The sequence below is a fragment of the Berghia stephanieae genome, chromosome 5, assembly GCF_034508935.2.
Source record: "Berghia stephanieae isolate SIO BIC M18660-M18661 chromosome 5, UCSD_Bste_1.3, whole genome shotgun sequence".
NCBI lineage: Eukaryota > Metazoa > Mollusca > Gastropoda > Nudibranchia > Aeolidiidae > Berghia > Berghia stephanieae.
The window spans coordinates 30,651,087-30,723,175 of record NC_088364.1 but is presented as its reverse complement, the minus strand read 5'-3'; the positions used below and the strand labels follow the sequence as shown (position 1 = coordinate 30,723,175).

General features: G+C 36.4%; 4 protein-coding genes across 5 annotated transcripts; 3 read left to right on the top strand and 1 right to left on the bottom strand.

The window, feature by feature from the left end:
* The first annotated feature begins 22,658 nt into the window (after window positions 1–22,658).
* LOC144973919 (uncharacterized) lies at window positions 22,659–23,102 on the top strand. Its single transcript, XM_078916807.1, has 2 exons — window positions 22,659–22,742; window positions 22,854–23,102. Exons 1-2 carry the CDS (start codon window positions 22,659–22,661, stop codon window positions 23,100–23,102), a joined length of 333 nt encoding a protein of 110 aa, XP_078772933.1.
* Window positions 23,103–38,870: 15,768 nt separating this feature from the next.
* Window positions 38,871–44,984, top strand: LOC144972749 (glucose dehydrogenase [FAD, quinone]-like). Its single transcript, XM_078914343.1, has 3 exons — window positions 38,871–38,963; window positions 41,311–41,490; window positions 42,402–44,984. Exons 2-3 carry the CDS (start codon window positions 41,358–41,360, stop codon window positions 43,019–43,021), a joined length of 753 nt encoding a protein of 250 aa, XP_078770469.1. The 5' UTR covers window positions 38,871–38,963; window positions 41,311–41,357; the 3' UTR covers window positions 43,022–44,984.
* On the top strand, window positions 43,027–44,172 carry LOC144973918 (glucose dehydrogenase [FAD, quinone]-like). Its single transcript, XM_078916806.1, has one exon. The coding sequence runs from the start codon at window positions 43,027–43,029 to the stop codon at window positions 44,170–44,172; it is 1,146 nt and encodes a 381-aa protein (XP_078772932.1).
* Window positions 44,985–46,570: 1,586 nt separating the features above from the next.
* Window positions 46,571–63,884, bottom strand: LOC144972748 (alcohol dehydrogenase [acceptor]-like). 2 transcript variants are annotated; one of them, XM_078914341.1, is made up of 3 exons: window positions 63,755–63,884; window positions 55,882–56,052; window positions 46,571–54,573 (listed from the first exon to the last, which is right to left on the bottom strand). In XM_078914341.1, the coding sequence occupies exons 2-3, from the start codon at window positions 56,012–56,014 to the stop codon at window positions 52,862–52,864; spliced, it is 1,845 nt and encodes a 614-aa protein (XP_078770467.1). In that variant the 5' UTR covers window positions 56,015–56,052; window positions 63,755–63,884; the 3' UTR covers window positions 46,571–52,861. The 2 variants fall into 2 exon arrangements, with proteins under 2 accessions (XP_078770467.1, XP_078770468.1); XM_078914342.1 differs by lacking the exon at window positions 63,755–63,884 and adding an exon at window positions 60,045–60,102.
* Between the last annotated feature and the right edge of the window lie 8,205 nt (window positions 63,885–72,089).

Below are 72,089 nucleotides of genomic sequence, written 5' to 3'. Positions count from 1 at the left end.
AAACTTTGATAAATCTCATAATGCTAATGCCAAACATGAATTTGCCATAACTACTCTTTTATTCCTCAATAGACTTTTTCAGTTGAGTCTGAAAATAAAACACATCCCTTGAACGAGATTATGTCGAGTACCAGTACATACAAAACTTCATCATGATGAGGGGTGAGCTCAACTTGATTTTGGTAATGAACACAAACACACACATGCACACACACTTACATACATACACACACACACACACACACACACACACACACACACACATCTCATTCATCATTTCAGATTGAAAAAAACCCTCGGTCAATTAAATATTATGTTATGACTGTTTGACTTTTTTGCTCTGGTGAAAATCAGACCAACAAAAATAGAAGCTTCCAATATAAAAAAAAAAGTCTCGATTTCAACTTCATCAGAAATCCATTAAGGAACACAAGAAAGGAATTGAGAAGGAAGCGATTAAAAAAGGGCACTATTTTAACAACAAGAAATCAACTACATTTAATGAGAGAAGCGAGGCTCAACATTATGGCCTTTGCTTCGTATACGAAAGATACTAAGTTCGACTACCCCCTTGCTCTGTGTGGCCTTAAGCAAATCACCTTGCCCTTTATCAATGTGTGTCACTGCACTGCGGCTGACGCCCAGGTTATTTCAATCTTCCCTTGGAATAGATTCTAAAGTCAAATGTCGAATCGGGGATTAATACATTTTATTTCATTTACCTATTTCATTGAAAAAGCAACAACAACAAAAAACGAAAAAAAAACCAAACTATATATTATGTTATTGATGAATGATACAATCTTATTTTTTTTGTTTTTGTGGAAAAACGGAAGGGCAATAGCAAGTGTACCTATAATGAATATAACCACAATAAATGGATCATGGCAAAAATGAGGATCACTTAATTTTGAAAGCTATAAAGTAAGAGTGATACTACCTCAATATTACCTACCTCAATTGCCGCGGAGTAGCTTCGGATGAAGGGATGATAGTGACGATGATGATGATGGTGGTGATGATGGTGATGATGATGATGGAGACTATTGCCGCCACTCCTGATGTTAATGGTGAGTACAACGATACGTGTAGTAGTAGAAGAAGAAGAAGATGATGATGATGACGGTTGTGGCGATGATGGTGATTAACAAAAATGGTAAAAGTGGTGAAAAAAAGGAGGAGGGGGGGGGGGGGAATGATTAACCAGAAATTAATCAAGTAATGAAGATATAAATCACGAATTAGAAACTAAAATTTAATTAAGTGACCATAAGGTAAAGAAAAGAAAGACTAAATTGTTTTTAAAAATATCGAAGAAAAACGAATATGGTGGACATTTTGATTTCTTTTAATAAATAAAAGTGTAGAGTTTTATAATAGTAGATGCAAACATAAATAATTGATTTTGACATTTCAACTTATCATTAACGAACTAAATTGTTACATTAGTAAAAACTCAAATAAACAACAAAAGGAAGCATTATTAGATAGATTAATGCCAGGAAGAAAGAAAGAAAAAAAAGACTTTGTTGAGCTAAGAAGACATGAGATAAAAAAAACCAAACTCCTTCTCATTAAACCAACAATTTACTAAATATAGATAAATTGATGAATGCGAATCTAAGATAATCTCGTCATGCAAGACAAAGAAAGTCCCTCAGAGCCCATTGACCTGGAGTTTATCCCGGTTTCTGTAGCGTGAAACGGACAATAGCAGTTGCTTGCTATCCTTTGGACAGGACGCAAGTCTATCGCAAAGTATTTTACGCCGAATCTAACAGACTCAACTACCCATTCAAGGCTGGGTGGACAGGGGGGGGGGGTCAGAAAAAAAAAATCTCGATTGCACCCGAGATCGATCTTGGTCCCTTTGCATGTGAAGCGAGTGCTCTACCAACTGAGCTATCGGGACCCCAACTCTGGTGTGAATAAATGCTTGGCTATATAGAAAAAAAACTCATATGGCCAGAATGGAAAAAGGGTCACTTCCCAAGACAGCCCTGTACTGGACAGCAGATAGGAAGAGAAAGCGGGGGAGATCCAAATAAACCTGGCGAAGGACCATGGAAGAAAAAAAATAAAGGAAATGTCTGTCCTGGAATACAGCCACCACCAAAGCAGCCGACCGCAAAAAATGGAGATGTCTGGTGGATGCCCTATGTGCCTCAAGGCTCGAAGAGGATTAATTATATATATAGGAAGTGACTGTTGTGAAAAATACCTAATACTAATGGACGACGTGTTTTGTATTGATTAGAAACGTTTATTGCTCCATATATTATTATAGCCTACTGGGGGAATACATGAAGATTTGTGAAGCTCATTGACGATGGTCACCTGTAGAAATTGTTCAGATTAATTTTTTGATTAGTGACATAGGTAGAACAATATTTTCTTTTCGATTACGGGGAATTAATATTATGGTTATTTGTCTACAGGATCCCGATAGCTCAGTTGGTAGAGCACTCGCTTCGGACACAAAGGGACCGAGATCGGTCCCGGTCAAAAGAAAAAAGTTTTAAACCTGACACTTCAAAGAATGCCAGATTTCAGCCTTTTTGACAAGTTGAAGATCATTCTAAGTAAAGATTGAGAAAAACGTGGTTTGTCAGAATTGGCAAAAAATACAGACTATTAAATGGCTTGTAGCCAAAAAAAAAAAAAAAAACTTTGATAGGATAGAGAGATAATATTCACCGGAATGGACTTGTCAGCATTCATTGATTACATTAGCAAAATGACAAGGCTTCGTGTTTTATTAAATAACCCGTTTGACTCAGAGCATAGAAGCACTAGATAAGTTGTCTGCTTTGGAGTAAAATCAAATGGAAGATATTGGTGAAAAATCGCTAGGTACTAGCACTGAAAGGGATTGCGACAGAAAAAGTTAAACAAGAAGGTGATGATTCGTCGAATTTGGTCAAAAAGTCTCAATATTGACACGTCAAAGAAGTTTTCAGTAATGAGATTTTGACAAGTTGAAGATCATTTTAATCTATCAATATTTTGACATCAAAAGTATGAAAACTCATGTATGATTGTCTCTGTGTCCGTTTGCGCAGGTATATTGATGATATCGTTTAGTTAAAATACTCACAATATCCGCCAGCCGAATATAACGTACCGACAGACAAAACCATGCGTAACACCAAACGTTTATAGTCTGATTTGGTATAATTCAGTGGGAATTAATCCACTACATGGCTGTGTAAATGCAATAACAAAGAACTGAGTGACGTCAATTTTGTTCCTTCTATTGTTGGATCACAACTTTTCAGCGCCTTAGCGTTCCTGAATATTTTAAAGGACAGTCTGGGGAACAATTAACAAGATAGTAAGTTGTGTCCCAGTGTCTTTGATGGGGCCTTCAACGGATCAGTAATACTGATCTTATTAAAATGGTAGGATTTCCGATAGATTTCCGGTAGAAAACTCGATTTACAAGTAAAAGTATTGGAATCGACTTGAGATTCAGTCATTTTATTTTATTTTCTTGTCCCCTGTCAACCAGCAGTGATTCGGTATCGGTAGCAAGCAATTTGTTACTGTTTACAAGACACGAGAGATACCAAGACAAAATCCGGCTTTGTGTCTTGTGGAAACGGACTACATAACTGCTTAATAGGTTACCAAAATAGAAGACAAACGAATAAATATACAACAGGAAAGAATCACACATTAATTGAATTTAGTGAAAAATGTATTCATTTGTTAATCGGCAAAAATAATAATAAATCGAAATGATAAGTGTGATTAAAGGGCATTTCTAAAAAAAAAAAAGGTCAATGAATAAGCAAAAAGAACAGAAAAGATCAGAGAAAAAAGAAAAAGAAAGAAACGCACGAAAAATTTAACTTGTCTTTTAAATATAACAAAATATTATAATTTATAATTGCCTCATTATATTATGAAAGACAGTAACAGAATTACCACGCGTATATTGAGAATGATACTAATCAGCAATATAAATATAAGCAACCCCATAAGATATTATGATCGAATTTAATGCTCCAATGTGAGGAAAACATAATATGTTATCTCTGCAGGGTAAATAGCAATGGTAAATCAAATCCAATGTAGATATGCAATAAATGCATTTCAAGAGAAAAGAGAGAAAACATGAAAATGGCAATGTCTTTCAAATGTGTGAAAAAAAAAATTAAAATCGATTTTCGGCTCTATTGAAAGTGTAAATTAAAACCATTGACATTTAATCAAAGAGTGATACTCATCACAATCCAAAACCGAAGGCATGAGGGAAAAGGTCACGAGGGAAAAATCAGCCCCTAAGGAAGTATCACACAAAACGGAATACCAAATTGGGAAATTAAGTAATTTAGAAATGGAATCTCAGCGGTAATTCAAAGAGAAAATTAAATGCTGATATAATGATGCAGAAGCATTGCAAGGCAAGAATTAAATAAAATGAAATAAAAACTATGATCTGATATGAGCTTTCAAATCATGAAAGTGATATTTAAAACCACTCACGATCAAATGAATAGCCGATACGCAATATGAATCATTAGAGCTGGTGACAGAATGTTTTTGATGAAAAATAAAACAAACAGCTTTCATTCGTGAGGACTAAAAATATCTAAAACATTATTGCCTATCAATAAAAACCGTTTCGACGAAGGTGTAAATATAAATCTAAAGTTATCGTGATTTTGAAGTTTCGATAATATATTATATATATTATAGAAAATAGTATTATACATTATTATTAATTGTTCCATTGTCACGCAATTTTCACACACATATTTACAAATTTTCGCCTATATTATTATGACAATCTAATATAAATATATATGTACTTTGTATTAACTTGAAAAATGCCATAGACTGCAACGTCGTTTGTTTTGTGTTGTTCATTCATGAGTCAGATTTACTCCTTTTTTTCTTTATCTCAAGTTTCAAAATCTTTCCCCGAGTAAAAGAGAGGTATGTACGGTGTTTTATTCTCAAGAAAGACAAGGAATGTAATCCTCTTATAGTGGTAACCGAGAACCTTTATTGTCCTTCTATAGTTGATATCAATAAACTACAATGATTGGCAACATAAACATATCAATCATAGACGATGGCCAGGCAACACAAAGTATTCAATGCTTTGTTTTCATGTCAATGTGCAAAAAAAAAACAAAAAGCAAGCGTGAATATCCAGCTTCAGCATTTTCCTGTTAAAAAAGTATTAAAACAAAAATATAATGAGCTTATTTTGATAAAAATATTTGAGAAGAAACTGAAAAAAAATATGTTTTAGAGAGAATCACAGAAACACCCATGTAAATAAATAATAATACTAGGGAGTAACAGATCTTTAAAACATCTGGGTACGATATAAAAGATACCTTTTGAAATAAATCAAACATTAAAAAAAATAATAAAATGAGGTAGATAGGAATAATGGCGCCTCGTGTTTTTTCCGATGTGCTGTCTTAATTTCATGCTTGTCAGCTTATTTAATCCATGCAAACAAATATAATTATGTCCACGGATTTGACACAAACAATTTAGTATGCATGTCGCTGTATATTATCATCGAGCTATGTGCCAAAATAGTGTAATACCTGCTCACAACTTGTCGTGAAGCCGACTAATTCTACCGGTGGGCAAGTAAGATGTATAGGTGTTCTACAAATCAAAGGAATTTATCGTATTTGAACTACCATCACTTAAATAAATCGAAGAATCTGCGGCTTTTCACTACGGTATCTTATGATCTCCTAACATAACCAAGCAATGTTTCTCCTCCTCCTCTTCTTCTTCTTCTTCTTCTTCTTCTTCTTCTTCTTCTTCTTCTTCTTCTTCTTCTTCTTCTTCTTCTTCTTCTTCTTCTTCTTATTATTATTATTATTATTATTATTATTATTATTATTATTATTATTATTATTATTATTATTATTATTATTATTATTATTATTATTCTCCTCCTTCTTCGTCGTCGTCGTCGTCGTCGTCGTCGTTATGTAGAAACTACATTTGATTTTAAATTGAATTAGAAAAAAAAAAAACAAATTGAAATTGATGAAGGATTATTGAATGTGCCATAAAATGAACTTTGGTGTTTCAGAATATTACTGAATACACCGTGATACCAAACCATTAATAAAATCAATGCTGTTAGATTCCACTACATCAGATGATAGACCCTTCCACATAAACATCTTTATATGTTATATCTGGACATTGAAATAACCTGTTTGATGTTATTTTTCTATCAGATGATGTACACGTTACCATATTTGAATAATATGTTTGAATCTGGGGGTCATATTTGGGGCTGGTCTTGGCCTTAGTCATCCCATTTCACGATAAATGCCTTACAAAACTGTTCATATTCAAGCCGACATGTCTGTTCACAGATCCAAATTCGGGTCGTTGAGAAAAACGACAAGAACCAAATCTTCTAAAATTAACCAATCATGTGTTACAGCTCTCCCTGATTCAATAACTGTCTTTCCTTTTCAATCGAGATGGATTCAATCACTGTCTGGCACCATTCTAGCATCGAATCTTCTTTCTTCTCTCTTTTGTTCATAGAGTAAAGCAACAAATAAAATCAGTGGTGATGGAATAAAACAGTAATCGAGTGAAAGACGAAGGAAAGCAAACACGACGTCCGTTTGGTTCTTAAGGTAGCCAATGGAAAGAATCCGTGTCTTTTAACTACGTAGGTCAGTGAGTTATTTTGAGACTGTTATATTATTAAACTTTAACTTGAGCTTTTATAATATAGCGCAATATCTACTATAAACGTGCTCAAAGCGCTTTACTACTTTACTACAAGGGGCCTCTGGCCAACAGTAACACTTAACATGGAGGAAGAGAAATGACACGTATTAAGCGATGTTACACTTTTTTTGTGACTGAGAAATTGCGGTTAACGTACGACCATGTACTAATTATACAAGTGTGATGAGAGAAGTTGAGTAAAGAGCTTTTTCTTAGGACTCAACAATATAAAATAAACAGAATTCGTTTTATTCGTCTTTATGGGATTATTTTCATATAAGTTTTGTCTGAAGAAAAGAACGAAATAGATCCAAACGTGTTCCGTGGTCCAGCGCCGCAAAGTGACCAAAGTAAGTAGTCCTTCAGAGTCACAAGGCCCGCTGAGCCGGAGAATATACCAGAGCATGAAACTGGCAATAGCAATAGCTTGTTACCCCTCGCGAGGTCCCAGGTTTGAGAGTTTTTACTAAGACGAGGGTCATTTAAATCGATCGATATTTGAAGGACACATTTTCTGCCAAAATTTTTAATCCGTGTCTTTCAAGATGGCAGTTAACCCAGATCTGCCTCGTACTTCTTCGGAGACGAAAAAACTAAAGTCGCTATGTTAACTTTGAAAATCAACAGATTTCCCTCACAAGGATCGGATACCACTTCAAAATCCGTAAAATGATGTAGTCTAGCATCAACTCTCCTTTTCAATAAGTTTTAATGACTTAGAGATGCTCACAGAGTACTGTAATTGGAGCTTAAGGGGAGGGGCGACACCTGAAACTATTTTCAAGAATAATGGCTATATCCAATAGGTTTTTATATTGGGACATTGCCTATGACCAATGGATTCGAACCATGTGATTTATTTCGGTGGGCGTGTCCGGTTGCCATGGTGACGGCCGCCATCTTGGATTTTACTCTTCTCTGGGTGCTATTTTTAAAAGTTACTTTCTCAATAAGTTTCCATGGAATTTTCTTGAAATTTTGCATGGTTGTATTTTTGTATATTATAAAAAAAAATACAGAGCATTTTTAAAATATTTTTAATAGATTTTTATTTATAAATTTAAAAAAAAAATTTTTTTTCGGTATGATAAAAATCATGTTTTTTGACATAAAAATGTCAATTTTTCAAAAAATAATAAAGATATTTAAAATTCCTTCTGTATGATTTTCGATAATCACTATAGCTCTAGACATGCAAAGTTTTAAACAAATTGATTGATAAATGACAAAATAAGATAAAAAAGATTGTTAAAAAATGTCATTTTGAGAAAAACGAGATCAAAGATAACTATGAATGAAAATAATAAGACAAAACGGTACAACCAGCTCAAAACATACCAGCACCGTATGAGGGTCCCCCGTGTTCTTTTTCTGCCTCCCTCTGGGCTTTTTCACGGGTCTGAGCTTTCATTTTGCCTCTTTTTTTTCTCTTTATGTTGAGCAACCCTTATGCTTTGGTCAAGTCTTTTTGACTCTGCTTCCTGACTCAACATCTGGGAGTGTTCTCCCAGTCCACCGATGCTCAAAGACACTTTCAGGGATGTTATTTCTGTTGGACCAAAATTATACTCTGCACCAAACTCAACTTTTTTTCAGGGAATGGAAGTATGTTTTATGGCATCTTGACCAAACAGAATTATGAGACCTTTCGTTTGGATTTTGTGCTGTCTTCATCTCACAACAAATCATATACAGGCTTCAAGTGCTCATGAAGCAAATCAAAATTCAAAGGTGTATGTAGACGCTGCTTGTGTCAACAGGATACACATGGGCAGCAATATATTTTTTATAAAAGCATATGGAGTCCGGTTCAGGAGGACAATACCTATGTTGAGGGAAGTCATTGGTGGAATAACCATGGTAAAGACCGGCAAGAATAGCCCATCTCATTTCTTTCCGCTGCGGCATTGCTTGGATTCGCTTTATCATAATACTACTATCACACACCCAATTCCAATCAAAGATTTGTGGCCACGGATCAACCATGAGCCATCATAACTTTCTTGCTTTCTTGGCTTATGTAGCAAATAATTGTTGCCAACGTTTGGATTTTTTTGTCACTTTAGGTATATTTATAATAATCCAGTAAAAATTGGAAATATTTAGAGATAATTAACGTGAATACGTGTCAAAATTTGATAAAACAATTGATCAATCGGAATGTAAACAAATCGTAGTAAAAGTAATAGTAATAGAGGCGAACTTTCACCCTGACTCAACATCCAATCCCTGGCGCGGAGTCGGAGGTCGAGAACAAGGTCAGCCAATCAGATCGCACCATTCGTGATCACGTTGTATTTACCTGACAACTTGACCTCTTATCAGCTGTTTGACACACAATCTTTGTTCGCGACTAACAGTTTCTAAACCCCTCCCCTGCCCATATTGTGATATTTATGAGACTGAAACCTTGTCAACTAGACGGGCAAAGAGTAGACTAAACTATCGATATCAAAATCTACAACATCGATATGTATTATAATGCTTTTCAGCCCTATTATTTTCAGTTGAATTCTCACAAAAAATTGAAAAGTTTGGTATTTTCATGTCGACTTCCATGTTTATGAAAGACGATTTACAAACTTTATATTATCCAAATCACCTTCTCAGTGCTGAAAATATGTGAAAAAATGATTGTTCTTTTATAATAAATAAAAAACTGAAATTTTATATTTTGACCCAAAAATCGATATTTCAGGTGTCGCCCCTCCGCTTAAATTTTGTAATTCTACGAATTTTTCGTAATAGTAGGCAACTCTGAGTTAACTAGTTAAGTGGCTCCACGTCCGTGCCATTATGGATACAAACCCTGGTATCAACAATATCATGTCGAGTGAATACTGGTTAGCAGTTATGGAGTAAGTTTTACGAAGCTCAGAAATATGATATTATATGATAATAATAGCGAATTTGATAGGATAAGTTCGTATTTATATAGCACGTATACAAATCGCAACACAACTTAACACGTTCTTGTACTTGTAACTTAAATATTTTCTGGTGGGCAACGTTGGGCGTCATAGTCAGATGAAGTCTGTTTAAGGTTCCTGTCCAACCTGGTTGTTCGACGACAACAATGTTTGTTTTGACAAACTGCCTGACAATAAACTCGAATCTTGAATCTTGTATCTTTAATAGATAAATGAATGAATAAATAAAGTTAGATAAACATATTTAAAATGAATAAATAAATGAATATATAAACAATTAATTGAATAAATAGATAAATAAATGAATAAAATTTAAGAAATAAAATAAAATAAATAAATAAATAAATAAATTAATTAATTAATGACGAATTTCCACTGCCTTCAGTTGTAAAGATTAGTGTCTTTGAGTTAATGGGATTGATCTTTATTCGTGTTTTTGTCCAACCAGGTCATCAATCACATGAATTGTTGCTGTCCCACGATTGGATAATTCTTAACAAATGTAAACACGCTGCTTTTTTTTTTTTATTACAAAAGTTATAAACATACCAATGTGTCAAGCTGAATAAAATAACCAATCGTGATGTTAGATATTTCAAAAGCTGTGAACACTTTTCACTAAGTGGGTCATGTATAGCACATTTTGCAATGTGACCAATGACCTCCAGCACATGGAAAGTTAATATAGATAATGCCCATTCATGGTCGCAAACCTTACAACAACCGATCAATAATATTATACGAGCAACCCAAGTCTTCATTCAGCCCACCGGCTTGATTTATTGGTAGATAAGCTATGATAGATATTATTCCTTCAAGCACCAAATCAAAAGGCTGATCTATCAGGGCTTTACTTATCTAACGAGTCAAACGCCAACAACAGCCAACGAGCACATTCTAACACATCACTATAGAAACCAGGTAATTACACTTCCATTATTAATGAGAGAATGATAAGGCAGGAAATAATGATTAATGATTAGATAGGCTAGATGGAAGGGAAATTAATGAGCGGATAGCTTGTGAAAGATCTGACGATCGATCTTTAATGTTCTAGAGAACAAAATGCAAGAATATAATTTTCATGTGAGCTTAACACCCCGTTTTTTAAAGGAGGCACATTTTTAGTTTTACCTTTTTTTTATCATGCTTATTAAATCAAAGTCCTTCCCGCTTTATCTAGCGTGAAAAGAACAGTAACAATTGCTCGATAATACACACAATTAATATAACCCCAAAATAATAAAATAATTTTTAAAATAAAATTAAAATGATGACCCTCCCCCCCCCCCTCCCACCCCCCAAGAAAATAAACAATCAAAAAACAAAATCAAAATTAAAAATAAAACAACAAAAAAAAACAAAAATAAAACAAAGAATATTTCTTAAGAGCAATAGCTAATCAAGGACGAGACATGACGCCTGTAAAGTGCTATCAACACAATAATATTTTCAGGATAGAGGCAACGCTGTTAACGGTCAGCTGCCCATTTTACAATTGGGTACTATAACAGAGTGTTGCTAAAAAGTCTTTCCAAAATTCTCAACTTTGCGCTGCCCACTAAGAACTCGAACTCGAAAAGGACTCGAACCAAAAACTTACCGATTCGATGGTGAGTGTGATACATCAAGACTAGACAGTCGCACTGCCCCATCAACAGGGCGCGAGAATACTTTTCAGGTTAATTAAAAAGTTTCAAAATATCGAGCCGAATAGAGAAGAAACCCCTTTTTAGAGAAGATCTGATTTATTTAAAGCGTAATAGCAACAATTTTACGAGGTGTCCCTTTTGTCATTTGTTGAAACAATGTAACAGCTTTCAAGAACTATTTTCTTCTCACGCATTCGGTTTTACTTAAATATATTATATATATTGACGCGTAATGATATCTTGACCACAATGATAATCATTAGTGTAAAATCGTTAAATTCGAGAATCATTATATATATATATATATATATATATATATATATATATATATATATATATATATATAATCTATATATATATATATATAATATATATTATATATATATATATATATATAATATATATATGTACACTACAGAAAGCGGAAGACTCGTTAATAAACATGATAAAACAGTAAACTAAATGTCTCTTAAAAAAACAGGTGTTAAGCCAATGACAATTTATATATATATATATATATATATATATAATATATTAATTATGCATATTGGGGGCGAAGTTGTCGAGTGGTTAAGGCATTGTACTGTGACCCGAAAGGTCCCGGGTTTGAGCCCCGCTTCAGGCACCCTGGGCAAGATCATTAACCCCTAATTTGCTCACTTGGACAACATGGGTGATTCCTGTTGACATCATATATCTTGTTTGATGAATTATCTATATTCCTTCGTGGAATGCCAAAGCTACGGTATTTTATAATGTCGTGGCGGAAGGGCAAGTTGGAGCATCATAATAATCTGCGGTTACGGCAATAGTGCTTTCAAGAAACACTACCCCATTAAGAAGGGGAACAAATCGAATATATCCAATGTTATTTGACTCCAAGACGTTCCGAATCAAAGGCCGGTACGCCACCAAAGCTCTTGTTGTGACTCATCCGACGGTTTCACTTTGTAACAAAATCAAGCGATATTGAAAGAAATCGGTGACCGAATGTTTGGCAATGGTCGCAAAATTCTGGCATTGGCATCGTATTCTAGGGAAAACTTTTTTGTGCATTACCTCATTCGGGTTTATTGGGTGGATTCAGGACGCTAAAGGAAGCAAAACGTACTATATGAAATTGAAAGTTGGTTCCATATATTATGGCCTTCGTGAGGAATGCAAAAGGCTTTATGAAATGCCTTGAATATGAGGAGTCTATGGATATGCGTTTTCAAATGCCTATAAATAGATATTATGAAGTATAGAATGAAACTTCATGGATACACTAGGTTTGTCCCAGAAATAATATAATGTACGCTGAAACTCAAACTCCAGTTACCATTCTTTAAAGTCTGTAAAAAGTTTTGAAATCGTTATTCCCTTATCAATTTATTATGAGCACAATTTAGCTCGACATCTTTGACGGGTTTAGAAAGTATTTAAAAATCAAGTCAAAAATGGTAACTCCATCACAATAGTAGTCAAGAACTGAGCTGAGTGGAGACATTCGTGTTTGCAATGCACAAGCGGAAAGTCAACAGAAATGTATAACGCGTTCAATGCTTTTTATAGTGATATTAATGTGATGAGTAAAAGACAAGTGTATAAGCCGTCCTGTTTGTTTGCTGTATAGATCAAACACGTCAAGAAGATGAACAGGAAGTCAATTGGGTTCAATATTCTGATGTCACGTCGCCCAGCAACGGCGGCCATCCTGGTTCTAAACAAAGAAACTCGGTACTTTTTATTCTTCATGTTGGCTATAACTTTTCATATGTCTTGTGATCAGCATGTATAAAAGTCAATACATGATCATATTTATAATGTTTTTCTCCTCTGGATACACTTTTATGCTCGTCGGAGAAATATTTCATAAGGGCGTGCGCCATTGTTCCGATAGTGTAGAGCCAGTTACTAAGTTACCATGCGTCATTACGAGGGAAGTGACGACATGATTGTTGAAGCGTATTCAAATGAAAGCACTCAACAAATCGGCAGTCCCATTCATGAAGATGGAAGGCTTAACTCTTTCAGTGCCATTGGCCGCACTGTGCTGCAAGAGCAGAATCTGTCTACTGGCCAATGGCCGAACAGTGCGGCATGTCTTGAAAGGCAAAAATAATAATGTAATCCAATCCTATTTTCTATAAAAGTACTATAAATTGAAACAATTTTATCATTTCTTTCATCAGAACATTCAATTGCCCCTAGGGGGCGGGGGGGGTGTATCTTAATCGAGATTATGCGCCAAATTCGAATGTCGCTTTGTCTTAGCTTGCCATTCTCATGCTGCTTCAATCAGGTGTCAGCCATTTTGTGACGCAAATGTGAATTTAGCCTCAGTGCTGGAAGGGTTAAAATTCGGTGCATTGCAACGGCCTTGGGAAACCCGAATCATCTGCCAAGTGAGTCGTGTATGACGAGCTCTGCTATCGAAAAATGTATCTACAACGCTTGACAAGCATATGGGGATCAGTTCGGCGAAAAAGACTAAATGGGTTGACGGAGAAGTAAACGACGTTTGGCCATTTGGCCTTCTTCAGGTAAACAAGATTAATGCAATTATAATATAACATATTAATTCCTTTTCTTGTTTACAAAACGTCATTTACTTTGTGTTGTATCTTTTATAAATGCGGCTATGTGGTCTAGTGGTATGACACTCGCTTTCGGATCGGAAGGTCCTGGGTTCGAGCCTCGCTCGGCGCATAGTTGAGTCCTTGGAAAAGACTCTTTACTCACATTCTCTCACCGTACTCAGGTGTAAAATGAGTACCTGGCCGTTAATAGCGTTGTCTTTGTCCGAAAAATTGTAATATCGCCTAACAGGCGTCATGTCTCGTCCTACATGTTAAATGTTGCTGTTGACCAGGGACCCCTTGTAAAGCGCATTGAGCACGTTAAGTGGATATTGCGCTATATAAATGCTCAATCTTTTATAAATGTCATTTTGACTCCCTTTATCTTACGTCACAGTTTTTGCGTGAACTAACAATGTTCACTTCAGTAGATGGAAAAGGCATCGATAGCATTGGTGATTACATATTATATTCTTTCCAAAAAGGGTTGCTCCATAATTGCTGGCAAGTCTAAAGATTATAAAACTATTTTTAAAGATTAATATTCAAGTAACTTGCAAACCTTTATCAAATTAAGGGCAATTCTATCACCGGTTGACTCAAATAATTATTCAGAAAATCTCCTAGGGCATTATGATCGGTCATTTGACGTTGGGAATCGCCATCGACAGTCCTGTTGCCAGATTCATTTTCGGGTACCTACAGACTTTTTTACTGGACCGAGTTTGAACATTGATGTCTCAAAAGCTTCGTCTTATTCTATGTTAATTGGTAGTATACTTAATAAAATAGACACGCGAATGTGCCTAATAGTCTTTATTTCTCCTTAATTATAATCGGGTTGGCCACTCGTATTTTTAAACAAATGAGATGTCTATAAACATAGTATCAAGTGCAAGTTTCATATCATTTCCAAGCGATTTTTATATTTTGTGCCACCTTTGACATTATTTATCATGGGACAGCCCTTACAACATTACATTTAAGGGTTTAATAAGTACATTGACCTTTCAATTAACAATCAATTGAATGTGTTGTTTGAAAAAAAATCATAACAAACTCTCTTCCCCCCCCCCCCCCCCCCCAAAAAAAAAAAAAAAAAAAAAAAAAACAGAGTAAGAGGCAATTTGTGATTATGGAAAAAGTATTATTGATGCTGTAATGCTCTTTACATCTATAAACCGTTTGAAAAATGCATTAATGCAGTGTTTTTATAACATTTAAAACAAAGCGCTGATTCAAACTTAGGCTCTACTGCACTGAAGGTTCATCGTTTGGTTGTAAAAGTGGTTGTTACGGTAACATTTTACATTGTTGCACCGGTAAATTTGAGGTTTATGACACTAGGCTTCTGACCTGTAAGTTAAAGGTTTAAATCCCACCCTATTGGCGCCGCGAAATCGAGACTTTTGAGAAGGCTTCTCATAATTTATCATCATATTCCGATATACAAGAGTATCAAGCCAGTAACAGCGTAGTCTGTCGCTGTCTGTGTGGCTATGTGGTCTTGTGGTATGACACTCGCTTTCGGATCGGAAGGTCCTGGGTTCGCATAGTTGAGTCCTCGGAAAAGGCTCTTTACTCACATTCTCTCACCGTACTCGGGTGTAAAATGAGTACATGGCCGTTAACAGCGTTGTCTCTGCCCGAAAAAATTATAATATCGCGTCATGTTCCGTCTTACATGTTAAGTGTTGCTGTTGGACAGGGACCCCTTGTAAAGCGCTCTGAGCACGTTTAGTGGATATTGCGCTATATAAAAGATCAATTAAATTTTTTTTTGGAAAGAAACTAGAATGACGCTTCACAGTCTACATGAATCTTCATGTGTGTTCAGCTTTGCTATTGTCTTGAAACCCTTTATACAGAGTTTTAATAACATGTGAATATTGCGCTTTGCAAAAGCACTCTATTGAACGCAAGTAAGATATAGTAAATTGATAAGTACATGAATGAGTGAGAAAAGGAATAACTGAGTAAAAAGTTTTAAAAAATAGAGCGCAATTCTTAATCTATAAATGTGACTCAGCGCTTCAAAACAGTGTTATAGAGGAATTGATAGGAACCCGACACGTGGATTTAGACACAAGATCATGAGAAACACGAACCTCGAGTGGATTGCAATGCAAGAAATAGTACGTATTCTCCATCATAACAAATAAAAATTAACCCAAAGTTAATTTTTGTTTCTATCAATTGCATTTCCAGCACCTTGTTCCTCCCGACCTAGTACCCCTTCGAGACGATAGGTCATAAATGAATAACATTAACCCTCTTCTTACCACCCATAGGAAAATCGTCACATTCGTTAGGATGCAACAGACAATTTTCTCATTCTGATTTCTCTTGTACGCCACACAATTTAAAGAAATACTTTGATTACAGCTATAGATACTAAAAACTGTGCTGTAGAGCTCACTTGCTACTTTGAAAAGTCTATTCTTGTGTTGGTTTGGAGTGAATTTTCAGGGGAAATTCTAAAAATAGCTGGTAAGGAGAGAGTTAAGACACTTGGGAGCGAAATAGTATGTATGAAAGCTATCACATGTGTAAACAAAATAGATGGCGAGCAAATGAAAAGATCAATCTTAGAAAGGGATGGAAACCCAACTCACTTCAAACATCCACCCATTGATTTATTGTCCCCCTTCTCTGCCCCCTATGGCAGCGGCAGCCCATACACTCAATCATCTTTACATTGTACACAATTCAATTATTGCAACATTCCATCTTATCAATGCCCTTACGATAAATCTCTTTCTTCCCCGATCTGACTTCCAGACATAAAAAAGATGAAAGGCGAATATGAAATAAAAGCCACTAGGACATCAAATAAAAACCTATAAACTCGGTCTGTACAATGAAATAAAAGGTCGGCTTTCTTTCCTTTTGATCAGAAGGAATTGGAGGCGAAAACAGGATTGTAATGCATGCCTACATTGGAGCAAACAGTGAGTGATGGTTTGTGATTGGTTGTCATGGTAACGGCACGGAAACTGATAATCACTTGGGATCTTTAACGATCGAGACTCAGTTTAAATGGGGGCGTTTTTTATTTCTTTTATTTTCTTTAGTTGATTTTATCGACGGAGACAAAAATGAGAGCAATGAAAAGGTCTTTTGAAATGCTTAGCTGATGTAGAATAAATAAAGACGAGAGGGGATAGAGATGGAAACAGATGTAGAGAATCAATTTTTATTCGTTTAGAGTTTACGAAGCTTTAGCTTCGGATTGTATTGAATAATTTATACTGTTTACTTTTTGATATTTATCTAGTCTCTCCGGAAGATCGATAGTTCTGTTAGTTATCTCGTGTATGTTTTTGGGAGTGGAGTATTTGATTTTTATGGTAAGAAGAACGTTATAATGTAGCCAGCTGAATTGATCAGAGAGCCGAGATAGAGATTATTTGCTCGAATACAAAGGCGTCTCATGCCAAATATTTGAATGAAAGGAGTCTTAAACAAATTCTTCTAGGTTACAAGTAACATCTTAGATGAGTAAGAAAAGGATCGAAGAAATAAAAAAATAACCCAACAAAAACCCTTGAGCGTTTATATAGCGCAATATCCACTAAACGTGCTCAAAGCGCTGTTACATACAAGGGGTCCTTGACCAACTCGTAGTACGGGACATGACGCCTGTTCGGCGATATTGCAATCTTTTCCCACAGACACAGCACTGTTTACTGGCATGTACTCATTTTACACCTGAGTACGATGAGAGAATATGAATAAGTAGCCTTTTCCAATTACTCAGCTATGCGAGGCTCGAACTCAGGACCTTCCGATCCGAAAGCGAATGTCTTACTACTAGACCATATAACCGCACAGAAAAGGATGAAATTGAATATTGGAAGCGATAAAAGTGGCTAAAACATTTGATTCTACACCTCCCCATAAATTATAGTAACGCGTCAGGCTATCAAGTTTACAATGATAATTTAGGACTTCAGAAAACAAGCTCGTACAGCGATTGGCAAACGTCCGGAATTCCAGAAAGCAAGACTGTAAGAATCGTATATCTATTATTATGCTGATACAAAGAGAAAAAAAACTGGATTATTTGACTAACGTTTGCGCATCTTATCTAATTTTAAAACGCAATCCTACTTAAAGTTGTTAGTCGTAAGAATATTAAACAAGTTTAGAAAGTTTCGAACGTCTCGCGCTCAGAAAACAAACCCAAATAAGTTAAAATTATGAAAGATTTTACAAGACGTTAAATCTGCAATGATGAGCGCAATTTGTCCAAAACATCTGATCTAAGAGGTATCGGGTTAAATATGGCGGAAAGTAGTCTTGCGAACTATGCAAAAGGTAGCAAAACTGTTTGATACAACAGAATAAACTCAGGCTCGATGGGACAAAACCTGTTTTAAAAAGAGTAATTATTTGTATAAGATAATTGATTCATATTTTTTATGACTTTGAAATATACAGCTTTTTGTTTCTTAAAACGTTTTTTATACACCTCTCGTTATTTGGGGGTGGGGGGGGGGGGGGGTGAGGGGGGGGGGGGGGGCGCACGAATTTACTATAGCGTAATAGCAAAAATAATATTACCAGACGTCCCTAATTTGCTTTGTAAAATGAAAAAACGCGGTATTTAATTTTTTTTAAATTACCGGCACGCATAGGGTTTCTCTAAAAATAGATTTATCAGGGTATATTATCCTGAATACATTGAAAATAATTATAATCATAACACCTCTGTTCCTCTTTGTCTCTTTTAAAATACAGGTCAAATGTAATAATAATATAGTGCATCTCCCCGACTTATAATGTGTTACGCAAATAAATAGAGATGGTCTATAGTGTTACATTCCATTAAATTTTACCATTTTGCATTCTTAGAATTTGTAATATGTGTTAAAATAATGCGTAGTAATACGATTTTAATTATAATCAGTAACCCATTGACCTCTAGAAAAAACCTCGGAAACTCGATCTTTCGCCTTTGAGTGAAAATGAATTCCCGTCATTAGTCCAAAAATCGTATAATAATGTCAAATAATTAAATTCGAGAACCAACCATTGTGCAAAAAATAAATTCATGTAATAAACAATAATAAATAATAATTAATAAATGAGCTTTTATATAGCGCAATATCCACTAAATGTGCTCAAAGCGCTTTACAAGGGGTTCCTGGTCAACAGCAACATTTAACATGTAGGACGAGACATGACGCCTATTAGGCGATATTACAATTTTTCGGACAAAGACAACGTTGTTAACGGCCAGGTACTAATTTTACACCTGAGTAAGGTGAGAGAATGTGGGTACAGTGTTATTTTCCAAGGACTCAACTATGCGCCAAGCGAGGCTCGAACCCAGGATCTTCCGATCCGAAAGCGAGTGTCATACCACTAGACCACATAGCCGCACAATCAAGCCACTGGAACGGTGTAAGATGGGCGTTAATCGATGTCACAACTCAAAGTCTTAGTACTTGATACTTGAAACTTGAAAATTTTGGAAGCAGGGAGCAGCTTGGTTCGGCGATAGTATGGTCTTTACTTCGTACCCAAAAGCTACCGAGTTCGGATACCCCGCCTCGCTGTGTGGCCTTGAATAATAAGTCACCTGTTCTTAGCTCACGCCTGGTTTATTCCAGTTGTCGCTAGGATTAGATCCTAAACACAAATTTCCCCTTAAGAATGAATAAAGAGAATTTTTAAAAAAATTATTTATAATAAAAAGATTCTTGAATTTCTGCGATTGGAAATTATCGCAATAAGCGGAGCCAAGCTCGCGCAACGACATTAGTAGCATATCAATCTCCTAACGCTGGCTTTTAATAATCTCATATAAACATATATATATATATATATATATATATATATATATATATATATATATATATATGTGTGTGTGTGTGTGTATGGAGAGAGAGAGAGAGAGAGAGAGAGAGAGAGAGAAACGATGGGTGATAGAAGTGGAAAGAGAGAGGGAGGAAGAGAGAGAGAGAGAGAGAGAGAGAGAGAGAGATGTAATTGAGCTGAAATTGAGCTTTATTTATAATTGAGCTTTATATAGCGCAATATCCACTAAATGTGCTCAAAGCTCTTTACAAGGGGTCCCTGGTCAACAGCAGCATTTAACATGTAGGACGGGACATGACGCCTGTTAGGCGATATTACAATTTTTCGGACAAAGACAACGCTGTAAACGGCCAGGTTCTCATTTTACACCTGAGTACGGTGAGAGAATGTGAGTAAAGAGCCTTTTCCAAGGACTCAACTATGCGCCGAGCGCAAGGCTCGAACCCAGGAGTGTCATACCACTAGACCACATAGCCCCACATGTAGGGGCGAATGCGCGCGCGCACTACGGGAACATGTTTCAATGTGTTGTATTTCTTTTTTGTAATGAAACCCATGATATTCTCAATGTTGTTTGATTTGACGCATTGTTGATGAATAATGTATTGAGTACTTAGTCCATTTGTCTGACGTGTTTATGAGTGATATATTGAGGACATCAAAACAAGGTTAATCTATTCTCATCTATTCGATGTTCAAACGATATCAATCCAACATTAAGATAGAACGAAGTTGACATCACTCACTCAGGTCTTTGTTATCGTTTTTTGCCATCCATGTTTATGAGTAATTCTCACTAAACTGTATTAACCAGCCTGTAAACGTTCAACTTGACACAGAGTATTGTTTGTTGGTCTGTTATATTTCCGGAAGGCAATGTTGTGAATATCTTAGCCACGGCACACCATCTAGAGATAGTTTGCGCTTGGCTAAGAAGCTCACAACATTGCCACCCGGAAATATAACGAACCAACACATAAAACTGGCATAACCTTAAACGTTTATAGTCTGGTTAATGCAGTTTAGTGAGAATTACTCATAAACATGGATAGCAAAAATCAATAACAAAGACCAGAGTGACGTCATATTCATTCCATCTATAGTCCTTTGGAGAGAAAAAGTTATGAATACGGTGATGATAGTTGGGGGAGGGGGGGGGGGGGGGAGTTACATTGGACAATATGAAAGGTATTTACGAATTTTATTTATAAAAACTGCCATTTTTTATTTTCTTCAAAATGCTAATTGGAATAATGATGAAGATGATGATGATGATGATGATGATGCTGTTGATGATGATGATGATGATGATGATGATGATGATGATGATGATGATGATGATGATGATGATGCTTTGATAAAAATAGTCATCTCTGTGATGACGGCTCACTGAAAGCTTATGCAATTCTATCATTTACTTTTTTAAAAGAATTGTTGAATTTGTTTAAAATTGACTCCTTTAAGATTGGACTACAATTGCCAGGTTTTTATGGTTATTTTCCGTCATTACAATTTTTGTAATACTTAGTGCAATTATGGCTTTTATATAGGAACATTAGATGGATCATCATGAAAAAGTGCCTTACCCACACTATTGACGTTTTGAATGAATTTACCAGTCACTATCAATCCAACAATCTGGCAAGTGCAACGATATCGATATCTACTCTTTATCTATACCGCATAATCAACCTACAATTTTATGGGAACTAAGACCGCTAAAGCATCTCCTTACCACCTGTTGGAAAATCGTCACATTTGTTACTATGCAACCGTCACTTTTCTCATCCAGACTTCCTTTCTTTTTTCGATAGCTATAAAAACTTGACATTCTGTAATAGAGCTCATCATATTGTCGAATAATATTATGTATAGAATGCGCTTGTTGCTTTTCTGTTTGAGTAAGAAATGTCTGTTTTTTGTGTTGGGTGGGTGTGAAGTTTTGGGGAAAATCCTGAAGATGGCTGGTAAGGAGATGGTTAAATTCATGGGTGGAGCATTTAAAAAGTAACTAATGTGTACAATAATGGTTGTGTATAGAGCTAACCATAATATGATGACGCCGTCAAAACATGACCGATATTCTTTTCATAATTAGATGCAAATGACCCGAACTATGCTGCAATTGACCCTTAGGATCCAATCAACATTTTTGTTTACACATTGCATAGCAGCAGACTGTCAACTGTCAAAGATGCGAGAAGGGATTGAGTGGGATAATTTCATTTTTAAAAAAATCTCCCTACCCCTAATCCCCTCATTTTTTCACCTCTTCTCATCTCTCTGTCGCAGGGATCCCTTGTCTCGCTGTTTGTCCAGTCGTGAGGAGGTGTGTAGGGACCTAAAGTTTGTTTTGAACTCGGATTATGATTTTATCAGGAAAGGACGAGAGTCAATAATTTTATGAATAGGCCAGACTTTTGCAGGTTGAAAGTGGTGGGAGCAACGCACTATGAAAGATCGGGATTTTTAAAAAAATGTTTTACTTTTGTTGACATTCCAACTACTGAGGACTTTTGTGTTTGTTTTTTATAATTAACAAACATTCCAGATTGTAACTGTTACCCATAAATAAAAACCAAACAAACACTATCCATCTATTATGAAAATTGTGTTTTCTCAAATGATATCCGAATCAATCACTGCATGAGCATGAAACAGACTTGAGTAAAGGAAACGTCAGCTCTGTAAGTGAGAATCGGTGAGTGAAGCTAGTGATTGTCGGTCGAATTACGAAGTGAATTATAAAGATGAAAACAAATCTACAAAGCACTCTAAAGTTATGCAGTGAGACATCCAAAGTTAAAGACCGGAACGCTATAACGGGTTAACATTGAAGTAAATATTTATGAATGAAGAGAATGACAGAGAGAGGAGAAGTGCAGTGATACAATCTAAAGAGAAGATAGGATGAGATAAGCTAGAACGAGGTGTGGGATGCAGTGCACAAGATGAAAAGGGGGAAAGCAGTTGGCCCAGACGAAATACCAGCAGAAGTCTGGAAATCACTTGGAGATGAAGGGTTAAATTTCCTGGTATGGTTATTCAACGCCATCTTACAGAAAGAGAAAATGCCAGAAGAATGGACAAAAAGTACGTTGATTCCCAGATACAAAAATAAAGATGTTCAAGAATGGCAACTATAGGGGCATCAAGTTAATGAGCCATACAATGAAGATATTGGAAAGAGTAACGATAAGAGGATTAGAAAAGATGTAGACATAAGTGAAGAACAGTTTGGATTTGTTCCTGGAAAAAGTACAACGGATGCTATATTTGCTCTAAAAGTGACCGCAAAAAGTATAGAGAAAAGCAAAGAGAATTCCATTGTATGTTCATTGACCTGGAGAAAGCCTGTGGTAGGGTACCAAGAGAAGAAAGGTGGTACTGCCTAAGAGCAAAAGGGGTAACAGAGAAATATATCAAAGTTATCCAAGTATGTACCAAGGAAACAAAACAGTGGTAAGAACAGCTGTTGACTCAACTGATCTATTTAATGTTAGAGTTGGATTACACCAGGGATCTGCTCTCAGCCCACTGCTGTTTGCAATAATAATGGATGTTCTAACAAAACCCAATCGACGAGAGGCACCATGGAACATGATGCATGCGGATGACGTTGTACTTTTGAATGATACAAAAGCTGAGGCGGAAAAGGAACTGGGGGATTGGAGACTGGTGTTGGAAAGGAGGTGAATAAGGGTAAGCAGATTGAAGACAGAGTATTTGTGTATCGGACAACAGAGAGCAGGACCACCAATAAAGATAGGAGAAGAGGATGTGCCAGAGACAAATCAATTCAAATACTTAGGAACAACTGTACAAGAAGATGGGGGCAATGAGATTGAAATTAAGAAGATGATTGAGGGGGAAATATATACAACAGGGGAAAATATATACAACAGTTGACAGGCCAGCAATGTCATATGAACTAGAGACAACAGCTACAACAAAGAAACACGATAAAGAAGTTGAGATGGCAGAACTGATGATGTTGAGATGGTCACTTGGCTGGACAAGAAAAGATAAAGTTAGAAATGAACGAATTCGGAGGTTGACTGAAGTGAAGAATGTATTAATAAAGATGAGAGAAGATAGATTGATATGGTTCGGACATGTAAAGAGACGAGAGAGGTAGTACGTGGGAAGGAAAGTATTAGCGGAAAAGTGGAAAAAGGGACGCCCAAAGACTACATATTTGAATACGGTAAAGGACGATATGAAAGAACTGGTGCTGGAGGAAGATGATGCTCTGAACCGAGATGCATGGAGATGTGGCATTCATTATGACAACCCTGCAAAATGCGGGATAAGCTGAAAGAAGAAGAAGATCGAACTAAATATTTCTTTTAATCGACACAAATTACGAACCCAAACACTGAAATTGAAACTGTTTGTATCCTTTGGTTTCGCGTTCGAGGCTCGTGATTAGGAACATTTAGAGCAGGAAAACGCTGCCCACAAAATATTTCTCCCATTTATTGTTGTTTACATTGCAAATAATACACTTTTAGTAAAAAACGAACATGCACAAATAATATTTCATACCAGTTAAATCCATCATATAGATATGGCTACATTATTCTGAAAATCAGGGTCGAAATAGCTTTTGTTTTGTTCAGACAAGCAAATCAATTGATAATAATTAACTTTAACGTGGTCTAAATAGACCGAAGCTAATGTTTGATATATATTACCATTTGTTTCATAAAATATCAATATATAGACAGTATTTGATGCGTGATCGAATATTAATGCATGTGTGCTTCTTTTGCCACCTAACAACCACATATTTATGGTTATTTGCTATGGGAAGTGAGCGGTCAAAGGTAGGAGCACGTGTTTTACAACGTGCTGCCAGTCTGTTTGTTTTAATGGTTAGCTCTATAAGTACTAACAATTCTTTAATAAATATTTGCTATAATATCGATTAATTTTTAATCGAAACGACGGAAAATAATAATGTGTAACAAAGAGCCCCATGTCCTTGTTCTCCATACAAAGAGCCTTATTTCTTTGTTCTAAAAAAAGTTACTCCATGGTGACACAGAATAATCAGCTGATCCGACCACGAAATATCGGACTTGGTTAACTTTCTTGTGATATCTATGACATATACCCATTCCCTTCCCCCACTCATACACACACACACACACACACACACACACACACGCACACACACTCACGTACATAAGACTTCATTGGAGTTAAGTCCAAATCAAATCATCATTATAACAAAGGGGGATTGGTAAACATGACATGTAAAAACTCACAAGTAATGTATCCATTTTATGCCACATGTCATGACTAAATACTACAATTATTGATGACCACGCCCTTAACACTCAAAATAAAGGTCAAAGTTTATCCACTGATTCTCATTCATCAATTTTTCTTTAAAAGAGCAAGCTATCTACGTCATTCGGATTCATTCTCTGCGGCGCAACGTTGAGTCTTTGAAAAAGGCTTTTTACTCACATTCTATTAACCCTCTTCCGCACTAGGACAGGACTGTCCCGGGACAGTCCTGTCCCAAATCTGTAACATATAGAATTTAGAGAGATCTTCCGCACCTATTGGGACGGGACAAAACAGTCCCGTTGTGTCCCAAGCCGTTGTGAAATGCTACAAAATCAACGGGACAGGACTGTCCCAGTCCCGTGTTCATATCGTTTGTGATAGTAGAAAAATATAGCAGACTTCCGCACTAGGACAAAAAAGTCCCAGACTTGGCGGCGCCGTGTCAAAATTGAAATGCCTGTCTTTATTTTCTGCATCCCTACTACTACTACTACTACTACTACTACTACTACTACTACTACTACTACTACTACTAACTACTACTATTCTATTGTTGCTTCTGTTCTGGCTAATGCCACTAATATATTAATACCTACATCCCTTATATTTTGTATTTATTTCCAATTCCATTGTATTTATTATCCAACAATAGTCCACACTATATTTTAGTTCACTTTCTATACTGCATTACACAGTTCCTCCACGCCTCCCCTCTTTTGACTTAATTAATTACGCACCTTTTATAAATTTCTATTGCTCTGTTTTAATTCGCGCTTCCTCACAAAGTAGCAAACAATTTCCTGCCCATCAATGTTTTTGTTTATGCATCTTAACAATGCCACTACCACATTATCTCATTCGTCTGTAGTTTTTAATTCATCATGTGTTGTTGATGAAGGGGAAACCCGAAACGTCCATTTTATCTGTTTTCGTATATTAAACTGAAGCTTACATTCAATTTCACAGTTATAATTTATTTATTTATTTCAATTCTGAATATAAAAAAGCAAGAACAATTCAAAAAATAATTCTATGTGATGAAACCACGTACAGAAGGCATAGCAACATAAATATTTTTGTCAATTTAAAAACGTATGCTTATAAATATAATTTAAGAAGTGTCACACTTTGTGACACAGCAGTAACGTGTCTAAAACCGGTCGCACATCTATTCGGTAACTTGTGGGATCAATTATCTTAATCGTTATTTATTTCGGGAATTCTCAATGAAAATATTTTTAAGTAAGTCCTTCTGAGCCACTTGGACTCATTGTAAAACAAATTAAGTCCTTTAGAGCCTTGTAGCCAATGGTGCAGGAGTTATTCCGGTTTCAATAGCGTGAAGCGGACAATTAACGTATTTGTTTGAAAACCTTTGAACGGGACGCTAGTCTGTAGTCTATCGCAGATTACTATCCCAGCTCGACAGGTACCCTTTTACACCTGAATGGAGTGAGTGATTGGAGTAAATTTTCTTGCTCTAGAAAGTACAAGTTGGCTTCGGTCGGAATCGAACACAGAACCTCTGAGTCCAGAGTACAACGCGCTAACCATAGGCCATCTTGCCTCCTAAGCTTATAAATCCGGAACTTATCCATGTTTCTGTGGCGTTGAGCAGACAGATAATAGTTTAAAATTTAAAATAATAAAATTCATTTTTTCATCCCATAGGGGAAATTTTTCTCGAGGGTCTATTGCAAGGTAAGACTGGAATAACCCAGGCGTCAGCCGCAATGCAGCGCCGCAAATTTAGCTAGGACAAGGTATAACCAGGAGTCAGCCGCAGTGCAGCGCCGCAAATTGAGCTAGGCGAGATGACTTACTCAACTGATGCCTTTCGGGCACGAAGCATGCTGACTTTCTATTATCCACTTGAATGATGCTAGTCCGTCAAAGATTACTTTCATCAGCGAACTGGTACTCATTTGCACCTGGGTAAAATGAGGTGATTCCAAGAAAGTCATTTTAAGATAAGATCGGAGATCACTATAGAGTCTACGGAATTGACCCTTGAGCAATCTTTGGGTCATTAAAGGATGCACCCAAGATTGTTTTCTCTTTCAATTTGTCTTTTTTTTTTCCACGTAGTAAAGCACAGAAATATGCAACCTCTATTTCATCCATTACTAGTAGTAGTAGTAGTTGTAGTAGTAGTAGTAGTAGTAGTAGTAGTAGTAGTAGTAGTAGTAGTAGTAGTAGTAGTAGTAGTAGTAGTAGTAGTAGTAGTAGTAGTAGTAGTAGTAGTCGTAGTCGTAGTCGTGGTAGTGGTTGTGGTAGTGGTAGTAGTAGCAGTAGCAATAATATTACTCTTGCTATAAGAATATTTCATGATTATATAAATCTTATGTAAACAAATCCCATTGTACAGTGTAAAAAATCATTATCGTCATGTCGTATCTTATGTTGATTCATAAAATGTGAATTATTAGAGTTGCAATTGCCTACAAAAAAACTTTTGAATCTTGTAAAAAAAAATAAAAAATAATGCATTCGCGCAGGTGTGTCCTGGGACAGTCCTGTCCTAGTGCGGAACCCCTTTTGAATAGAAGTTTTCTCCAGTGGGACAGGACAAATTTGTCCCGGGACAGTTTTGTCCTAGTGCGGAAGGAAGGTTAACCCTCTTCCGCACTAGGACAGGACTGTCCCGGGACAGTCCTGTCCCAAATCTGTAACATATAGAATTTAGAGAGATCTTCCGCACCTATTGGGACGGGACAAAACAGTCCCGTTGTGTCCCAAGCCGTTGTGAAATGCTACAAAATCAACGGGACAGGACTGTCCCAGTCCCGTGTTCATATCGTTTGTGATAGTAGAAAAATATAGCAGACTTCCGCACTAGGACAAAAAAGTCCCATACTTGGCGGCGCCGTGTCAAAATTGAAATGCCTGTCTTTATTTTCTGCATCCCTACTACTACTACTACTCCTCCTCCTCCTCCTCCTCCTCCTCCTCCTCCTCCTCCTACTACTACTACTACTACTACTACTACTACTACTACTACTACTACTACTACTACTACTACTACTACTACTACTACTACTACTACTACTACTGCTGCTGCTACTACTACTACTACTACTACTACTACTACTACTACTACTACTACTACTACTACTACTACTATTTCTATTGTTGCTTCTGCTGTGGCTAATGCCACTAATATATTAATACCTACATCCCTTATATTTTGTATTTTTTTCCAATTCCATTGTATTTATTTTCCAACAATAGTCCACACTTTATTTTGGTTCACTTTCTATACTGCATTACACAGTTCCTCCCCGCCTCCCCTCTTTTGACATAATTAAGTACGCACCTTTTATAAATTTCTATTGCTCTGTTTTAATTCGCGCTTCCTCACAAAGTAGCATACAATTTCCTGCCCATCAATGTTTTTGTTTATGCATCTTAACAACGCCACTACCACATTATCTCATTCGTCTGTAGTTTTTAATTCATCATGTGTTGTTGATGAAGGGGAAACCCGAAACGTCCATTTTATCTGTTTTCGTATATTAAACTGAAGCTTACATTCAATTTCACAGTTATAATTTATTTATTATTTCAATTCTGAATATAAAAAAGCAAGAACAATTCAAAAAATAATTCTATGTGATGAAACCACGTAAAGAAGGCATAGCAACATAAATATTTTCGGCAATTTAAAAACGTATGTTTATAAATATAATTTAAGAAGTGTCACACTTTGTGACACAGCAGTAACGTGTCTAAAACCGGTCGCACATCTATTCGGTAACTTGTGGGATCAATTATCTTTATCGTTATTTATTTCGGGAATTCTCAATGAAAATATTTATAAGTTAGTCCTTCTGAGCCACTTGGACTCATTGTAAAACAAATTAAGTCCTTTAGAGCCTTGTAGCCAATGGTGCAGGAGTTATTCCGGTTTCAATAGCGTGAAGCGGACAATTAACGTATTTGTTTGAAAACCTTTGAACGGCACGCTAGTCTGTAGTCTATCGCAGATTACTATCCCAGCTTGACAGGTACCCTTTTACACCTGAATGGAGTGAGTGATTGGAGTAAATTTTCTTGCTCTAGAAAGTACAAGTTGGCTTCGGTCGGAATCGAACACAGAACCTCTGAGTCCAGAGTACAACGCGCTAACCATAGGCCATCTTGCCTCCTAAGCTTATAAATCCGGAACTTATCCATGTTTCTGTGGCGTTGAGCAGACAGATAACAGTTTAAAATTTAAAATAATAAAATTCATTTTTTCATCCCATAGGGGAAATTTTTCTCGAGGGTCTATTGCAAGGTAAGACTGGAATAACCCGAACGTCAGCCGCAATGCAGCGCCGCAAATTTAGCTAGGACAAGGTATAACCAGGCGTCAGCCGCAGTGCAGCGCCGCAAATTGAGCTAGGCGAGGTGACTTAATCAACTGATGCCTTTCGGGTACGAAGCATGCTGACTTTCTATTATCCTCTTGAATGATGCTAGTCCGTCAAAGATTACTTTCATCAGCGAACTGGTACTCATTTGCACCTGGGTAAAATGAGGTGATTCCAAGAAAGTCATTTTAAGATAAGATCGGAGATCACCATAGAGTCTACGGAATTGACCCTTGAGCAATCTTTGGGTCATTAAAGGATGCACCCAAGATTGTTTTCTCTTTCAATTTGTCTTTTTTTTTCCACGTGGTAAAGCACAGAAATATGCAACCTCTATTTCATCCATTACTAGTAGTAGTAGTAGTAGTAGTAGTAGTAGTAGTAGTAGTAGTAGTAGTAGTAGTAGTAGTAGTAGTAGTAGTAGTAGTGTGTAGTGTAGGTGGTAGTGGTTAGTGGTAGTAGTAGTAGTAGTAGTAGTAGTAGTAGTAGTAGTAGTAGTAGTAGATAGTAGTTTAGTAGTATGTAGTATAGTAGTCGTGATAGTGGTATGTGGTAGTGGTAGTAGTATTAGTGTAGTATAATAATAGTGAATTATTAGTAGTATAGATGTAGAGAGTAGTAGTAGTATTAGTAGTAGTAGAAGTCTATCGGTAGTGGTAGTGGTAGTGGTAGTAGTAGTAGTAGTAGTAGTAGTAGTGTAGTAGTAGTAGTAGTAGTAGTAGTAGTAGTAGTAGTAGTAGTCGTAGTCGTGGTAGTAGTAGTGGTAGTGGTAGTAGTAGTAGTAGTAGTATGTAGTAGTAGTAGTAGTAGTAGTAGTAGTAGTAGTAGTAGTAGTAGTAGTAGTCGTAGTCGTAGTCGTAGTCGTAGTCGTGGTATTGGTAGTGGTAGTAGTAGCAGTAGCAATAATATTACTTTTGCTATAAGAATATTTCATGATTATATAAATCTTATGTAAACAAATCCCATTGTACAGTGTAAAAAATCATTGTCGTCATGTCGTATCTTATGTTGATTCATAAAATGTGAATTATTACAGTTGCAATTGCCTACAAAAAAACTTTTGAGTCTTGTAAAAAATAAAAAAAATAATGCATTCGCGCAGGTGTGTCCTGGGACAGTCCTGTCCTAGTGCGGAACCCCTTTTGAATAGAAGTTTTCTCCATTGGGACAGGACAAATTTGTCCCGGGACAGTTTTGTCCTAGTGCGGAAGGAGGGTTACCGTACTCACCGTGCAGAATCTGAACGTGGCCAGGATCGGAGTCATCTCGTCCTTCATATTTATTGTTGCTTTTGGCTTGAGACCCGTCTAAAGCGCTTTGAGTACATTAAATAGAAAATGCACAATATAACAGCTTAAAGTATATATTTTTCGTTGCATTTCATGTTTAATTTCTACTCATTTTGTAATGAAAGTGATAACTAAGCGCCACATTAAAATCTCACCTTATAATCTTATAATCAGTACGGCCATACATGAAAGCAATAACCTTTGTGATATACAGTTGTTATTTAAAAGTTGATATTTCTATATGTTTTTTTTTGTAAAATGCATGGTAGTAGTACACTTTGAAATAAGATTTGTAAACAATTTTTATTCTGGCCGATTATAGCTATTTACCGATGATCAAACCAAGAGAGCGAATCAAAATTTATTCAAACATGGATAACATGCCTACAAGTAAAAAAATGTTTAAGACGTAGTGTAAAGCCCTTTTCAACAGATTTATGAGTAATGATTTAAAAGGCTGCATCGTCGTTTTCAGGTCCGCCTTAGAGGATATACTATCAAATAGAGTTTTAAAAACCCTAAGGTCACCAGAAAAAATCCCAGGCTTCCATTAAGGCTCGGAATTCCAAACTCTCGATTCACATTTATTGAGTGACACCAATGCGCTGTTAACTTGTGCCTATATAATGCAAGGGGTCTTGATAGCTCATTTGGTAGAGCACTCGCTTCACACACAAAGGGAGCAAAATCGATCCCGGGTGCCGTCGAGATTTGTAATCTGACCCCTCTGTCCTTCCAACAGTGATTGGGTAGATGGATATGTAAGATCTGGCGGAAAGTACTTTGCGATAGACTATCGCTCTATCCAAAAGATAGCAAGCAATTGCTATTGTCGTTCCACGCTATAGTAATCGGGATAAACTCCGGCTTCATGGGCTCGGAAGGACTACTACTATATAATACAGAGTCGTGAGCCAACACAACGTTCAATGGGGATTTGGAAAAAAAATACACAACTAAATTATGAAAACAGTAATATCGGAATTCTGTATTATTTTTCGATGTTACGTTGTTGACAGATCTCACTTAATAATTCCTTAGATGCATATTTATTTTATAATTCATCTCTCTTATGAAAGTGTCATTCACAAATTCTTCGTATTTCTATTAACTGTCAGAATAAGTCTAGTGGAGACTAGATGAAATCTTAAATAATATTAGACTAAAATCACTCATGCGTCTAACCGTTGAAGCATAATATTTTAGACAAGTTATGAATTATTCACTCTTAATCGTTTCCATTCAGTACATTATTCAGGATCTTAATCTTAACTTAACGATAACTTAATCTAGGTTCTTATTTGCTTCCATGTCCGCCAAGTAGAAATTGAGTGATTGGGTATGCCAGATCTGGACGAAAGTACCTTGCGATGGACTATACAATCCAAAAGGTGGCAAATAATTGCTATATTATGTCCGTTTAACGATAATGAAACCGCAAAAGGCTATGAGTAAATATAGTTTAATAGCTCTCCGTCATGATGAATTAATAAAGGGATTTGACTAGAAGTATTATGATGTTACGGCATGATTTGTCAAGAAGTGACGTGGGCTGTGGTCCGTATCTTATTTCTATCCGCTTGATACTGATTACTTTGAAACACCACTTCTTGTTATATCGAATTTTTTTTCTTTCTTTTGGATAAGGTGTGAGTCAAGCAATTTCGATTCCATGGCTAAGGACGACCATCGTGAAAATCCTATAAGTGATTTGTTTATTACTAGTTGCTTCCCTTGCAAATCATTATTGTATAATAAATACATTTGAATATTTATACTGGACATTTCCACGGATTAACTAAGCAATACGCTTCAAACATATATCCATTTCATACAGGACCAGGAGCCTGTTAGGTGTCCTTTGTGCACCAATACTCTAACAATATCCATCACTCCATGTAGCCAGATACTCGAGTGGGACAATGTGTGCAAAGTGCCTTACACAATGTCACAATGTTGGGAATAGAATGTTCCACTATCACTATCACCCATTTAGTCATTGATAACGCTAAATATTGCTTAACTTTGTGACAAAACGACACACCTCACCGCTGAGTCACCGAAACACAAAATAACGTGCTGAAACACAAAGTGTAAACATTGAAAACAGTACAATAGTTGCATGTGAGGGGATTTACCACTTTTCTGATTTGACCTAAATTGAAAACATAGATAACAGTGTTTTATGTGGAAATTAATTCGTTAAAGAAATGGAACAAATACGAAAATACTAATCTGTAACTAATGGAAGTAAGATCACGTGACATTAAAACAAGGGAACCTTAAAATGATACAAGAAGAGTTGTATGTATGTACTTTAAATGGAGTTCATGAGCATATTTTGCACTGATGAAATAACATTGTAGATTTTATAATATTACCGTTGACGAACATTTTTACTACTGTGAATAAACAGGTGGATAAACAAAAGATGGCGCTATGGAACAATGATTTGGTCGAAAGTGAAAAAAAAAAGAACCAGAAATTTAAAAGAATAATAATCATAAAATAAATTAGATTTTAAAAATACAAAAAAAAAAAAACAAAACAAAAAAAAAAACAAACAAAAAAAAAACCAAAAAAAACCAAACAAAAACAACTATAATCAAAATAAAAACAAACAAACAAATCAACAAAACAACAAAAAACAACAACAAAACAACAGGCATCTCAATCGACACACCAATATTGCCGGGCTTATGTAATAATGTTTATGTTGATGATGATGATGATGATGATGATGATGATGATGATGATGACGATGATGATGATGATGATGATGATGATAAATAATATAATAATATGAAGTTAAAAGTTGTGCAATTTCCTTGATTACTCCCTCATTTTATAAATAATTAACATAAATAATAAAACAATGTATTAAAAGAAAGCTTTAAATCTCAGCTACAGATTGCTTACTTTAATCTTTAACATAGTTATCGTCACAACCAACACAGAGCTGCTAACAACCACATCATTTGACGCATCCCGCAGGCAAATCTGACGTCCTTTTTCTCTACACGAAGATCGGACATCCGCGGCACGTCTTTGTCGCTTTCATCGTGGTTTCCTCTGAGATCGTCCTTCAATTTAGGGAGTAAGACGAGGTCTAAATGTCCTAGGTCGGGACTGGAGGGTTGATGTGGCAAGGTGGGGAAATCCATTCTCCTAAGCGCGTTTTGAGTCTGTTGACTCGTGTGGGGTCGAGCGTAAACCCTCTTCCGCACTAGGACAGGACTGTCCTGGGACAGTCCTGTCCCAAATCTGTAACATATAGAATTTAGAGGAATCTTCCGCACCTATTGGGACGGGACAAAACAGTCCCGTTGTGTCCCAAGCCGTTGTGAAATGCTACAAAATCAACGGGACAGGACTGTCCCAGTCCCGTGTTCATATCGTTTGTGATAGTAGAAAAATATAGCAGACTTCCGCACTAGGACAAAAAAGTCCCAGACTTGGCGGCGTCGTGTCAAAATTGAAATGCCTGTCTTTATTTTCTGCATCCCTACTACTACTGCTACTACTAACTACTACTACTACTACTACTACTACTACTACTACTACTACTACTACTACTACTACTACTACTTACTACCTACTACTACTACTACTACTATTTCTACTGTTGCTTCTGCTGCTGCTAATGCCATTAATATATTAATACCTACATCCCTTACAATTTGTATTTATTTCCAATTCCATTGTATTTATTTTCCAACAATAGTCCACACTTTATTTTAGTTCACTGTCTTCTATACTGCATTACACAGTTCCTCCCCGCCTCCCCTCTTTTAACATAATTAAGTACGCACCTTTTATAAATTTCTATTGCTCTGTTTTAATTCGCGCTTCCTCACAAAGTAGCATACAATTTCCTGCCCATCAATGTTTTTGTTTATGCATCTTAACAACGCCACTACCACATTATCTCATTCGCCTGTAGTTTTTAATTCATCATGTGTTGTTGATGAAGGGGAAACCCGAAACGTCCATTTTATCTGTTTTCGTTTAGTAAACTGAAGCTTACATTCAATTTCACAGTTATAATTTATTTATTTATTTCAATTCTGAATATAAAAAAGCAAGAACAATTCAAAAAATAATTCTATGTGATGAAACCACGTTCAGAAGGCATAGCAACATAAACATTTTCGGCAGTTTAAAAACGTATGTTTATAAAATAATTTAAGAAGGGTCACACTTTGTGACACAGCAGTAACGTGTCTAAAACCGGTCGCACATCTATTCGGTACATTGTGGGATCAATTATCTTTATCGTTATTTATTTCGGCAATTTTCAATGAAAATATTTTTAAGTAAGTCCTTCTGAGCCACTTGGACTCATTGTAAGACAAATTAACTCCTTTAGAGCCTTGTAGCCAATGGTACAGGATTTATCCCGGTTTCAATAGCGTGAAGCGGACAATTAACGTAATTGTTTGAAAAGCTTTGAACAGGACGCTAGTCTATCGCAGATTACTATCCCAGCTTGACAGGTACCCTTTTACACCTGAATGGAGTGAGTGATTGGAGTAAATTTTCTTGCTCTAGAAAGTACAAATTGGCTTCGGTCGGAATCGAACACAGAACCTCTGAGTGGAGAGTACAACGCGCTAACCATGGGCCATCTTGCCTCCTAAGCTTATAAATCCGGAACTTATCCATGTTGTTGTAGCGTTAAGCAGACAGATAACAGTTTAAAATTAAAAAAAATAAAATTCCCTTTTTCATCCCATAGGGGAAATTTTTCTCGAGGGTCTATTCCAAGGGAAGACTGGAATAACCCAGGCGTCAGCCGCAATGCAGCGCCGCAAATTGAGCTAGGGCGAGTTATAACCCAGGCGTTAGTCGCAGTACAGCGCCGCAAATTGAGCTAGGCGAGGTGACTTACTCAAGGCAACACAGCGCATCAGCGGGTGATCGAACTGATGCCTTTCGGGTACGAAGCAAAGACCGTACCACCGAGCTATGCTGACTTTCTATTATCCTCTTGAATGATACTAGTCCGTCAAAGATTACTTTCATCAGCGAACCGGTACTCATTTGCACTTGGGTAAAATGAGGTTATTCCAAGAAAGTCATTTTAAGATAAGATCGGAGATCACCATAGAGTCTACGGAATTGACCCTTGAGCAATCTTTGGGTCATTAAAGGATGCACCCAATATTGTTTTCTCTTTCAATTTGTCTTTTTTTTTCCACGTAGTAAAGCACAGAAATATGCAACCTCTATTTCATCCATTACTAGTAGTAGTAGTAGTAGTAGTAGTAGTAGTAGTAGTAGTAGTAGTAGTAGTAGTAGTAGTAGAAGTAGTAGTAGTAGTAGTAGTAGTAGTAGTAGTAGTAGTAGTAGTAGTAGTAGTAGTAGAAGTAGTAGTAGAAGTAGTAGTAGAAGTAGTGGTAGAAGAGGTGGTAGTTGTAGTGGTGGTGGTAGTAGTAGTAGTAGTAGTAGTAGTAGTAGTAGTAGTAGTAGTAGTAGTAGTAGTAGTAGTAGTAGTAGTAATAGTAGTAGTAGTTGTTGTTGTTGTTGTTGTTGTTGTTGTAGATGTAGTAGTCGTAATAGTAGAAGTAGTGGTAGTAGTAGTAGTAGTAGTAGTAGTAGTAGTGTAGTAGTAGTAGTAGTAGTAGTGTAGTAGTAGTAGTAGTAGTAGTAGTAGTAGTAGTAGTAGTAGTAGTAGTAGTAGTAGTAGTAGTAGTAGTAGTAGTAGTAGTAGTGGTAGTGGTAGTGGTAGTGGTAGTGGTAATAGTAATAGTTGTAGTAGTAGTTGTTGTAGTAGTAGTAGCAGCAGCAGCAATAATATTACTCTTGCTATAAGAATATTTCATGATTATATAAATCTTATGTAAACAAATCCCATTGTACAGTGTAAAAAATTATTATCGTCATGTCGCATCTTATGTTGATTCCTAAAATGTGAATTATTAGAGTTGTACCAAGGACTTATTTTTTAACTTATTAATTTATAATTCAAACTATTAAATAACTAATCTATTAAATAGAAGATTTTACATTATTATTATCACCATTATAATTATCATTATTATTATTATTATTATTATTATTATTATTATTATTATTATTATAATTATTATTATTTTTATTATTATTATTATTATTATTATTATTATTATTATTATTATTATTATTATTATTATTATTATTATTATTATTATATCATTATTACTATCATTGTTTGCCTTGCTTTATTATTGATTTTATTTACTTGATTTGTTGATGAAAATATTATATTCATGTATGAGTTATAATGACAATTGCCTACAAATTAACTTTTGAATCTTGTAAAAAAAAAAAAAAAATGCATTCGCGCAGGTCTGTCCCGGGACAGTCCTGTCCTAGTGCGGAACCCCATTTGAATAGAAGTTTTCTCCAGCGGGACAGGACAAATTTGTCCTGGGACAGTTTTGTCCTAGTGCGGAAAGAGTCTAATCGTGTTGCAATATCGCATTTTTCTAGGATCGCACTCTTTTCAGTCTTTTCACTCTTTTCTCAGTTTTTTTCCAACGTGACAACATATTAATCAGAATTCACTGTTTTGTCCTTTCGAAAAAATCGATATAAACAACACCTTCAAAATACCAGAAAATCGTGAGCAATGCTTTTCTAGCCGACGCCATAAATTTGATCGTTTTTGGACAAGGAGAGCTTGATGCGTTATTCCATTGACAGGACCCATGACGCGTCTCCAGTGACGATTTGCTGAATAGAGGCATCACCTTTGTCTTCAAACCTTTTCAATAGTTTGGAGCTTTTCGTTTCTTTCATGTCACGTGTCAACATTCGTGGGGCCCACCTAGCAGACACTTTCCTGTATCCAAGGATCACTGTTACCATGCGGTGTGCCCCTTCCTTTGAAATTCCAACTTCTTTCTCAAAGTCAGTTTGTCTAACACGCCGATTTACCATAATCATAATTTCGACTTCAATACTCTTCAACATTCGTAACGTCACTTCCTTCCTATTGACGCATGGTAACTTAGTAATACTGGCTCTAAACTATCGGAACAATGGCGGACGCCGTGTGAAATATTTCTCCGGCGAGCATAAAAGCGTATCCAGAGGGAAAAAAAATCCCCATAAATTTGATCATGTTTTGACTTTTACACATTCTGATCACAAGGCATATGAAAAGTTCTAGCCAGCATGAAGAATAAAAAGTAATGATTTTCTTTGTTTAGAACCAAGATGGCCGCCGTTGTCGGGCAGCGTGACATCAGACTACTGAATCCAATTGGATTACTGACGTTCGAGGAACTTCAGGGCATCCCGCAACGAGTTTCATCTTGATTAGAACGGGTCTCCTCCTTCCACGAAACATCGCTATAATCAACACAAGCGTCACCGTACACATGTTTCTTTCTGGTATGGATTTCAATGGGTGAACAAGCTTCAGCATTCAAAAATTTAATAACACTAAGCTTGAATCAAATATATTATGGTGCAGCCATGTTCATTTTGACCGAGGTTGTTGACCACGTGATAAGACAAAAGCGATTACGTCACGCAGAGACGTTACAGACCGTTGAAATCTTGACACATCAAGGTGTTTATACCAATTTTTAAGGTTTTAAGTCAAATATATCTGAACTTATAATAAGGGATATTGTAAAACTTTTCAGCCCACCCTCGTATTAATGATATTAATAACATGCTTCTGATACTGCTGCTGCTGCTGCTGCTGCTGCTGCTGCTGCTGCTGCTGCTGATGATGATGATGATGATGATGATGATGATGATAAAAATGGTGATGATAATGATGGATGATGATGATGATGAAAATAATAATGATAACGATGATGATGATGATGAAAATAATAATAATAATAATAATATAATAATAATAATAATAATAATAATAATAATAATAATAATAATAATGATAATAATAATAATAATAATAATAATAATAATAATAATAATAATAATAATAATAATAATAATGATAATAATAATAATAATAATAATTTTTAATAATAATAAAGTTAGAAGAAAGAATGCCTAGAGAGGATCGTTATAGAAAAGAGACCGTAACGTACGAGTTCATTGTAAAGGTTTAAGATATATATACATCTACATAATATTATGGATACATAACGCGTACTTGTCTTAATTTAATTGTATCAAGTAATGCGACATTAGACTTGAAGTTTTGTCGAACTTTGAACTTTGTCATGCTTCTCCTGTTATCAAAAAAGATGAACTACTGAACCATATTACACATTCTATTCTTATGTTTACAAAGCTGAGTTACGCAGTGGATATTTCGCATTGGCACGGTGAATTGAATTTCTTTGTAAGTAAATAACTTTCAATTTAAAGAATAATAGCATTCTATTTAAGTTAATGAAATCGTGTTTTACACGGTAACGTTATACTCGTATATCTACAGGTCGATATGTCAATAGTAATTTATTCTTTACTTAGGTATTCGTTTTGTAGTGTCAGGAGTACATATTATGTGTCAGCAACAACAGGCAGTAGGCACCATATTGTGTATCGATGGTGGGCGGATCAAACCTCGGAAGTCCCGATTATTGAACTCTGAAGTCTACATACGAACTTTGCGCACCGTGTTATATTTCATTTTGGGAGAATCAGAGGTCTCATCCGCGCAAAATCAAATAAAAGATAGTGCACAAAGTTCATATAATTTCAGAGTTTTGATCCGCCGATCGTGATTCATCGCCTGAATACGGTACCGTATATATTATGTAGGGTTAATTTTCATTCTGAAATTTGAATCTAAAGATTCAAAATAGAAAACTTTGGTTTAGGTTATAGATAGCTGTATTTCATCATCGAGAATGAATAATTATCATATCATATCGTGTAAAGGGTCATTTAGACCAACTGACCTTTGAATAGCCTGTGTATTCCAAATTGAATCATAATCAAACATTATTTTGAATCTGTCTAAAGAAGTAACATTTTTCGTTTCATAGTTGATACTGTTTCAAAAAGTTTACAGTTCTGTTAATAAAAAAGTCCCCCTTATATCAAATTTTGTAGCTGTGCTGTCAATAAAGACTTTAAACCGGTCTCCTTTGGTAATTTTTGGATTTGAACATGAAAAATCAGAGGTATCCAAGTCAGAAAATGCTAAGTACGTATCTGATTCATTTAAACATTACTTTCACTTTTCAGCATCTGCCTCACTACAACCAGAGGAATCTTTTCTGTTGCAACATAATGGTACATCGAGCTGGACGGCGGGCCGCAATTCATTTTCATATCCTATGGTCAAATCTAAGTCAAATCTCTAAGGCCTGTAATAAAGAAACAGTGAATAAAGAATAACAGAAAATCTAACATTGCCAAAAAATACACAAAAAACCCCAAACTCGAAATAATGACCCCCCCCCCCCCCCTCCAATCCCTTTTCACATCCCTCCCATTTAAAAAGTATATACTAAACGTGCCTTGAATAACAACCATTGAATTATATATTTCAAACCTTATTCTGATGCAGGTAGCCAGGCATATTATTCATATATATTCATATTTATAAGAAAGTTACTTAAGCTTCCAAATACTTCATAACATCAAGTAATCTCATTTTCATACAGTACAAGCCTGCCAAGGCAGATTTTTGGGGATGAATTCTTCCTGTCTTTTACTTTCTGTTTTATCTTGCACTTTAACATTCATATTATTTCAAATTTTACACATTTTTGATCTTTAAAATTCATTCATATAATCACTTTACTCTCGCAGAGCTCGTAGTGAATGTTGGGAATTGGTTCGCAATATCCTCCAATTTCTCGAAAAATTTCAGCGTGATCATTTGGAATTTTTTTTTTTGCGTGTAGTGTATTTAGATCCTTGTCAATTTTCCTTTTCTTTTGGTCATCTGCATTTGATCAAATTCTTGATACTTTCTGTTTTTAGCAATAAAATAGTCAAACTTTCACCTTTTTTGAGCTCTGGATGACCCTCTAAAGGTCAGATTCAAGCTCCATTCGGGCAAAATCCTATCGTGTGTCTGTTCATTTGGCTCACCAAGAAATTTAAACTTTTACACAAATCTGAAATTACAATGGTCTCGGGGACAGGGCTATAATGAAAGAATACTTTGTGGTCTTGTGGTATGACACTCGGCATCTGACAATGGCTACTTGGTTCGAGTCCCAGTATTGATGGCGCAAAGTTGAGTCCTTCGAGGTATAAAATGAGACCTTGGGTGTTATCAGAGTTGTCAAGGAAGTATTGTAATAGCCCTGAATGGTGTATGTCTCGTCCTCCATGTTAAGAGTTGTTGTATGTAAGCTTTTAACCCACTGTAAAGCGGTTTTAGCACATTTAATTGATATTGTATTATACTAAACCTCACGCTTATGCTCATTATCATGCCATTGCCATTTAATAAAGATTCAGTTCAAGAATTGAAATGCTATCTTTGTCTTTTATCAGTATATCATTTGTGCAAGTAAGCGATAGAGATACAGCACAGCACAATAAGCAAATTGAGACAGAGAGAAAGAGAGGGGAAGAAAGAAAGGGAGAGAGAGAGAGAGAGAGAGAGAGAGAGAGAGAGAGAGAGAGAGAGAGAGAGAGAGAGGGAGACGGGACCTAAACTTTGAAGAGTTTGCCTCGCATCAATATTATCCATCCATTAAAAATAAATTTGTAATTCATACCAGGAAATTCCACCAACCAAAGCAAGAGAGGAAACATCATCTTTTTCACTATGTCCAGCTTGTGGATACTAGCCAGCCTTGTCTTCATACCATTACTCAGTTACCTTGTATTTCATCTCACCTCTCAGTATAATCTAACCAAACTGAAACTTGAACCGAATGGTACATATGACTACATTATAGGTAAGATTTTAATATAGACAAAATAGTTTTTAAATATCCAATGAATTTATAGACGAAAGATTTTGTTATAGAAGACAAATACTGTTTTAAAACATCCGATGCATTTGTAGATGAAATCGTCTAGTCGATATGAATGGCCCATTTAGCTGAAGGAACCAGGTTCAATCCAACACGTCATTGCGATTTATTCATGGACAAGAAACTTAATCTCAACTTTTAAATTTCCTATAATGTTCTTTAGTTGATTTTTTGCTAAGTTTGTCAATCCAAACCCTAAAGACAAAGCTCAAACGAAGGTATACAACAGGAAATATTATCAAAATCCCTTCATTACTTTGTTGCATTGATAAGATTCAAATATTTTCAGCATCCATTTCAAAATTTAAGGACAATGGGAGCGATCTATATTCATGTCATGTCAAACCAGGTCATCAATCACATGATTTGTTGCTGTCTAAGAATTGGATATTTCTTAACAAATGTAAACATGCTGCTTTGTTTACAAAAATTATAAACATACCCATGTGTCAAGCTGAATCAAATGACCAATCGTGATGTTAGATATTTCAAAAGCTGTGAACACTTTTCACTAGTGGGTCAGTTTGAGCACATTTTGCAATGTGACCACTGACCTCGATCACATGGAAAGTTAATATAGATCATGCCCATTAACGTGTGAAAAGGTTAAATAGTATTTTACTTTTAGAAATTCAAAAGTCTTTAAATGACATTTTCGCTCTTATTTTAAGCGGTATTGTGACATATAACATTCGCAATTAATTCGTGTAATTTTCCAGTGATATCAAACAACATTAAAAATTCTACTCAAATGTCATATAAACAGTAATCCAACAAAAACGATACTGGTTGATTCAAGTAATCATATTGTTATGATTTAATATTCATTTCAGTGGGAGCAGGATCTGCAGGATCAGTCTTAGCCAATCGGCTGTCAGAGGATGGTGACGTCAGTGTTCTAGTATTAGAAGCACGGGGAGATGACAGAGGAAATCGAGCAACAGTGGTCCCGGCTATGTCTTCTCAGCTTTGGAAAACTGATTCGACGTGGCATCGCTTAACAGAGCAGAAAGCAGGCACTATGGAAGGATTTGAAGATAACCGGTCTTTTTGGCCTAGTGGAAGACTTCTCGGAGGTTCTAGTTCAGTGAATATCATGGTTTATACGAGGGGATCACGTCATGATTATGACAAATGGGCAAATTACACAGGGGATCAAACCTGGGATTATCAACACGTCCTACCATACTTTAAAAAGAGTGAACGTGTGATAGAGAAGAGTCTTAAAAACTCCCCTTACCACAGTACTGAAGGATTGATGCCTGTATCTATGAATAAAAAAGGTTCCATGTTGGCACTTGATAGAGTGGTAGAAGCATTTCAAGAGCTTTGTATTGCAAGCGCCGTAAAACCCTTAAAAACAAACAAAACAAAACATTTCAAGAGCTTGGTTATCCATTTAATCCAGATTACAACGGACAAAGTATGGACGGTATATCGTATAGTCAAGTAAACATAATGAACGGAGAGAGGTTTAGTGGATCGAGATCTTTTATCCATTCTGCGTTGGCGCGAGACAATCTAGATGTGGTTGTCAATGCCCAGGTCACGAAAATTCTTCTTGAAAATAATAAAGCTCAGGGGGTCAGATTATTGAAAAACGGTAAAAGCATGTCAGTGAAAGCACGAAAAGAAGTTATTATTTCTGCCGGCTCTGTTGCTTCACCTCAGCTTCTTATGCTCTCTGGAATTGGACCTAAGTCGCATTTGAATGAAATGGGTATATCTGTGGTAAAAGATCTTCCTGTTGGTCAAAATCTACAAGATCATATCATGTTTCCTGTTATATTTTCCATTAACGAATCAATTTCAATTCCTCTGAAGATGAGACAAAATTTCGTTGCCTTTTTAAAAGATGGGGTTCCCTCTCTCTTTGAATATTTTTTCTACAGGACTGGATTAATGAGCTCAAACGGGATTATAGCTTTTGCTTTTGCTCACACTAATCCAGAGAAAATCCTGACAGAAGGACCGGATCTCCAACTTCACATATCAGGAGCGTCGTTACCATCTTTTGTGATGCACATATTACATACGAAAGAGTCTCTCATGCAAGAATTGGCGTCAGACAGGGATAATCATGACTATGGTTGGGGTTGTTATTCAACACTGCTACGACCAAAGAGTAGGGGCAGTGTCACTCTTCGTAACCTTGACCCCACGACCTTTCCAGTCATTCAACCCAACTACTTGGATCACCCAGATGACCTTGAACTTATAGTAAAGGGCGTAGAAGAATGTATTAAGAGCAGCCACACTAATGCAATGAAACGTATAGAATCGAAGTTAATTGATACAAAACCGCCTAAAGCTTGTCGACAGCATGTGATGGGATCAAGAGACTATTGGGCTTGTTTCATTAAACTATTTCCTGCTACATGTTACCATCCAGCGGGCACATGCAAAATGGGACCGTCCGATGACCCTACGTCTGTTGTGGACACGCAGTTAAGGGTCAAGGGCATTAAAGGTCTAAGGGTTGTGGACGCATCCGTTATGCCTTTTTTAGTTTCTGGTAACACGCATGCGCCAACTTCAATGATTGCCGAGAAGGCGGCAGATATGATAAGGGGCCGGAAATCATCACCACCATCTAATGTTTAAACTTGGATTTGATTATTGTTCATTACATGTTCTTCGACACTCTGTGTTAATATTCTGCAACATGATTCAAACAAAATTGATGTCCTATGCCAAAGATGAGTTCTTGTTGAATCGTCAGAAGATTGTGATGGATAAGTTGTACAATAATAGAATATATTATATACTGAATAACAGAATAAAAATGGTGGTGACATGGTTTGAAAGGCAGGTTTTCACAAGATTATTTCCCTATTTCTCTTGAGTGGCCGTTAAGTAATGTAGCAAGAGGATTGTTTTGTGGTGGATAAAATTTCCCTTAAAGCTGAGAAATATGCCAGTCCTCAACTAATGATCTCTTCATCATTTCATAACTCTGCTGTGCCCGTTTTCATGAAAGAGGACTAGATTTAGTAATTTACTAGTCTAGTAAATGATTCGCTAGTCTTAATCCCAAGCGAGGTAAGTGTTTAAAAAATCGGATATCATGAACGCTTTCTAGTCTCGGATTAGCTAGTTTCTTGCCTAGAAGTGGGCGTTGTAAGGACAGTGACTAATTCGACTATTTTGTGCGGGTAAAATCACCTCTCTACTACAAGAAGGAAGGTTAATATACACCAACTTTCATACTGACAACGCAAAAGATTTTTTAAAGAGGAAAGCAGCAACACACGTGATATTGACTGTTAACTCTTATAGACTGCAATGATGTCCACCGCCCACTGTCAATTCTATATTTAGAACAATGCCAGTTTCATTGAGACCACGAACGCCGGGATTGAAACTCGAAGAAATTTAACAAAAAAAAAAAAAAAAATATAAATAATTACACAAAAGAGAAAGTGTGTTCTGATTAATCATATTATTTCAGTCAATTGCAATGTCATCAGAATAACTTTTGTCTCCACTATACTTTCTAATTATTTTTTTGGGTTGTTCTTTGACGCGAACCCTTCGATTTCGGCAAATGACTAAAACTTGGCCAAACTTAGTCCGAAGGTGTCGTGATTTTAGTCCGGGACTTGATTAGTCAGCTCACATGAAATCCGATTTTTTTCAAGTCATTGACCAAAGTCAGAGATAGTCAGAGACTCAGAGCTAGTCCGCATTCATTAAAACGGCCCCAGATGTGATCACTCAGCGTAGTTGATGATCTTTTCCTGTCGTGTTTAAAAGTTGATGTGCGTTGGTTGTATCGTGTTTTGAAGTGGCCCTCTGTGAGTCCCATCGAGTTTTCCTGTTTGTCTGCGATGTTGTGTGTTGCGGTTGCTTTGTATACAACTCATGTTTCGAGGCATTTTGAATTGGAGGGGGCACACGTCTTAAATGTTGGATTGTTTTTTTCGGTGTGTTGTTTTGCTGGTTATGGGTATTGAGGATAGGTTTGTTGTGTGTTTTGATGATGTCTTCAATGATGCTCATGTATGAATACCTGATCTTTATTGTGTTTCTGTTGAGGATTGTATGTAGTTTGTGGTCGTGAGGGAAGCAGGTGTTCACTAATTTTGGAATTTTTGACTTATGCTGGTTGTGACATTTTTGTCGAAAGGGGGGGGGGGGGGGGAGGGGGAGGGAGGGGGTTAACCATGTGATGTTGCGTGATCTTGATTTGTTGTTGGGGGTATGTTGTTGTCTGTGGGTTTGTAGTCAAAGGTTTCTGTACATCCACTGTTGTCGATCACTCGACGTGGTTTCAGCTAACTTCCCTCAATCGAGATATAATGTCAGTGGATAGAAACATTTTTAAACGGTAAGGAAGAATATTGCGCACGAGTTTATACCCCGCACGCCAGCTTCGCCAGCAATGATATGAACAAGTACGAAATAATTGCTACAGCAAGTGTAAACGTTATTTTATTATAACACCCATCCACTGAATCTCAAATTGGACAAAAGAGACAAATTACTTGTTAAATCGAGGGGGCACATTGGGAGGTCAAGAACCCCACCAGGATTTGGCAACCTGACATGCCAATTCATTTGAATATCAATGTTCTCTTGACTTTATGTTTGGACATAGTTGTCATTTGGATATTAATAATATATACAATTCTGAGATATCTAATATACCAGCTGCTGGCTGAATGTCCCTTTAGTTTGTGAGCTCGTATTTCTGACACAGTATAATATTTTTTTTATCCAATTTGTTACTCAGCGTGCCCAATCTTTAGATCTCATTTCGCTTCTATTCCCATTTTATCGTCGCTGACTGACTCATTTACCACAGTATTGTTTCATATTACAAATAATACAATGATATCCGTGGTATATGCAAACTTGAGAGAACAGAGTCAAATGTAGATCATTGATTGGGTGGTCATATTGTTTTCACCTATTTAAGAGGTTACCAAAGGACTCCAGTGTATCAAACCATCATTAAATTGAAAAGGACAATTATTTGTAAAAAAAGAAACAAACATAGTTTATTACCCGTCAGCAAGGTTATTTTTATTGTCAACAACTGAACAACTTTATCTGATAATAAACAAATTCTTATTTCTTATTAAAAAGTATAATGTAATTATTAAAAATGAAACCACAACTCAGTTATACATAGAATAGTATAGGTCACAAGAAGTTCAACCTTTGAATGAACGGTTTCGGAAACTATTTGATAACACACATTGTATTACAGCAATTTATAGATAATTCGGAGCACATCAGCTAATTAACTGATGTGCGCTGAGTAATCTCCAAGAAGCACATTTTCAGAGTCCTGTGTCGTTATGTTATTGTTTGTTATTAAGGGTTTTACGGCGCTTGCAACACATTTAGGTTATATCAGCGCCAGTAAAAAGGAAGAAAATGGGATAGTGAAAAGTTCTAGAATTACAATTAAAGCACCCAAGAAAAAGTAAGACAAAGGGGAACTGAGAACAAATAGGGATCAGATGTAGATTCCAAGAGCATACCACCAATGTACTTAGTTTGAAATCACCTACAAGTCTCATCCAGACACAAGCACAAAATCCAACAAAGAGGAACACACTCAAATGCTTATATTATACATTCAAAATAAAAATAATAATACATAACAGAGAGATGATTTACAAGGAAAAAAATATCATCTCCCAAAACAATAACTATGCATTTGACTGTTTCCCTCCCAGCTAGGACTCCGGCCAGAGCCAGGACAAAACCAAGTAATCTCATTCCAAGACAAAGACAGAAAGCATGTTGGAAAACAGATATAAGGGGATAGAAGACACAGTATGTACCTTCCTGCCCGCTATGGGAGGTCAGGATCCCCACCCAGAGAGTCCTGTGTCCACCCAGCAGTCACTGTGCAACTGGTCTCTTAGATCTGTACTTTGCAAATGACATGCGTCCTACCCAAAGGAAGACAACCAATTGTTACTATTCCTTTAATGAATGCCACTAAAACAGGAATACACTCCGGCTTCATTTGCCTTATGGTTTACAAGGACTACACATCATATAATAACATGTAAAATGACATGATGAGAATCGTGGAATACAATACTCTTCAATGGTAGTTCAGGGGGAAAAAACAATATGCCTTTTCTCATTTTTTGACACCTCTGCTCAGTTGTATGAATTTTGGTGACACTCCTTTATTTATGACGTTAGTCTAGACACACTGGCGCCAAATGTCAAAAGTAGCACAAGACACATGGTGACCATGGATGAGAAGATGATCGAAAGGGAAGGGGATGGAGCAAATGGGTGTAAATATTTGTGTACTTTTTAGCTGTAGCACGATAGTACGATAGTACATTAATTTGGCTATTTTATACGTTTTATGAGCGTGTCATCTTTTTTCTTCCTTTTAAATTATTGTTTTGTTTTTGTTTGTGCTTGATTGTTCTGAATTTGTTAATAGAATTCATTACAATTTGTGTCTAATTATAAAACAATTTCTAAAAAAATTAACAATCAATTCATCAATCTCTCTCTCTCTCTCTTTCTCTCTCTCTCTCTCTCTCTCTCTCTCTCTCTCTTTCTCTCTCTCTCTCTCTCTCTCTCTCTCTCTCTCTCTCTCTCTCAGCCACTCTTCTATCTTCATATTATGTTTATAGATATCATTTGGTAATAGAGAGATAATGAGTTAGTCTGATCGATTTAAGAAATGATTGTTTACAGGCTAATTTAAATTTGCTTTATTGATGGAATATGTTTTGCAATCGATTAAAGATTCTTATTTATAAGCTGCATCGTCACAAGGTTGCAATAATACAGACACTAGCCGGGTTTGTTATGTAAAAACAAATACCTCCTGGTCTTTTGGCCAAAAGTTTATCATAATCTCTTGATATAGTGGGCGACATTATAGGCCTCTAAAATGTTTAATTGGAAATTCATTAAATTATATTTGCAAAAGGTCAGGATGTGTCTAATGACCGGAAGTGCTTTAGGACTAATAATATATTAAATAACTATGAATAGCTATGTTATAATTGCATTAGATTAGGGCTTGACTGACGGGCCGGTAGATTTTCTTCCTTTTTGACAAATTGTCATTATCATCACTCGGGCGACCTGTTCTTGTGTCAGGACGAAACTTTTAGATAATCTCAAAATAAGTACACTGATACCGTGTTTTTCCTTTTTCTTGGGTACTTTAATTGTAATTCTAGAACTTTTTACTAGATCCCATTTTCTTCCTTTTTACTGGCGCTGATATGACCTTACATTTGTTGCAAGTGCAGTGAAAACCTTAAAAACAAACAAATACCTTTCTCTTTCATGAACTAATTATGGGTTTTTAGGAAAATTAATCGCAATTTTTTGCAAAATTTTTGCAAATTTTGCTGTTTTTAGCTTGCAAAATTTGGGATTTTTTTGTGTGCAAAAAACCGCCATGTCAGTAACTGGAACAATGGCGGACGCCCTTATGAAATATTTTTTTTATTCGACAAGCATAAAAGTGTATCCAGAGGAGAAAAACATTATAAATATGATCATGTTTTGACTTTTGTACATTCTGATCACAAGACATAGGAAAAGTTCTAGCCAGCCTGAAGAATAATAAGTACCGATTTTCTTTATTTAGAACCACGATGGCCGCCGGTGCTGGGCGACGTGACATCAGACTATTGTATCCAATTGGCTTAGGTCATTACGGTTTTGATATGGCTGACTTGCGTCATAGTGATTATCTCCTTGAAAACAGCTAGATTTCTTGTAAGATCTGTACTTTGTGATAGATAAGTATCCTACCCAAACTAGAGCAGCCAAATATTACGGTCCCTTTAATGCAACGAAACAGGAATATCTATATGAGTTTTCTTCATGTTTTTTTTGTTTAAAGATTTTAGGCGCTTGCGACAAGTTTAAATCATTTCAGCGCCAGTAAAAATGAAGATTATGGGATAGTAAAAGTATTATATAATTACACGTAAAGGTACTCTATAAAATTAAACAATAGGGGAATGGTTTGTTTGTTTTTGTTTTTAAGGGTTCTACGGCGCTTGCAAGACATTTAGGTCATCAACGCCATTAAAAAGGATGAAAATTGGATAGTAAAATCATTCTAGATGTCCCATTAAAAGGACTTGAGGAAAATGTAAGACAAAGGGGAATGGTATATATAGGGAACAGATGTAGATTCAGGACAAAACCAAGAAATCTCATTCCAAGACAAAGACAGAAAGCATGTTGGAAAACAGAAACATAGGGATAGAAGACAACAGTAAGTGCCTCCCTATGGGAGCATTATCAATGTACTTAATTTGAGATTACCAAAATTTTCACCCAGACACCAGCACAAGATCCCACTAAGAGGAATACACTCAAATGTTTGTTTTGTTTTTAAGAGTTTTACGGCGCTTGCAACACATTAAGGTCATATCAGCGCTAGTAAAAAGGAAGAAAATGGGATAGTAAAAAGTTCTAGAATTACAATTAAAGCACAAAAGAAAAAGTAAGACAAAGGGGAACTGGTTCAAATAGGAAACAGATGTAGATTCCAAGAGCATAACATCAAAGTACTTAGTTTGAGATCACCTAAAAGTCTCATCCAGACACAAGCACAGGTCCCAACTAAGAGGAATACATTCAAATGTTTACCAATCGTATAATATAATATGTAAACTAAACATAATACAATGCATAACAGAGAGATGATATACAAGGAAAAAAATATCATCTCCCAAAACTATAACTATACTATGTTTCCCTCCCAGTCAAGGACTCCGGCCAGGGTCAGGACAAAACTTAGTTATCTCATTCCAAGACAAAAACAGAAAGCAATTGGAAATCAGATACAAAGGGATAGAAGACACAGCATGTACCTCCCTGCCCTCTATGGGAGGTCAGGATCCCCACCCAGACACTCAAATGTTAACACAACATAACAGAGGAATGGTCTACAAGGAAAAAATATCATCTCCCAAAACTATAACTATACTATGTTTCCCTCCCAGTCACGGACTCCGGCCAGGGTCAGGATAAAACTTAGTTAAAGTCTCATCCAGACACCAGCACAGGATCCCAATGGGAGAGATACACTCAAATAAATGTCAATAGAATATATATCTAAAACAGAAGACATAACTAACAATACAAAATAGAGAGATGATTTACAAGGGGAAGAAGTCATCTCCCAAAACTAATACTAAACATATGACTGTTTCCCTACCAACTGAGGTCTCCAGCAAAAGCCAAACAAAACCAGATAATCCCATCCCAAGACAAAGGCAGAAAGCAACTTGGAAAACAAATGTAAAGGGATAGAAGATGCAGGGCGTGACCTCTTGTCCACAATGAGAGGTCAAAGGACTCCACCCAGTCCACGCGTTTTCCTTGTTGTTTACTACGCATAATATAATAACATGGAAAAATGACTATAAAGAATTATGGAAAATAACTGGCTTCAGTCATCATGGCTTTGAAATGGTTTGACTAGCGTCATAGTAATTCTTTCCGTGATTACATCTGGATTTCATTCATAATTACCGCTTTTGATGTCCCCACAAAATGTCAAAGTAACAAATTTTGTAGAAAACAATTCAACAGTCACCTTCTTAAAGCTTAATAAACATCAATCATCCATAACATTTAATAATCATTAATATTTTCTTGTCATGCGATGGACAATAACTTCCTTTCTCTTGCTTGGTCAATATTAAGAACCACGACAAAAAGACATATATATCTAAGGTAAAAAGTATTAAAAAGCACAGTGAAAATATTTCATCTTTTTGAACATCATGGCAAAAATGGACGTCATCGGAAATGCTGAAATGTATACGTACAAATCATAACTCAAGACAAATAATATTGCATTGACAAAATGCACCATAACTTAACACATAAATATAATATCAAACTACATACGCTCACATACATACACACGCGTGCATACACATAGATACATATTTATAATAATAATAATAATAATAATAATAATAATAATAATAATAATAATAATAATAATAATAATAATAATAATAATAATAATAATAGTAATAATAATAATAATAGTGTTAAGGACGCATTACAAAGACATGCAAAATATATAATATATTTCATTTCATCCATCACAGCATGATTGCACTCACGAACATTTCAACGTTCACACATACTCACGGACACACACATTCTCTCAAACACACACACACACACACACACACACACACACACACACACACACACACACACACACATTAAAAAATTATTATTTATCATTCATTGGAGTAGCTGCTCATCGGAACAGCTCTTCAGTTTCCTTTTGAATTTCCTTTTGGGATGTTGGAGTAAAAAGTGTCCTGTTGCCATTGACACTGGCTTTAAAAAACTATTAGATAAGTGCAGATCGTCGAAAGTAATCTTTGTGAGTAAAAAGTTTAAAAAATTGAATTTATTGGCTCGGTCATTGAGACTGAATGAGAAAGACTCATAAATCAAAGGTTTTGCGTCAAAAAACAACAAGGGAGACAAAAGTTATTCTGTTGATATTGCAATTGATTGAAATAATGTGATTCATCAGAACACAATTTCTCTTTTGTGTAATTATTTGCTTTTGTTTTGTTTGTTTGTTATTTTGTTCAATTTCTTGGAGTTTCAATCTCAGAGTACGATATCTCAATGACACTGCCATTGTTCTAAATATAGACTTGACATTCGGCCCAAGAAACTTTGATTCGGCGATGGACATCATTGCAGTCTATAACAGTTGACAGTCAACATTACGTGTTGTAATTTCCTCTCTGAAAATCTTTTGCGTTGTAAGTATGAAAGTTAGTATATCGTAAGTGTATCTTAACCTGTTTTCGTGCACTTGAGAGGTGATGTTGACTTTCAATCTCGGGTTACGATGTCTCAATGACAAAATAGTCCATTACTAGAAAGCGTTCATGAAATCCGATATTTTTAGACACTTGCTTCGCTTGGGCTTAAGACTAGCTAGTCATTTACTTGACTTCTTCTTCTTCTAGGTTCCATGCCTGGTCCAGGCTTCGGATACTGCATGAATTATCTCTCTCCATTCCTCCCTGTCTCTTGCCTTTTCAAACAGCTCTTGGATTGTTACTTGACTAGTCAATTACTAAATCTAGTCCTCGTTCATGAAAACGGGCCCTGGAGGAAAAACCCTAGTGGAAGGCTGGACACGCAGGCGACCTCAAGAATGGCAATAAATCATTTTAAAGCTGACACTATATAGTTGTCTGTTCCTCTTCGGATTTAGACGGAATACAATTTGATCCCACTTCAATGATATTCAACATAAACATAAACCTTCTGTAGGATTTTAAACGTTTGAAGGCGGCAGTGGTTTCCGCCCCCTTATTAAATCTGCTGCCTTCTCGGCAATCATTGTAGTTGGCGCATGCGTGTTACCAGAAATTATGAAAGGCATAATGGACGCGTCCACAACTCTTAGACCTTTGATGCCCTTGACCCTTAATTGCGTATCTACAACAGACGTAGGGTCATCTGAAGGACCCATTTTGCAAGTACCCACGGGATGGTAAACTGTAATGGGAATGAGTTTTATGAAACAAGCCCAATATTCTTTCGATCCCATCATATGTTGCTGACAAGCTTTAGGCGGTTTTGTATCAATTAACTTCGATTCTATACGTTTCATTGCCTTAGTGTGGCTGCTCTTAAGACATTCTTCTACGCCTTTTACTATACGGTCAAGATCATCTGGGTGATCCAAATAGTTGGGTTGAATGACTGGAGAGGTCGTGGGGTCACGGTTACGAAGAGTGACACTGCCTCTACTTTTTGGTCGGAGCAGGGTTGGATAACAAGTCCAACCATGGTCATGAATATCCCTCTCGGGTGCCAAATCTTGCTTTAGAGACTCTTTGGCGTGCAGGAAGTCCATAATAAAAGCAGGCAACGACGCTGGTGACATGTGAAATTGAAGGTCCGGTCCTTCTGTACGACTTTTATCTGGGTTAGTGTGGACAAACGCTACAGAAGGAACACCATTTATACTCAATATTCCAGTGCGGAAGAAAAAATACTCAAATAAAGACGGAATCGCATATTTTAAAAAAGGCACGACATTTTGTCCCATTTTTAAAGGAAATGAAATTGATTCATTGATGGAAAATGAAACAGGAAACATGATGTGATCTTGTAGATTTTGACCAACAGGAAGGTCCTTGACCACAGATATACCCAATTCTGTCAAATGCGTCTTCGGTCCAATTCCAGACAGCATGAGAATCTGAGGTGAAGCAACAGAGCCGGCAGAAATAATAACTTCGTTCCGTGCTTTCACTTCGATCGTTTTACCGTTGGCAACTAAACTGACGCCCTGAGCTTTATCATTTTCAATAAGGATTTTTGTGACATGAGCATTGACAATGACATCTAGATTGTCTCGCGCCAACGCAGAATGGATAAAAGATCTCGATCCACTAAACCTCTCTCCGTTCATTATGTTTACTTGACTATACGATATACCGTCCATACTTTCTCCATTGTAATCTGGATTGAGCGGATAACCCAGTTCTTGAAATGCCTCCACAACTCTATCAATGATCAACATGGAACCTTTTTTATTCATCGAAACAGGCATCAATCCCTCTGTACTGTGGTAAGGAGACTTTCTCAGACTCTTTTCTATCACACGTTCACTCTTTTTAAAGTATGATAAGACGTGTTGGTAGTCCCAGGTTTGATCCCCTGTGTATTTTGCCCATTTGTCATAATCATGACGTGATCCCCTCGTATAAACCATGATATTCACTGAACTAGAACCTCCGAGAAGTCTTCCACTAGGCCAAAAAGACCGGTTATCTTCAAATCCTTCCATGGTACCGTCCTTCTGCTCTGTTTTCCGTCTCCAAGCTGAATCCCCTAACCAAAGCAGAGTAGCTAAAGCTGGAACCACCGTGGCTCGATTTCCTCTGTCATCTGCCCCCGCTTCTAACAACAGAACGCTGACGTCACTGTCCTCAGAAAGGCGATTGGCTACGACTGATCCAGCAGATCCTGCTCCCACTGGAAAAGAACAATGAAATCAAAATTATATTGTTATGACGAGAGAGAGAGAGAGAGAGAGAGAGAGAGAGAGAGAGAGAGAGAGAGAGAGAGAGAGGGGGGGGGGGAGAGAGAGTGTGTGTGTGTGTGTGTTTGTGTGTGTGTGTATGTGCCTTCAGTCATTTTTATTCTACCGGTATTTCCTATGTTTATATAACTTTTAGAATATAACTGACGGACCGTAGGTCAGAAACGTCTGGTAAATTATTCTGTCATCTGCATTTTTTGCCAAATCGGGACCCAAAGTCAGACTCATCAAAGGCCTAGTTTTCTTTTACTACTCAAAAAAGAGGCATCGATAAACTTATTGTAGGAAAGGAAAACTAGTCCTTTGATGTTGTTTTCTGTGAGTCTACGCCTTCTGGAAGACAAGACAAGATTGCAAAGAGATAAACTTCGCTCAGCATCAGATGACGAGCATGTTGAGAAGGCATACCGGGACGCAAATGCAGCTAGAACTGGAACATAATCTGCCACAGACTTCCAAAATAGGGTCAGATCTATAATTCCAGTATCAGACTCTCTCACAGCACTGGGCCCCAGTTTCTCAACATACCTCGTGAACTCATGCTGAGGAATATTTTAAAGGATCAATATCCGTAGAGAGTAGCTTCCATTGGTTTGGGTCCAGGCACAGAACTCTGTGGGCCCAGGCAAAGCTGCAACATTTCTCAAGTTTCGCACTTTTTTTTCGTTATTTTGTTTTCGCTTATTTTTTTCCCCAAAATTTGCCACGCGATTTGCCAATTTTTGCGGATCGCCCTGATATTTGCGGCCGCAAAAAAATGCAGATGACAGAAATTATACGAAATAGTTATTAGCCATGCATTAGGTGTCTGGCTACCCTGGATAGTGTAAAGAAGATCGTTGAATGAATTCTAAATCTTTAAAATTAACATTCTGCTCAAGACAAATCCACTTAAAGTTTGAGATGATTCTGATTTTTAACTTAAAAAAGGTTATTTACATTGTTGAAATTAAATTGACAAACATCGTAATTGTGGAAAAACTCCAAAAAATATCCCTATGGCTTAATTTGAACTTTATATTAGAATATCTATAAAATATATCCAATGCATCAGCCGAAGTACATTTCATTAGCAACTGGAAATCTGGGGTTCTGTTTCTTGTCCACGAAACAAAGACATAATATGCAGATGCTAGGCCTGAAATTGATTCCTCCGACGAATAATGGAACGCTTTATCCATTCGGCATTTTCATCCCGGAATACATTGAACATTTTTAAAACTTGGAAATTTTTGTCTTACCTATAATATAGTCATATGTCCCATTCGGTTCCAATTTCAGTTTGGTTTGATTAAACTGAGAGCTAAGTTGAAATACAAGGTAACTGAGGAAAGGTACCAAAACAAACGTGGCCAGTATCCACAGACTGGACATGTTGAAATCAATGATGTGTCCTCTCACGGTGTAGTTTTCTGGTGTAAAATACAAAAGAAAATGGTTAACCCTCTACTTACCACCGACAGCAAAATCATCACATTTGTTACGACACAACATAGGTACATATTTTCTTATTCAGATTTCTTTTGCGGATCACAATGATCTCTGTTTAATTAATAAAAACATAAAGTTGTTGTGTAGAGAGATTGTTTGAGTTTATAAAAGCAATTTTCTGCTGGGTAGGCCTGCCATTTTTGGGGAAAATACTGAAAATGATCGGTAAGGAGAGAGTTAAACCCAGTATGAAGTAAACTTTTCAAAAAAGAAAATTAGTTCGCATCAGTACTTGCTTACTTAAGCCCTTAACCTAAATCGGAGCAAAGGCTATCAATCACTTACATTTTTTAATCAACTTTGTACCCGTCACCAATTCACTTCATGCAAAGTGGCAAAATCAACATTGCGCTTTCAGTTGAAACAATCTAGATTACAGCATTGTTAAGAGAACCTAAAAATGCTATTTGTTGGCAAGTTTGAGAATATTTTAACAAACCAGATTCTCAACGTAAAATTGACTGTCTGATTACTTGTGGGGTCACATTTCTTTCAACTGTCGAGTAGCAATCGGGTAGCCGGGTCTTCCTTGTTCAAGAAGGCAATAGTAAAGACAACATAAAAAATAACCGCCATATTATGTCTTGGACAACATGGTTGATTACTGTTGATATCAGACTTCTTGTTTGATGGATTTATATATTCCTTCATGAAATACCTAGGCGACGGTATCTAATGATGCCATGGCGGAAGGGCGCAATATCTTTTTAATGCCGTAAACACAGAAAAATGATGTGCAGAACAATTCTGACACATGACAGAGTTATTCTCACGGGCCCATTGTTATGTAAGTGGACTAGAATTAGTTCTTTACTAGTCTAGTAAATGACCTCCTAGTCTTAAGCCTGAGCGAAGCAAATGACTTAAAATCGAATTTCATTAACGTGTTCTAGTTTCTCAATAGCTAGGCTCGCCTAGAAGTAAGAATTTTAAGGACGGCGACAAATTAGGTTATTTTGGGCTGGTATCATCAAGCTCGCTTCAGTCTTCATACTTTCAACGCAAAATATTTTGAAAGAGGAAATTAGCAACACATCCGGTATAGATATATTTCGCTCCGTTTCATACTTGAATATACTTTTGCCATAGTCACATGATGAATCAGGTCATGTCATATTGACGACCTGCAAAAGACATGTTTTGCCTCTGTCATTCGTAACCGACGTATTTTTCTTCCGATTCGAAGCTCTCTCAATCTATCTTGTCAACGCTATCATGTATCCTAGTAACTAGTCAGAGACTAAGGATGAAGTTAGACTCGAGCAAGTGACTTAAACTTGGCAAATCTTTGTCCGAAGCTGTCTTGATTTTGGTCTGGGACTTGATTGGTCAGCTCACATAAAAAGCGATTTTTTTCAAGTTTTTGACTAAAGTCAGAGACTAAGCGCTAGTCCGCCTACATAGAAACGGGTTATGGACTCAACACTAGACTGGGTTATTATTAATCCATCAATCATCACAAATCCTCCCTCTGTTGTCCTCCCTATCTAAATAATTTTTCTAAGATTTGTGAAAAATGTATTCATCGTTGAAGCTGACATTGCATGAATCGATCTAGCTGTATTCACTATCATCATAAAATCATTGAGCCTTTTTATTACCTATGGGAGATGGACGTTACTTTATCAAGGTCATGACTCCTGCTAACACTCATAGTGTATATGTCAAAGTGATACAAAGCTGCTAGAAGCTGTGGACTGTAAATGTATGATGTCTGTTTCTGAATTAAGTTTCCTTCTTCTGCATTTTCGCTCATAAGCAATCTAAAACTACCAACATTTGAGGCAATATGACGTCATATTTATGAAATCTCGATGCCAAATTTCACGTAGGCCTATATTGGTTGTCTCGCGTTACGATGTTCGGGTTGTCATCAAATTTTCAACTCTTCTCTGCAAGTCTGCTGTTGAAATACACAGAGACATTTTTTTTAAATTGTGGAGCACAATGCTTCTTCAATTCAAACTGTTAGAAGGTAGGTCAGGGAAGTTGAAGATGGGAGATCTGGCATGCAGGAAACAAGGAGAGAAGAAAGTGATGAACATCGTTTTTTTTTTTTCGGGACACGTGGCATTATACCGAACCGGCCTGTCCCACCTGGTTAAACTGTTTATGGAAACTATTACCGATTCGTTCTTAAAGACAAACTGAAGTTAGCGATATATGAAAAAAGAGACACACTTTTCTTGAACGAGGTGTATTCTGCATCAACAGAATGCCCCTGTTCACAAGTTTAGAGTTGTGAACGAGCTTCTCGAGAGATAATCGAGGGAATTGTTGGAACCAAATACAAGGTTATTCATAATATTATACGAGTACAATGCGACAGGGAAACTTAATCCTGAAACATACCTCGTACATGTCAGTTTATTATTTCAAAGGGATGACTATTCATTCATCATAACACTGCCTACGATTTCACCACTCTATTGAATTAATTCATAGCCTCCGACCCGCTCTACTACTTTTACTTTATTATAACATATTTTGATCGCTTGCCGATATTGCATGAGTTGTTATATCTGGGGAAAGACACCTTAAACCAAGATCATATTATTGACCAAACCCGGCTTTGATTCATACTTTTTAATCCACCCACTTATTTCACAATATAGTTTGTGCACAGATTTCAGTGCTACAAAGCTGCTAGAATATGTGGACTGTAAAAAGTAATAAATAAATATGAGTAAAACAGCTTTAAACAATACCAAAATACCAAACATGGGGCTAAAAACCCTTTTACGACCAATCAAAAAACAACAATACAAACAATAATACGTCACTTGAAAACCAAATGGACGACAGATAAATGTTTGGCACATCCTTTCTGTAAGAAACTGGATCTTGGAGGGTGCTGGGAAGGGTGTGTGAAGGTGTGTTCATTACATTGTTTTTTTATTTAGGTCCATCCGTTTATGAGCACATCTCTAATTGGTCAGTTAGTTGTTCAATACGCTTCACACTCGCAACATAGTCTTCAAATGTTTGCGTTTTTTTTTGGTCAATATCATGCCTTGGTGAACATTCATTTCCCAACCTGCTATCTCCGTGTTTTATTGTTATCCATGTGATCGGTGTGTGATTTAGATAACGATTTTAAAAATAATAATCCAAGTCCATTGTTATTTGAAATGATAAGTAATTTTTATATTTTTGGATGGGCATGAACCATATTATTGTTAAAAGTTAGGGACATCTACAATCTCATTGACTTAATAATGACGGGACAAATTTATTCTCTTAGCACACGTAGCAGAGACAACAAACGCACAATGGAAATAGCGTTTCGGCAGTCAAGGGATTGACAAGAAACGAAAACATTGTTTTCAATAATGAATGAAAGGCCAGTTTGGTTTTCGGCCACACTGTGACTATCGAGAGAATGAACAATTTTTTTAATGTTCTAATCGCATTTTCTATTGAAGAAGCTCGTCATTAAATAGGGAAATAAACATGAAAAATCAACCCGACTTTAAATAGTGTCTAAAGATTTAAAATGGTTAACGCCAAACATACCAGGATCATCAATGGGTATCACCCTTAACCCATAGTCTTCACAAACTGATGCCAACAATGCCACTTATCTCAGTCATTGACCATCTCTGTCAACTCGAATAACAGGGTAAGATTACGCTGATAATATAGAAATCCTAACATCTCTCTGGTTTACGGCATTTGTTCTGATGCACACAGAATAATTTAGAGGATTTCATGTGACCTATCAATGATATTAACCCATGTAAGGTTGGTTACACACGCGAATGACACATTCGTTTTCCTTCAAATTGACACATTGAACCGAATTCTCATTTCATCGAATAAAAGTTGCATGCTACTTGCCTGTTATTTTCAAATGTCCATCATTCTAATTCTCCATCATTCTAATTCTATCTCGTTCAATATTAAATCTTACCCGAGTAGACTATAATAATGTCTGCAAACTGCAAAATGCCTTATCCAGTAACATTAAGCTGAGGTCAGATACAACACGATTACTACACATTATTATCACTCTTTAGGTTTCTGACCTCGCTCGCTAATGTCAACTTTGACAGAATGTATCTCAAACGCTTAAAGTAGTAAAAGTAATAGACTATGTCGTAAATAGTTCGCCTTAGGGAAAGATTCAGAATATATTATACACTACAAGTCTTTATGTTTGTTTTTTTTTCAGGGTTTTACGGCAATTGCAAAACATTTAGGTCATATCAGCGCCAGTAAAAAGCATTAAAATTGGAAGAAAAAAAATACTAGATGTACAATTAAAAGGACTTGAGGAATAAGTAAGACAAAGTATAATGGTTCAAATAGGAAACATATTTAGATTCCAAGATCACACTAGCGGTGTATTTAGTTTGGGATCACCTAAACGTCTCATCCAGACGCCAGCATAAGATCACATTAGAGAAATTGCAGTTTACAAATCAAATGTTAAAAATAAAAAGAAAAACAGTACATAACAAAGAGATGATTTGACATTTTAAAAATATCATCTCCTAAAACTATAACTATATATTCGACTGTTTTCCTCCCAGCCAAGGACTCCGGCCAGCAGGGGCGGTTGGTCACATTGTATTTAAGGCGGCACAAATCCGAAATACAGAATCAAATTTTATTGGTCTAGTTAATTTAACTTAATTTGACCTACTTTGTATGTGTGTGTGTGTGTGTGGAGGGCGGTATTGCAATTGTTTGCATATATGTGCGTGTATTTGTGTGTGCGTGTATGTGTGTGTGTGTGTGTGTGTGTGTGTGTGTGTTAGAATATTAACGAGACGTACTCACAAAAGAGCATCAATTATCTTGGACAAAACTTGTCTGGTAACTTTCACCTGTTCATTATAACGACTCACAGACGCAGCATGTCCTGTTTCCAACTGATTTCTTATATCTACAACGTTGAAAAGTTTATATTTAACAGCATCTGTGACATGGCTATTTGATTCAGAATGTTTCTTCAGTGCCTGAGAGATGTGCGCAATATCACTGAATCCTCCTGTTGCCGTTATAGCATACATCACCAAAAATCAAGCAATAAAAACAATGAAGCGTTTTACGGATTTCACTGGCAGTAAGCCATTCAACATTTTAAAAATAATCATTATTCAATCGGCGCTGTCTCCTCGGAGTGTTAGAAACTAAGTTAAAATTCACTGGTTTGTGTGGACCTAAATCTTTCACCACTATTTTCTCTTGAGGGGATAAGTGTCGGAATTGATTATCAATTAAAAAATCAACATGATTCATGATTGGTTACAAATTACAGAAATAACTTTTTAAAATAAAATGATTCAAGATAAAAACAGGTAGGTTTCATAAACAATGACAACAGCGATTTTACTTTTCTCTGAATACTAACGACTAACGGTATGACACACAACTTTAGAATAATAGAATTTAAAAATCCACATTTAATTCCAAACGCAAAGCACTTGTTAACTTCACACACAATCAGCGACATCTTTATAATTATACTATTATTAGTATTAGACAATGCACACAATACAAGTTGAGTAGGGATCGTTGGGAGTGTGCGGGGATGAAGGACTCCGTGGGGTCAGGGATTTTTATTTATAGTACCATGGGGCTCTTCTCGGTGCATATTTGTTTACTGTTCTTTTTTATATTTAATATATATTTAAGCAAAACAAACAATGATAAAATATATATTTATTGCCATTCTCTTCATCCGTATATCTAAGTGAAGCAAAGCCTCTTCTTTCAGTGATAAAACTGATATGGTTTTAATTTATCCCAAGTAGGACCTCAGGGCGTGCATCGCTAGATTGGCCGTCTTGGCCTAATTATTTTAGCAGTGAAAGACAATAGTTAGTTGGGGAGGGAGGGTGGAGGGAGATTGGGGAGTAGTAACTAACTTTCTTCAAGGTACAACGGAGTATAGGATAAGGACAGGACGGCCAAACGAAGACTGGCTCATATAAACAAAAAAACTTCCCCACCACACCACACCCTCCGCTCATTGTCACCCCGCGCAGGCAACGGGGAAAAGATGAAACGTGCCGATTTGACGCTACCTTCGCGGAGCGACGCACGAGTAATCAAATATTAAATTCAAAACAAAAAGCAGTATGTGCTAAATTTTTAATTTTATCAAAATTGTAAAATTGAAGTTTTTTGTTTGGTTGACATGCTAATCTACGGAAAATATAGGGCGGCACAAAACAACTTCGCTCTATTGACCGACCGCCAGTGCCGGCCAGGGTCAGGACAAAACTAAGTAATTTCATTCCAAGACAAAGACAGAAGGGAATTGGATAGCAGGTAGATATAGGGGTATAGAAGACGCAACAAGTACCTCCCTGTCCACTATGGGAGGTCGGATTCCCCACCCGGTCAAAGTATTTATATTTGCCCACTGTAATGTTTAGCTTACATAAACGCACTATATATTCATTCAAGAACTATGATAGTATTCAAATTATTGAAATTAAGCATGGTTAAATGCAAATTAAGTGAAAAAAACACACACAACAAATTTGGTACAGAATTGTAAATCTGAGGTATTTTCTTGTAATGTGGCTATGTGGTCTTGTGGTATGACACTCGCTTTCGGATCGGAAGCTCCTGGGTCCGGTGCGTATTTGAGTCCTTGGAAAAGACTTTTTACTCACATTCTCCACCTTACTCAGGTGTAAAATGAGTACCTGGCCGTTAACAGCGTTCTCTCGGGGAAAACATTTTGTCATATCACCTCACAAACGTCATGCGTTGTTCTATATGTTACGTGTTGCTGTTGTTCAGGGACCCTTTGTCATGCGCTTTGAGTGCGTTTAACGGATATTGCGCTATATAAATGTTCACGATTTTTATAAAAATGATGACAAGACTCGGGTACCGGCGTTGTGTATTTGGGTAAGTTAATTAAAACGCATTCCTCACACTGAAACTTAACTCGGACGCAAATGAATGTTATCCCCTAAGAGAATATCAATATAGTTTAGACAGGGTTTAAACAGAGACGTTTATGTTCAATTATATAACATTTTCAAAACACATTTATAACTAGATGGAAAGAGGGGGGGGGGGGGGGGTGACTTATTGTATTGGGTCAGGGCGACCAGTAAGGGTTTTTTTTGGGCGCTACCGCAAACTCGGTTACCCAAATATATTTGGTGGTTTGGGAGGGGGAGGGGGGGGGGGGGGGGGCTTTAAAAAAAAAGTCTAGTTAGGAGTTTGGGAGGGGAGAGACTTTAAAAAAAAAAGTTTCCCCCCTCCCAAACCCCCAAAATTATTTGGGTCCCCGAGTTTGCGGTTGTGTCTTTTTTATGTCTAAAAATGTGAATGTGTCATAATTGCAAGCCTATACATGGTACATAGGAAATGGGATTGGATTTGATTTAAGGCAGACACGAAATCAAAATCCAAGAAATAAACGATTCCTACCTACCCACAGGAATAATAGCCTAATTTGCTGCCTACTGATACTGAACTGTAGTGTTCTTGACACACTTGCCCTAGTCCATGGCAGTTTTAAATAAAATCGATAAGTGAAGAATGCATTGGGTTTTACACGCTCATTTGTAGAATATAGCATTTCTTTGGAAATATATTTTATAAACCTAAGTGAAATGGCATTATACTCTGAAGTTAAAATTTACTTACAATGGAAACCACCTCGGTGTGCCGGTGGCTCGATGCGAGAAATCCGATGTGTAAGAAGAAAGAGGTTAGCCTACTTTGAATGAATGAGGTGAAGTGAACTGTGTTGTGTGTTGTGTGGTTGTGGAAATGTGAAGGTTGAGTCGTCCTTGGGTGAGGTGAAGCATAGTAAGTTCAAGGGTCGACAGGTTCAAGCTACGCAAGCATTGTTTTGGTAGATGAAAAAATAACATGTCAAGGCAGCGTGTGTATGTGTGTGTGTGTGTGTGTGTGTGTGTGTGTGTGTGTGGTTGTGTGTTCTATGAAACTGTCAACCTCCAATTTCTTCCGTTGATGCTACACATTTAGGTAAAATACTCGCAACTCACAACAGATGACTCGACAGATGAAACGCAATAGATAGTATGCGCTTGGCTTAGAAGTTCACAACATTGTCATCCGAAAGTATAACGGACCAACACACAAAACTTTGTGTAACCATGATCGTTAATAGTCTGGTTAAAACAGTTTAGTGAGAATTACTCATAAACGCGGATGGCAAAAAACAAAAACAAAGACCCGCGTGACGTCAACATCGAACTATCTATATAAAAGTGTGTGTAACCTAAAACGTTTCACAGATTGCATATTGAAGAAACAAAATTGAAGTCCCTCAGATCTTTGTTATTGATTTTAGACAGCCATTTGGTGATTTATTCTCACTAAATTTTGCTACGTTATATCCGACTAGCGGATGTTATCAGTGTTTAACTAAGCTCAAAACATCGGTATCAATCAGATTACAAACGTTTAAGGTTGCACATAGTTTGGTGTGTTGGTACGTGATTGGTGGTGTGTGTTTAACCAAAACGCTCACAACAAACCGCCAGCCGGATTGTTAAAAATGTGTTGTTGTTTTTTACGAATACGTTAGAGATAGTAAGTGAGTGAGATAGCTAACTGCTTTTTTTTTTTATTTAACCCGGTCTCTCTAGGAGAAAAAAAGAGAGAGCAGCTTCTATCCGTTTTGTCTCTGCTGAAAATACTGCTTTGTCGCTGATATCGACGAAAATTAGCATGGGTTTGTAAGAAACAGTTGAACAATTCTGCGGTTATTTTGACAATGGCAGCGATTGAATGGTTATTCAATTTTTTATGGCGACTCGCGGTTACATGAAAAATGGAATTATCAGAGAACATGGAGATAAAACAATCACACAAAACTATGTGTAAATTTGAACGTTTAATAGAATTTAGTGAGAACTACTCATAACAATAGATGGCTAAAAACAATAACAAAGAGCTGCGATACGTCAATTTCGTTCCATCAATATCCGGCAGGCGGAGGTTGTGAGTATTTCACCTGCACGCATAGCTCATTACCAGTGGCGGTTCTAGCCTATTTATAGTGGTGGGGCAAAGATGATTCGGTCATATATATATATATATATATATATATATATATATATATATATATATATTTCAAATTTTAAAAAATAAAATATTTCAACAACAAATAACCACATTCACAATGAAATGACAATACCAGTAGATTTTAATTATTCCAAACGTAATCAAAAAGGAATCACGAAAGAGAATACAACAAAAAAATAAAGCGACGAGACAAAATGCGACAACACCTTGACAATACAAGTACATTTCGTTCACTCGAAAAATTAAAGAGATTGATATTTCTGTTACATTTTCAGAAGTACGTAGTAACTTTAAAGTTTTCATCGAGAAGCAACAACCGCGATATGACTCGAGTTTCATTCAGAGCTCAAATTGCATCATTTTTACTGCTCTCTTGGTGGTTAGAATGATTGTGCCGGTGGTGGTAGTGGTTGGAATAGTGGTACCGGTGGTGGTGGTAGAGGAGGAGAAGGAGGAGGAGGAGGAAGAGGAGACGGTGAGGGAGGATGTAATTATGGTAGTGGTTTTGGTGGTGCTGTTGGTTAGAATGATAGTTGTGGAGACGATGACGAAAATTATATGATGATGTTGATATTGTTTTTATTGCTATTGTAGTACTTGGTGTTAATGTTGTTGTTGTTGTTGTTGTTAATGATGATGATAATGATGGCAACGACGATGTCGTCGACAATGATGATTACCGTACGATATTACAAAGTTTATTTAATCTTAGGCTTTCGCCATTAAATCATACAATTTGATGACAACATACATGAAAGTGGAAAAAATGGTAAATGGAACCAAACAATAAATTGATACCATTAATAACCACAAAAATACAACAATCGTAATACCACCAATACGTACAATAATAATAATAATAATAATAATAATAATAATAATAATAATAATAATAATAATAATAATAATAATAATAATAATAATAATAATAATAATAATAATAATAATAATAATAATAATAATAATAATAATAACAATAATAATATTACCATCATCATTACTACCACCACCATCACTATTACCACCACCACCATCACCATCATTATTACGTTTCCAATCAGTTTTTCTCGTTTTTTAAAATTTGATACCTTAATAGACGAAAATTCCGGTGATTTTTTTAAAGGATAGTTAAAATATCTACGATTTTATCAACCCTGAAAACTACGATTTTTATTTTCCTATTTCAAGTAGGCAGGTCTGCTATGACAAGTATCAGTTCCATAGTCAAAAAAGACAAATAAAAACAAAGTTTACTTAATCTTAGGCTTTCGCCAATAATTCATACAATACAATTTAAGACAAAATAATGCTACCAATCTCTCCTCGTGCATTCGTTAGACTATAACAATAACGACCGTGTTATCTTTACTCCTTACCCAACCAACCCCTATCTTCCCGCCTCTTCATCGCGAACTATCTTATGTATGTATTAGCTTCAGGACGGGCAAGTACGGAATCTGCCCACCCTTCCGTTAAACGTCTTTATTTCCTCTATAACTTAGAATTCAACTCTCTCCTTTCTCAGAAGAGTATTTCTCGTATACTAATTCAATTGTTGAGTAAACCAAAATGGTGGTTGTATTTTATATATTTATTTAGTCGTGACTTCTGAATAAAAGTGTTTTATTAGAGGGAATGCAATAGAAAATACATTGTTTTGCAAAAATATTTAGTCTGGCAATAAAAATACAACGGTAATTACTTAAAAGATTTTTTTTTTAAAAGAGAACAAATTAATTTGTTAAAAAAAAAAAACAACAAAAAAAAAAAACAAAAAAAAAAACAAAAAAAAAAACAAACAAACAAACAAACAAACAAATAAGACAACAATTTAAATAAACGAATTTTGAGAAGCACTAAAGAAAACGAGAGAAAAAAAAGAAATAATTTAAATGGATAAACAAATATATTAAAACAACACAAGTTAATACTAACTTGATATAATATTAGTAAATTGATAAATTTAATTCAATACTGGAACCTTCCCAATGTTATTACATCAATGGTATCAGCACAAGTAAGGCAATAAATAAGAAAAAGTTCGCTTGCCAAAATCTCTATTAAGTGTTCACTGGTTTATAAGGTGGGCTCATTTGAATTAGCCCGACCTAGAACTAGAGAGGCCAGACAGCAAAATCACCGTCAGGCGATGAGATGACGATGTGGGCGGAGTGGAGTGGTTGGGAAAGGGGGGGGGGTGATAAAAAAGAACAGGAGCGTATCCTGTTTATGCATTACGGGGTGCATGGTGATTCGCAATCTATCAAAAATACATACAAATTGATTTCAGTACGAAGTATCAAGTTTAAGTACTAACTTTTAAAATTATCTCATTTAAATTAGATTATTTCGGACCTGGTAATACAGCTTATAACTTGAAAAAAACAGGCTGGTATTTGCCCACCCTGCCCATTATTACCAGCCGTCCCTGCTCATTACATCCGCCAGCCGGGTATAGATAGTATGCGCTTGGCTAAGAAGCTCATAACATTGCCATCCGGAAGTATAACGGACCAACACACAAAACTGTGTGTATCCATGAACGTTTATAGTCAGATTAATACAGTTTAGTGAGCATTACTCATAAACGCGGATGGCAAAAAACAATAACAAAGACCTGAGTGACATCAACTAAGAACTATCTATAAAATTTATTCGTCCCAGAAGGTAAATTTTCTCTAGGACCTATTCCAAGAGAAGACTGGAATAACAGCAACAGTGCAGCGTCACAAATTATGCTTGGGCGAGGTAACTTGCTCAATGCTACACAGCGCAGCAGTGTGTGATCAAACTCGGTAAATTCCGGGCACGAAGCAAAGACTGTACCGCTGAGCCACGGTGCCGAGAAATCATTATATCAAACAGTTTACCAATCAGCGGAAAATAATACATAATGTAAGGACGATTTACAGGTTTAAAAAAAAAAAACCCCAAACAACTACAGTGTATTCTCTCACAAATATTAAATCTTCCTTGACTGTTTCCCCTTTATGCAAAAGATTCAAAACATGGTAAGGGGGAAATCAAATTAAATAGTCTCATTCCAGAAAAATAACACAGGGACAAACGGTATCGAGGAAAAGAGAGAACAAGGTCGTGGACCGATGTAAAAAATCCATCGGCCTTGGGAAGACCAACATTCCGCCATTCGAAGGGGAATTCGTCCCGCCACAACACTCACTCGCCCTGAATCGGGAGGTGTAATTAATGTGGAGTAAATAACCCAACGACACTACGTTGTGGTCAGAGATATGACAACCTGTCAAGTTTCCGACAACGATCATATGGGACACCGTGTGACTATTTTTTGTTTTTATTTGTTTTAAGAATTTTACGGCGCATGTGACTTTTAGGGTTGTATTTGCTTGTTTTAAAGGGTTTTGCGGCGCTTTCAATACATAAAGGTCATATCAACGCCAGTTAAAAGGAAGAAAATGGGATATTAAGTTCTAGAATTACAATTAAAGTACCCACTAAAAGTTAAGACAAAGGGGAATTTGTTCAAATAGGAAACATGTAGATTCCAAGAGCACGCTATCAAAGTATTTAGTTTGAGCTCATCCAGACACGAGCACAGGTCCCAACTAAGAGGGATACACTCAAATGTTTACAAATCATATTATGTAAACACAAAATAATACATTTGAACAGAGAGATGATTTACAAGACAAAAAATATCATCTCCCAAAACTCTAACTTTAAATTTGACTTTCCCTTCCAGCTGGGGTGTCCAGCAAACCCAATTAATCTCATTCCAAGACAAAAGACAGAAAGCATGTCGGAAAACAGATATAGATCGTTCGAAGATGACGTCACTCAGGCCTTTGTTATTGTTTTTGCCATCCGCGTTTGTGAGTTGTTCTCACTAAACTGTATTAACCTGACTATATACGTTCATGGTTACACAGAGTTTGTGTGTTGGTCCGTTATACTTCCGGATGGCAATGTTGTGAACTCCTTGGCCCAGCGCATTCTATCTATAGGGGGATAGAAGACATAGTAAGTGCCTCCCTGCCCACTATGGCAGGTAAGAAACCTCTGCCAGGACTTTTAGGTCATTCAGCGGAAGTAAACAGCAAGTGAGGACAGTAAACAAAAATCTAATTTTACAAGTATTCGAGAAAAGTAAAAGATGGGATACAGTCACAAATAGGGAACAGAAGAAGATTCCAGGAGTAAATATACAATGGGCTTAATTTGATATCCACTTCAAGCCCATCCAGAGAAAAAAGGATATAGATAGTATGCAGATGACGTCACTTAGGCCTTTGTTATTGTTTTTGCCATCCGCGTTTGTGAGTTGTTCTCACTAAACTGTATTAACCAGACTATAAAAGTTCATGGTTACACAGAGTTTGTGTGTTGGTCCGTTATACTTCCGGATGGCAATGTTGTGAACTCCTTGGCCAACCGCATTCTATCTATAGATAGTATGCAGATGACGACACTCAGGTTTTTGTTATAGTTTTTTGACTCCGCGTTTATGAGTAATGCTCACTGAACTGTATTAACCCGACTATAAACGTTCATGGATACACACAGTTTTGTGTGTTGGTCCGTTATACAACCGGATGGCAATGTTATGAACTTCTTAGCCAAGCGCATACTATCGAAAGCAAGTGGGAAAACCTTATCCCACCGAAACGCTGACTCAATGCTACCGAATGACTCCAGTATATCAAACCATCATTAAATTGAAAAGCACAATTATTTGTAAAGAAACAAACAAACATTGTTTATTACCCGTCAGCAAGGTTATTTTTATTGTCAACAACTGAACAATTTTATCTGATAATAAACAGTTAAATTCTTATTTAAAAAAAGTATAGTTTAATTATTAAAAATGAAATCACAACCCAGGTATAGAATAGTATAGGTCACAAGAAGTTCAACCTTTGAATGAATGGTTTCGGAAACACATTGTATTACAGCAATTTATAGATAATAATAATAATAATAATAATAATAATAATAATAATAATAATAATAATAATAAAAATAATAATAATAATAATAATAATAATAATAATAATAATAATAATAATAATAATAATAATAATAGATCTTTATTGTCCATAAATATGGCAATTTGTCATTTAGTAACACTTGTTATAACGTTAAATGATTACTGTGACATTGAACAGATATTTCACTCCTACTTATTTTCTCTCTCTCTCTCTCTCTCTCTCTCTCTCTCTCTCTCTCTCTCTCTCTCTATCTCTGTCTCTCTCTCTTCCTCTCTTTCTTTCACACGTTCGATATACACAACATAAACATATTCATTTCGTTTTCAATTTGTTACAATTGTGGCAATTGGACACCAAAAAATATCATCATTATCAATTGGTCAGTTAATCTAACATTAAATAAATTAATCAGTTAATCAGTCAACGAATCAATCCTTGGTTTTTCTGTACCATATGAAATATTCAAAAATTTTATTGCTGATGGAACGAACGTTGATTTATACTTGTTAGTTCTACATTTAATCTGACAAAACCTTCTCCCAGATGGTAAAAGACTAAATTCATGGTATAAAATATGTTTTTTATTGTTGGTAATTGAGAATGCTTTCCTTTCTATTGCTTTTCCATGAGTTCTTTCTACTCCATCAAGAGGATGGTTTATTATTTTTGATGCCTCTTTGATAGATTTTGAAATTTTTGATCTATCTTTAAGTCGGCATCCGCCAAACCAATTGGTGCAGCCAAACGCAATTACACTTTTAATCAATGAGTCATAAACTCTTGACATAGTTTTCTTTCTTAGATGAAATGTTCTCAATTTCCTTAGGATGTCTAATCTTTGGGCAACTTTCTTAGATATTATATTAATATGTTGAGAGAAATTGAGGGAACTATCAATGGTTTTTCCTAAATATTTAAAATTTAAAATTTAATTAGAAGCACATCAGCTAATTAACTGATGTGCGCTGAGTAATCTCCAAGAAGAACATTTTCAGAGTCCCGTGTCCACCCAGCGGTAACTGTGTAACTGGTCTCTTAGATCTGTACTTTGCAATAGACATGCGTCCTACCCAAAGGAAGACAACAATTGTTACTATTCCTTTAATGAATGCCACTAAAACCAGGAATACACTCCGGCTTCATTTACCTTATGGTTTACAAGGACTACACATCATATAATAACGTGTAAAATGACATGATGAGAATCATGGAATACAATACTCTTCAATAGTCATGGCGTCACTTCCCTCGTAATGACGAATGGTCATTTAGTAACTGGAACAATGGCGGACGCCCTTATGAAATATTTCTCCGACGAGCATAAAAGTGTATCCAGAGGAGAAAAACATTATAAATATGATCATGTTTTGACTTTTATACATTCTGATCACAAGACATATGAAAAGTTCTAGCCAGCCTGAAGAATAATAAGTGCCGAATTTCTTTGTTTAGAACCACGATGGCCGCCGCTGCTGGCCGACGTGACATCAGACTATTGTTTCCAATTGGCTTAGGTCATTATGGTTTTGATATGGCTGACTTGCGTCACAGTGATTATTAGTGCCGCGCTGAAGACCGGACTGGACCGCGGTCCCACGGTCTTTTAGCTGTGAACCGAAGACCGGTCCCATAGGGGAAAACCGGCGGCGGTCCTCACTTCTTATCACCTTTCAACTAGTGCGGGGCGGTCCTTGCAAGGACCACGGTCCTACGGTCTCGCGCCATAGCCTACTACTTCCCAAGCGATTCGTTGCTTCGGTTGCCTATCTTCCACCAATCACCACCCATCCCACTTAATTAATCGCACCCACCCCCCTTTGCCATACACTAAACGACACAGACGACCATACAGGCAGACGACCACCAACCTCCACTCCGCAAACCGCCCTTTCGTGTTTGAGATGGGGGGAACAGGAGGCGCACGCCTTGGACGATTCCATTATACGGGGTAAATTTCA

Bases quoted from the DNA above. Each gene is read 5' to 3' on its own strand.
- LOC144973919 (XM_078916807.1), top strand. From the start codon at position 22,659: ATGAAAAGGGGGAAAGCAGTTGGCCCAGACGAAATACCAGCAGAAGTC. The intron at 22,743-22,853 runs GTATGGTTATTC...TGGCAACTATAG, and splicing joins ATGAAGGGTTAAATTTCCTG to GGGCATCAAGTTAATGAGCC.
- LOC144972749 (XM_078914343.1), top strand. From the start codon at position 41,358: ATGTCCAGCTTGTGGATACTAGCCAGCCTTGTCTTCATACCATTACTC. The intron at 41,491-42,401 runs GTAAGATTTTAA...TATTCATTTCAG, and splicing joins TACATATGACTACATTATAG to TGGGAGCAGGATCTGCAGGA.
- LOC144973918 (XM_078916806.1), top strand. From the start codon at position 43,027: ATGAACGGAGAGAGGTTTAGTGGATCGAGATCTTTTATCCATTCTGCG.
- LOC144972748 (XM_078914341.1), bottom strand. From the start codon at position 56,014: ATGTCCAGTCTGTGGATACTGGCCACGTTTGTTTTGGTACCTTTCCTC. The intron at 54,574-55,881 runs GTAAGACAAAAA...GTTCTTTTCCAG, and splicing joins GACATATGACTATATTATAG to TGGGAGCAGGATCTGCTGGA.